Here is a 63,348-nt window from a genome sequence, read left to right as displayed (position 1 = left end):
AAAAAGAAGGGGGTGCTCAGCACCCACAGGGCCGGATTAATCTTTTGTGGGCCCTGACATCCGGACCGTGGCCCCCCCCAATACTCCACCCCAAGGGCCCACTCCCACTCAGCTTCTTCCCCAAGGCCCCACCCCTGCTCAGTCTCTTCCCCCGTGGCCCCACCCCCACTCAGCCTCTTCCCCCGAGGCCCCACCTGCGCTCCACCCCGAGGCCCCATCCCCACTCAGCCTCTTCCCCCAAGGCCCTCCCTGCACTGCACCCCAAGGCCCCGCCCCCACTCAGCCTCTTCCCCCGAGGCCCCATCCCCACTCAGCCTCTTCCCCCAAGGCCCCGCCTGCACTGCACCCCGAGGCTCCGCCCCCACTCAGCCTCTTCCCCCGAGGCCCCACCTGCACTCCACCCTGAGGCCCCGCCCCCACTCAGCCTCTTCCCCTGAGGCCCCGCCTGCGCTCCACCCTGAGGCCCCGCCCCCACTCAGCCTCTTCCCCCAAGGCCCCACCTGCGCTCCACCCTGAGGCCCCGCCCCCACTCAGCCTCTTCCCCCAAGGCCCCACCTGCACTCCACCCTGAGGCCCCGCCCCCACTCAGCCTCTTCCCCCAAGGCCCCACCTGCACTCCACACTGAGGCCCCGCCCCCACTCAGCCTCTTCCTCCTGAGACTCCACTTGTGCTCCACCCCAAAACCCCACCCCCGCTCGGCTCTTCCTCCTGAGGCCTCACCTGCCGCTCTCACAGGGGTGAGGGTAGGCACTGAGAGGAGCACCCACCGGCAAAAACAAGTCAGCACTTGTGCCCTCGACTCTATTTGATTCCTCCCTGGATCTGATTTTAATATGCACTGGGCTAGAATTCCAAGCGTGCTCAGCGTGCTCTTGAAAACTTGGCCATAAGTGTCCCGGGGAGAGTGCTGCCATCCAGACAGCAACAACCGTCTAGCCCAACAGCCCACGTGGACCGAATTCAAGCCTGAAACCAGCAAGGAAAAGACTCTGTATCTCTTTGCAATCCCCCTGAGTCATCCATTGCCTCCCATCTCCTACGCAGTCTCTCAGAACTAAGCTGGATCCAAAGCAAAGGAGTCGCTGAGTGCAGGCAAAGCCTTGGATTCTGTAATGGGAAATCAAGGGGAAAGAATGCGAAAAGTAAACAGAGCAAATGGCCTCCTCTGTGCATTCAGCTGCCTGTCTTCGGAGAGAGGCTGTGCTCTAAATAATCTCCAGGAAATAACAACTGGCTGCGAGAAATTAAAGAAAACACCTAGAGTTCTGCACATTCAAAGCAAGAGGCTGTGACAGACAAGGGAGAGAGACGAGAATGTGCAACTCTTCCAATATGGGGAGATAAAGGAGGAGAAGCTGCTTACATGGAAATGCACATTAACACCCCCACCCCCAGCCCGTCTCCCAGCCCCTGCTCAGAGACTTTGAAGATGGAAGGGAAAATTGCATCAAAGAGCTGAATAATTTCATTAAATATGAACCTCCGAGGAGGACGAGCGCTAAAAACAAGAACAGAAGATGCTGCCAGGAACCTTTCAAGTTGGGGAGCATGCAAAGCTGCACCAATCATCTGCCCCTCCATCAGGAGACAGGAGAACTGAGCAGCACAAAGCTGCATTCCCCACCTAGCCTGGTATGTAGGGAGCTACTCACAGCCCAGAGCGCTCAAGAGCTTGTGCAAGCAGGTTGGAGGATGCAAGTCTGGCCGTTCCCCTGTTTGCTGGGACATTTCAGGGCGGAACCAGTGAGTGTGAGGAGTGGATGGATGGGGTCTTCAGAACTGGGCTGAAATATCCCACAAGGAGACACTCACGATATTTTGGGACTTACTTCCAAACCTAGGAGACAACAGCCAACAGGAGAAATAATGGCCCCAACCCCCAGAGTCTAAACCTTTTCAGCCCTTCCAAAAGGTCCCTACTGGGGTTAGAGTTCAACGTGAGTTGCGGGAGGTTCAAGCTGATTATAACTTTATCTGACACGCTGATTTCCCTGCTTTCACAGGGACTAGCAAGACACGTCATGGGAATGCAAACCACCCCTGAGCTAAGCTTCTCAAACCCACTGCCTCTCATCTAGCACCTCCAATTGGTCCACCGTGGCTTTGGGGGAAAGGAACCCATTGCACCGGATTCAGACACTGCCCTCGCTGCTGAAGTAAGCTCAGAAAGTTTACTGATTTGCTTATTCTACAACAGCTCAACAGGGGACTGGGTTAAGCGTGAGGGCTTTGTCTATGACCTGAAGAACTGAGATGGGAGGTTGAATGGTAAAGACCTTTTGTGACAGCCAGCCATGCAATATTCATTCAAGGCAGTTGTCCCACATCAGTCTGAACTGGTCTCCAAACTCAGGCCTGCAACGTCCTTCCATGGGCACCAGCTGCAAAACGGCGAGGCACTCTGTGTGTGCACCTGCTCTCGACGCACGCCTGGGATCTGGGACATCAGATTGCAACGCCAGGAGCCCGATAATATTGTGTTCTGGCGGTTTGATGATGGAAGGCATCTGCATTTGAAACCCACAGAAAACAGAGTGCTGTAGGGCAAGTCCACCCAGGAGTTCTATCCTCCATCTGTTGACGCTTGTGCATTCGCTCTGGGCAGGACTTCTCTGGGAACACTGCTCGTGTGCACAGCAAATGGAGATCGCCCCCTATACTTGATGGCTGGCTCTTTGGCGTCACATCCATACACACAGACCAGGGAGCCACAAACTTTTGGGGACAAACTGAAAACAAAGAGACTTGCAGATGAAATACTTTGTATTATCAAAGAGCCAGCTTAATTCCGCTGAGCTTCTGCTTAAGCGTTTGTTCCTGTCTCGTCCAAGAGCGGTTTGTTTCTCTCTCTTCTGATAAGTTTCGTGAAAACAGCTGCTCTCTAATGAATTTATCCCAGTTAGGAAGAGGAGGTAGGGAGGTACGCCAGGATCGCCTCTACCCCCAAGGAGACTCCCACCCAGAGACACACACACTATAGCCATGCCAGGGCCTTGGCCACCAAGGGGATGCCACATGCAAGGTGGGGCGTTGGGGGCAGATGGGACAGCCCTGGCCTGGAGACTGCTTAATGGAAGGTGGTGACTGGGACTACAGATATATTATTTCAGCCGAGTAAATACACGGTGACTGGTGCAGTGGAAGAGCCAAGTGTGAGCTCAGGCCTGGAATAGCTGGAGGTGCTGCCTCTGAGGACCGAGGTGCGTGCACAGAGCTGTAGAGGGCAGAGGGCCCAGAAGCCTGGAGCTACAGATCGTTTTCTACACCATGATGAGATCTCAAGAGCATCCAGATCCATGCAGGCAGCTAAGGGCAGGGACCAGCAAATCACAGGTCAGATCTTCAGCTGATGTAGACCAAGGTAGCTCCAGTGAAATGAACTAAACAATGCCCATTCAAAACCCCCTAAACTGGTTAGGTGCTTCCCCGGAAAGTCAAAGGGAGTTAGGCACGTGTCTGAGGTGCTTTTGAAATCCCACCCAAGAGATCTTTGAGTTGATATAGCACCTTCTACATGAGGATCTCAACAGGCTCTAAAATGCTAATTATGATAGCTTCCCCCATCCCACCCCATGACAGAGGTCAGTGTTATCCCCAGTTTACAGATGGGGAAAATCAAGGCACAGAGGGGGTGTATGACTTGCCTAAGGCCACAAGCAAGTCAAAGCCAGGAGTAGAACCCAGTCGTCCTGACTTGCAGACCTTTGCTTTAATGAGTAGTCCTTCCTTCCTCTCTCAGTGCACTTCCTTTCATCACATCATTGACACGAGTAGGCTTGGTTGAAAGCTATAAATAAGCTGTCTGGTTTGCCCATGTTCAGACCACTTATTTGCTATCCATATCATTAGGGTTTTGCTCATACAAATGAGTATGGGTGTTCTTTGCTAGAACAGCAGGATTCCTATGAAAACAGGGGACTGGTGTGTAAACCAAAGTATTCATTATTCATCATCCATTGTCCTTTAGTCTTAGCCATTGGGTTAGGGAACCAGAAACAATATGGTGTGACTTGTCTAACCAGTGAGCATACGTACAGCTAAAGGCTTGTCTACACTTGGAAGTTAATGTGGATTAAGGTAGGGTGTGAATTCAAAGTGCAATAGGTATTTCTGAATAATTGCACGTGTGGACACTCTTATTCTGGAATGAGAGTGCCTTGCCCCTGTTTTACTCCACTTTGGTAGATTGAGCTAGAGTATCGACACATGGAGTTACTCAGGAATAGCTATTCCTGAGCAATTCTATGTGTGGCCATGCCTTAAGACACCTCTCCAGGATGTAGGTGGCCCACCATGAATAATGAATATTGAACAGTTTGTGATCAACAAGTAGGATGACATATGTTCACATAAACTGCTCATGAATCCATGCTAATGGCTAGAGTGGGCAAAAAAATGCAAAAGGTGGACATTTTTTAAAAAAGGGAAATCTTTGACATTTTCAGATCCCTCCCTCCTCACTGTGTTTTCATAGATCCCAAGGCCAGAAGGGACCAGAAGGGACCTCTAGAACACAAGCTAATTTTTATTTTTGCCCCAAAATAATTCCTAGAGCAGATCTTTTAGGAAAACATCCAATCTTGATTCAAAATTCGTCAGTGATGGAGAATCCACCACAATCTTTGGTAAATCTCTCCAAATTGTTTTGACCAGCTCAACAGCAAGTCATACTTTTCCAATTTTCACAATTCTCAATTTTGGGGAGAAAAAAGAAAAAGTCGAGAAAATGTCCTCACATCCCTTGCTCCCTGGTTTGTTTGTTTTTTTCCCCCCAACCAGCACTATTGAAAAAGGGTACATTGGCTAAAATGTGGTTGCATGCCAATCCTGAACAAATAGAAAGCCCTGAAATTTAGTTGCAATGGCTAATGCAACCAGATCTCCAAAAGAGAGTCACCTGTGTGAGCAAGATGTCTATGTAAAGCCTTAGAACAGCTGTAGAACCAAGGAGCAACAGCTCTCTAGCCGAGCGAATGGGCTCTCCGGCACCTCTAGGAAGATTGTGGAGTGAGTATTTATTAATAACTGCCATCTAATTTCCTTAGACCAGTTGCATTAGCATTGATGGGACGTCACAGAGTCATGTTAGTACCGCTGCGATGTGCTATGTCAACACTGCTGGGACTTTTACGAGATGTAAACAGCATCGGTGTTAATCTTGTATTATGGAAGAGAACAAATAGGCCAAGCTTTAATACAAGGACATTCCATCTCAGGAGCCTGGGGACTCTGCTCTCATGAAGCGTGATGGGTACAGTACACTTACTAGAAGAGCTTTGTGTCTTCTTCCTATGGGCCATTGCTAGATGCTGCCTCATGGCTTGACCACTGCCAGATGCTGGATGTTTATCCTGGTGGATGAGTCTGGCCTTACGTTCTTAAGTTACCAGATGCCCTTGCTGGAAACAGACCACAAGGAGCTACACAAGAGACAGGTTCCTTATTTCCTGTGCTTATTATAACTCAGCAGGACAAGTACAGGCAGGCATTTCTGCTCCACATACTGCATGAGAGAGAGCCAGGCATGAGAATTTTCATCCTTGTTTTATGTCTTTGCTCCTTGGGGTTTGAAAATGTCTCCAGCGGCAAACCAACATCTCCTCGAATCTTGTTTGCTCTGTGTCTGCTGACTCTCTCCCCCGCCCTTGACGTCAGCATCTTGTCTGCATAATTCAAGCCCCTTTGGACTGTGCTTACATCCATGCCCCGCCGCCCCTCTCTCCCAGCCTCTCACGGTTGCCTGTGTGTCTGGTGCCACGGTGCATCTTCAGTTTCCATGGAAATAGAAAGGATCCCCCAAGAACGGGGCTAGGTTCACTTCACCCAATCCCATATGCATCATGACCCAGCTGGCCTTCTGCTGTAAATGAGATCTAACCCCCCCAAAGGAAGCTCAGCAAGCAGTGTGGCAGGCTCATGGATTTCGCTCTCCCCAGGAGAGGAGCCCAGCATCTGGGCTGAGACGTAAGGGGTCACCGCTACTCTGCACAAGGGGAGCGTTCATTTCTGTGCAGACGCACCATCCATAATACAGACAGTAATTCAAGGAAGTGCAGCAAACTACGACGGAAAGGCGCAATGGCCCGGAACCAGCAAAGCACTTACACACATACTTAACCCTAAACAAATGAATTGTCGCATTGACATCAGTGAATCACATGCTTCAAGTTATAGCACATTCCTTGCTGATTCAGGGCCTAGATGAGCAGGGACTTTGATCCTTCCAGGCTCTTGGGTCTTCTGGGAATCCATATTATGATGGCTTCTTCTTTTTGCCATTGAGGTTGAAGTTTCTCAGTGATACAGTGGAGAAGTGAAAATTGCTGGCAAATTCCAGCAGGTGGGGATGATCATTCAAGCATAATTCCATTAAAGCAATGAGAGTTTACACCCTTGTAACATGGTGTATTGGCCCCTAGGATCCAGAACACATGCCTTGCTGCTTAATGAGGATTTTAAAGGTGAGGAAAATTTGGAGCCTAATCTAAATGACTTGACAGTTAAGTGACATAAAAAATAAGGGAAGATTTGGCTTTGCAAACCCTAGGGTCTAACTAGTCTCCATAGGTGGGGTCAGGAAGGAATTTTCTCCCAGGTCCGACTGGCAGGGACCTTGAAAATTTTTCTCCTTCATCTGCACCATGTGGGTGCAGGTCACTTGCCAGGATCATCTGGGTACATCTCAATTAATCAATTACCTGCCATTCCAGGTGCCTTGGGCACTAGTGCACCTGTGTCCCTCATATTTTCTATCTGTGGCACAGAACAGTCTAGTTTCCTGTGGGCTGTAATATCTTGGTCTAATTTTGGTTGTTGGGTTTAGTGTGCAGGTGCTGGGTGGTGTTGGTGGCCACCGCTATACAGGAGGTCAGGCTAGATGATCTGGCTGGTGGTGCTTTCTGGACTTAAATTCTCTGACTTTACATAGCCAGCTAAGAGTCACACAGAGAGGAGGACAATCCAACCTGGGAACAGAATGAAGAGAGGTTGAGCTGACACGCCTGTTACCAGTATCTAGGTCACAAACCTAAAAGGCTTCTTGCTGCTAAGCCGACGGAGGGAAAAGAACAAAAAAAGTGAAGTCCAACACACACACAAGGCAGGAAATAAAAAATCCATCACATCCTATCCACTGCTGTCCAGGCCAGGGCTGCTAACAGATAAATGGGGAAATTGCAGGAAGGTGCATGGTGACCCAGAGTTAGTTCAAAGCAATTATCTGGGATAACAGTAATTACGTTCAAGAACAGAGAAGGTCAAACTGTCCTGTCCTGCTGCTCAACTCTATTGTAAGTGGCGTTTGAATACGTGTGTGTGTGTGTGTGTGTGTGTGTGTGTGCGCGTGTGTGTGTATCGCAAAGAGCCGGGAACCAGAGGGGAAATATTCCCGAGATGCACCCCCCCTGAAATGATGGAGGACATAATTCAGCAGTAAAGCTGGTTGGGAATTTTCCAGCAAACTGTTTTCTTGTTGAAAAATGTCAATGCAGCCAACTTGGAACCGTTCGCGGAAGAGGGTCCGTTTGGACGAATTTCCGGACTCAAAAATAACATTGAAAATTTCAAAGTGTCCCTTTTCAATGTTTGTTAAATGAGAACTTCTGGTTTCCTGGTTCAAAACGACTCTTTGTTTCAAAACTTGAGCTCATTATAATTAAACCAATGAAACAGGGTCAAAAATCAACACGAAACCTTTGACGTTATCAAAAAGAAACGTTTCAATGGACCCCCACTGAACTTTTTGCAGTTTCTTGGTTGGCAAAACATTTCGAGAGTCTGGGGTTTTTTCCATCCTGACTTGGGATGGAAATTTTTTTTTCAAAATCTTGAATATTTTCCTGGGATGAAAGAACCATTTCCTGCCTCTCTCCCTGCAGCAGGTTAATCAGATGGATTTGTTCATCGGGAGACAAGGTTAAATTTAACCTTAATAACAGCACTGTGCTTTTCTCAAGTCATTATTTTTTACATATATTTTAGCAGAGCTGGTCAGGACGCCATTGTGCCAGATGCTGTACATACGCCTTATAAGAGACAGCCTGTACCATTGAGAGCTCACAGTCTGAACAGACAAGGGTGGGAGAAACAAAGGATAATTCCAAGGAAATATTGGAACTCCCAAGGTGAGACTTGGATGCTCCGTTCTTGAGGTCATCAAAGCAAGACTAAATGCATTTCTGGGAAATAATGCTTGGCCACAGGAGAGTTACTCGGCTCAGTACAGGGGCAACCAGGTGAAATTTATGGCCTGTGTATAGAATGTAATGGCCTGTGCTATACAGGTCAGATGAGATGATCTAATGGTCCCTTCTGGCCTTCAACGCTATGGCTCTATTAGCCCCATTTTTATACATGGGAAACCGAGGCACAGAGAGATGAAGTGACATGTCCAAGGTCACACAGGGGGTCTGTGGCGGAGATAGGAATTGAACCTTGATCTCCAGAGTCCCAGCCCAGTGCCATAACCATAGACCAGCCTTCCTCTCCATTCATTGGGAACAGCCATTCAATAAATCCAGTCCTTGCCATCTACAGACATTTCACAGCCCATGCTACTCAAAGTTGCCCGGGTGCTAGTTTTTAGGAGCACACCGGGGCACCGTGTTACTGGCCATGGTTACCTGCCCCTCTGCAGCCCCATCCCCAGTCTACTCCCAGCCTCTGGCGCGTGACCCCCAGGAGAGACACTGATCTGCCCAGCCTGCTGCCTCTGCAGCAGTCTCTTCCGGCCCCTCACTTGGCCTGCTTTGTTCACCGGTTTCTGCTTTTCTCCAGCAGATGCTGTACTACTGAGCTGTCCCCTCCTAGCCCTGTGCGGATCCCGCAGCAGCCATCCCCTGCCCGGCTGCACATCTGCCCCCCAGACAGCTGCTCTGCCAGCTCTCGCTGCTGAATCCCCACCTCAGCACCTGCTCCCGACAGCTAGTCATAGAATCGTAGAATCTCAGGGTTGGAAGGGACCTCAGGAGGTCATCTAGTCCCACCCCCTTCTCAAAGCAAGCCCAATCCCCAATTTTTGGCCCAGATCCCTAAATGGCTCCCTCAAGGATTGAACTCACAACCCTGGGTTTAGCAGGCCAATGCTCAAACCACTGAGCTATTCCCCCCGTAAGACTGCTCCGTAGCTGCTCTGAGGCCCCGTTTTCTTCTTCTGGCCCTGGACGGGGCTTACTGACCCATTCCTCTGACCCCAGCAAAGTCAGGGGAGTGGGTTGATCCTACCTGAGCCATGGCTCTGCTCCCAGGAAAATGGGCCTCTTCTAAAACCGGCCCCGTTGCGTCCATGGCCAGGATGAGGGACCTGGGCCTTTCCCCAACCCCCCTGCCACCTTAAAATGCCCTGGAATCCAACCCCTATGGGGCCTCATCTGTGCTTTGGACCAGATGCTCAGATTGGGGAGGGTCCCTTGTCAACCTGCAGGACCCAGACCTACGCAGAGCTCAGGCTTCCAGAGGAGGAATCCTCCCCAGTATAAGTTTTTTCAGCTCCACGCTGTCATAGCTCCCATTCTGCTCATTCACCAGCGTCCCTCGGCTTGCTAGGATCTGGATTAGCCCATGCAATGAGTCTTGTGCTCCCTCCTGCTTTGACAGGTCGGGGAGCCAGCAGATTGCTCACGGGCCCCATCACCACCCCTCTACCGCCCCCACAGCGGACTCCTGTGCCAGCCGGAGAAACATCCCTTTCCTTTACACCAGTGACGGCAAGGCGGCTAGTGACCTGGGGAGCCTTTGGCACGGCCCCCTTTTTTTAAATGGGCAAAGGGCAGTTCCATCCTCCCTCCCCACACCCATACACACACACATTCGACTCAGCAATGGGAGCATCGGAACCCATATAAAGGATCCCACCCTGAATCCAGCCGGAATCGGAGTGATGACTGTATCCAATGTCTTTAGGGAGCTGCAGTATTTTCTTTACACAATGTGCCTTCAGTGGGGTGCAAAAATGGGACCCTCAGCTGCAAAACCCCAGGGCTTTACAGCTTCGGCGTAAGAAGCAGCAGGCTGTTATGGTAATTCGGGCCAGCCACTAGGTGGAGACATAATCACCTGCACGACTGGTGAAATTCGCCCCATGCAACAGGCCAGCCCAAAGCGCGTGGGCCTGGTGACTCCCCCTTGAACTCTCAGGCACATGGCAGAGGGTTGCACAGCCCTCGTGCCGGTCCTCAGCCCACGGGTGAACTCTGCCCTCAGCCAGCACGTCCCCCACACAAGGTGCAACAAGCAGAAGCCTAGTTTAAAGCGGACATCTCCCTGAAGCGCTATGGAATTTTTCAACACGCATCAGGTCTCTACAGAGCAGCCCAAACACATGAAAATGAACAGGCTTCTGCCGGCTTCACCCTGAACTGATCACAGGCCACGCGCCTTACATTTTTAACTCTGTTTGGATTGGTGAATTTGTTATCATACACCCGTCCGAGCTGGGACTTCGGCAGTCTCCCTGCAGACTCATGAATGAGGCAGAGCATTTCATAGAATCACAGAATACCAGGGTTGGAAGGGACCTCAGGAGATCATCTAGTCCAACCCCCTGCTCAAAGCAGGCCCAATCCCCATTTTTTGCCCCAGATCAACTAAACAGCCCCCTCAAGGATTGAACTCACAACCCTGGGTTTAGCAGGCCAATGCTCAAACCACTGAGCTATCCCACCCCCTGCGGCGCACGGTGATGGTGGGGGACGAATGCACGTACGTGTGAGCAATTTCATGCAGGGCAAATGATACACCCATGAGCACGTTCATTCACAAGACGCATACCCCTGAGCCTGCTGCAGTTAAATGAACAATATTTCTTCCCTTTACCCAAACCTGAATCAAACAGAATTAACTTGAGCCAGGATGCTAGAAGCAACTGATGCTACAACTCGAGCACTGCGCATTCAAGAAATTGTATGCGGTAACTGTACTTAGACTGTCAGCTCAGAGACAGGAGCCATCTGTTTGTTCTGGGTTTGTACAGCGCCTGGCACAATGGGGACCTGGTCCATGGCTGGGCACTACTGCAACAGCAATAAAATGATGCATGCAGGTAGCTCTTCCTTTTGTATGTGGCCAGGGTTTGGGGACACACACTTCTCTTAGTGTCCTCCAAAGAGATGCTCTTGTTGTGTAAGTAGTAATCTGAGATGCAACTTTGCAGGCTGTCACAGTCAGGTATGTCAACAACATAATTAAACAGGCATCCTCGAGTTGTAAGTCTTGTTTTTCCACGGGTCTGTAATCAGCCCTGCCATAAACGCGGTACAGTTCATCTCAGCGTCACTTTGGCCTTTTCAGATGAAATTATTAATGAATCTGAGTAACAAACGCAGCACAATTCAGGTCATTGCTAGTTTCCCTGCTTCCGCGCTGTGGCTAGGAACTTTATGATGGAATGCTGGCCTCGTAGGGGGTGAAACCGACTATTATTATTAATTATTGGCAATAATTAATAAGGGAGATCAGGGGCCATTTGTGTTAGTCCCTGCCCTGAAGAGCTTACAATTTAAATAGACAAGACAGACAAAGGAGGGGAGGGAAACTGAGGGACAGAAAGGGAAGGGACTTGCTCAAGGTTAGAGACAAAGCCAAGAATAGAACCCAGGTCTCCTGAGTCCCAGCCCAGTGTACTGTCCGGGAGACCTTCCTGCCTCTCTGACAACCACTACGATGACACCAGCATCGCTACCAAACAGTCTTGAGGTCAAGAAATGGCAAAAGCAAGGAGAGGCCTGACAAAGGGAAGAGAGATGAAAATGGCAGAGAAGGCAGGAAGTCATGTCCAAGAGAAGGTGAAAATACTAATGGGAAAGAGGAAGAGAAAGATGGAATCACTTGAGATGAGACAGGAGAGACGAAAGGGGGATGCTCCCCTCGTTTGGCTGTGATGTTCAGCACCTCATCTGGGAAAACGGTCTCTGGAAAGGGGTGGGAGGAGAGACCCAAGATGGACAGTGGAGAGGGAGAGAGAGACACACACACGAAGGGCTCCCAAGGCAACCGGGAAAGCGAGTGGGGCCAGAGGGTGAAATTCACCCAGGGCGAGGTCTGGTGTGAGTTCCATCTTCCACTTCTGGCCCACTTCGGCTGGCACCGAGGCTGCAGACACAGGGGTGAATTTCACCAGCAGAGAGCAGCCTGCTAAGAGTGGCAGATGGAGAGACCTGAGTGGTGCATGGGCTCTTCGCACAGGAGGGCACTTCGCCCTGAACGCCCGGTGCACACCAGGTCTTACAAGGGAGTGGTAGGTTAACGGGAGCGTCGGACAGTCTGAGGATTCGGGACCGGAGGAGGGACTGCGGAGAGGTCAGGCTGGGTCCGGCAGGCTGAATAAACTGTGCCCGACAGGAATGCTACGCTGCACCCTCCGTGCCTGCAAAAGGCCGCCAGCTTTGATGAGACGCTAACTGCTCCAAGAGCCACCTGATAGCTTAGCACCAGCGCCACTTGAGGTAACTTGTCAGCTTCGCAATCGGGACCCAAGGCGATGGGTGACTCCTGCGTGCAATGGTGCAGCAGACTGCTTAGATAACCCTCCCCACCCCGCCCCCTAGGAAAGCGCTGGGGCCCGCTGAGTCCCATGCAGCCAAGAGAGAATCGACACGTGTGTTCCTGCACTCGTGCCAGTGGTCAGAAATCCCCGAGGTTAGAAAATGCGGCATGAAAACATACAGCTGCTTGAAGGCAGAACGCAGCTTGGCTGCGGCCAATGCTAATGGCGGACACGGTTTAGAAGCGTCCGCATTGGTTTGTTTCCCCAAGAAATGGAGGGAGATGGGGAGATTTATCCAGTCCACAAGCACTGGGAAAGCTGGGATTTCACACTCCCCTAACCCTGAGCCTGGTCCACAGAATTTGAGAGCAAAATTCCCCACGGATGGCAGTAGGCGCAGGACTGAGCCATAGAGCCTTTGTTATGTAAGCGGAGGAAGGCTGGCTGAGTGGCAGAGCACTGGTACAGAATTTAGAGGCCTGGGTTCAAGTCTCTGCCCTGCCACAGACTTCCTGTATGACCCTGGGCAAGTCACTCAGTCTCCATGCCTCAGTTGCCCACCTGTACAATGGGGATATATATTAGCCCTGCCCTGCCTCACGGGGGCGTTGTGAGGTGCTCAGCTACCATGGAAATGGGGGTCAGATGATGACTTGACAGAACATGGTTTTTCAAACCTATTCCTGCCATCAAGGGTTGGCTGAAAGAGGTTTTGAGAGGATCCCTACTCTTGCTGTGGGCCCCACTGCTGGCAGAGGCTAAGGCTCAGGGTTACTGTAGCAGCAACTTTATTAAATACATCCACACTGGCTGGACAGCTCTGCAGGACTGAGCTATGGCCCATGACATACTGGGTCCTGTGCAAAACCTGGTATAGTGTCCAGGGGTGATCTCAAATGGCGTTATTGCAGGGTGCTGGAGCGGAACACACAAGATGGGCTTTGCAGGCAATTATTCATTATTGGTTGCATACAGTAACATCCAGAGACCTCCAGCTGAGCTCCAGGCCCCCAGTGTGGTAGGTGCTGTACATACCCATAGTGAGAGAAGCTCTTCAGAGGAGCGATTCTATTGTCTAAATAGACAAGACAGACAAAAAGCATGAGGGGAAACTGAGGCATGGAGAGAGGACGTGACCTGCCTAATGGCAAAGCAGATCAGTGGTAGGGCCAGGAATAGAACCAGGTCTCCTAACTCCCAGTCCCCAGGACCTATCCACCGAGCAGACTTCACTGGCTGTCTCTTTATGCACTATAGGCCTCAGGGTCACGTCTCATCTAACACACAGCACTGCCAGTAGCACAGTGCCCCCTAGACCCATTTGGGGGAAGAGATAGCTCAGTGGTTTGAGCATTGGCCTGCTAAACCCAGGGTTGTGAGTTCAATCCTTGAGGGGGCCATTTAGGGATCTGGGGCAAAAACTGGGGATTGGTCCTGCTTCAAGCAGGGGGTTGGACTAGATGACCTCCTGAGGTCCCTTCCAACCCTAACCTTCTGTGATTCTGTGGGGCACTGGCACAGTCCTGACTCAGCGGAAAGAGTTACTGATTCACCAACCCACACTTCTAGCAAAAGGGAGACCCACCCACCGAGATCAGCACTCGGAATGCAGAGAGCTCATGGTCTGCAAGCGTTTGAGCCAGGCTCCCAGATTTTCAGATTAATAGATCTCATCTGACCTTCTGCATCGCACAGGCCACACAACTGCGCCCACTGCTTTCTGCATCCATGCCATGACTTCTCTTGGAGCTACAGGAAGCCAGTCTCCATATCAAGGTTTCATGTGATGGAGAATCCAGCACAATACCCAGGTAAATTCTTCCAGTTGTTAATCACCTTCACTGTTAAAAACATGCACCTTATTTGTAGCCTGAATGTGTCTATCAGCAGTTTCCAACCCCCGTGTCTCATCTGGCTTTTGGCTGCTAGATTAAAAAGCCGGCTATTATCGGACATCTCCTCCCCACAAAGATCTTTGAAGACAGTGATCAAGTTATCTCATCGCCTTCTCATGGATAAACTAAATGGACTGAGTTTCTTTAATCTCCCACAGGAAGGCACAGTTTCCAGGTCCTTGCAATCCAGAAGAAGGGGATTCCAGGAGGATGAGCAGATGGGATCACACAGACAGGCAGGGAAATGCAGAATGATAAGGCTGACTTTAAGGCTAGAAGCACGGAATACCATGTGCGCGATCCACTTCGTTAGACTCTCCCGTTACGAGACTTTAATTTTTATGGCAGAGCACGCTCGCACGCCTGACCAAAAGAATCATTTAATTAACGTGGAGAAATGTAATTAATTTTAATTGTTTGTGATAATTCATTGTTTAATATGATATTAATAATTATAAAAATCCCAATGCCCAGTAACTGTCCTATAACGTAATAATTAAACTCTCATATAGGAGGCACTTAATTTAAAGTGCTTTGAAATTGCTCCTGGTTACAGAGCCAAAATCAGTGACCCAGAGAGATCGAGCACCTGCATGTGCACCCCCTGTGGTGCCAGGAAGCTGGGGCTTCTTTAATGATCCTGTGCAGAAGAGCCACACTAAGGGCTTGTCTACATGGGAATACTCAGAAAAGTTGATCAGAATTAGCTAAAGGTGTGAATTTAAAGTGGATTAGTTAAACCACATTAAGCCCCCATGTGAATGCTCTCATTAAGAAGAACGTGGCCTTAATTCAGTTTATTTTAATTCACTTCCAAAGTGAATTAAGTTAAACCAAATTGAGGACCCAATCGAGGCCCCGTTGTGCTAGGCATCATACAGACACATACAAAGGCTGTGTCTACACAAATCAACCAAAGGCCTGAAGTCAATGCGCACAAGTTAAAGCATGCTGAACCTTGTGTGGGTGCTCTGATCCAGGAGTAAGGTGGATCAAGAAATAACTCCTACCCCAAGGGGCTTACAAGAGTTACTATGCCCATTTTACAGGTGGGGGAACAAAGGCACAGAGAAACTAAGTGACTTGCCCAAGGTCTGGGGCAGAGTGGGAAAGTGAACCCCCAGCTTCTACATCCCAGTCTAGTGCCTTACCCGCAACACCATCATGGTGCAGAGAGGCAGCCCTATATTTTGCCCTCTTTGCGACCATTCTCCAGAGCACACACTTAGGCTGATGCAAGTCTCTGTAACACAGTTCTATTGTTTCTGTCTGCACAGGCTCAGAACAAAGCATGTGTTTTTGCTACTTCTGCATTCCCACCCCAGGTATTCGTAGCTGCCTGATCGATTTCCGTTCTGATCAGCGCAGGCCACATCTCACAGACTCTCCCTAAATGGATAGACACTAAAATGCACCATAACTTAACAGACATATTCTCCCTGGCATGCACGCAAGGCAACCGCAGGCTACGATCCTGGGACTGCGTCCCATCAAAACAACACTAATCCCATCGGCTTCACGCTAGATACTTTCTCTGAGCTTCCAAGCAAACGGTGCCCGTGATATCGCAAAGCTGGTTTGCTGCTACAGCTCCCCAAAGGGCGAGAGGAACGTACTTCTGCAGAGCCGCGATGGACGCATGCACTTCTCCCTTTTGCAATTGGCCCGATGGCAAAAAAAGAGAGGCAGGAGGCTCTTGCAGTTAAGACACTGTGCTGGGAGTCAGGGGGCACGCCTTGAACGTTCCTCTTTGCGCCTGACCCTGGGCAAGTCATTTAACCTTTCTGTGCCTCAGTTCCCTGTATATACAATGGGGGGCTGGGGCGGCATGTGTCAGCACCTAGCACAATGGGGACTCCGTTTCAGCTGAGGGCTCTAGACACTACCGTGGTGGTCTGAAAGGAGCAAGAGCCATGTTGTCCTGCAGCAGGAATACGCCTAGGGTGGAAAATCGTGTGAAAAATCGGGGGTGGCGGGTAATAGGTGCCTATATAAAAAAAAGCACCCAAAATTGGGACTGTCCCTATAAAAATCGGGACATCTGGTCACCCTAAATACGGCCCCTTCCCAGCTGGCATAAATACAAGAGATAGGGCGACCATACGTCCCGTTTCAGCCGGGACAGTCCCTTTTTTAAGCCTGTCCCAGCCGTCTCGACTTCTTTGGCAAAAATGGACATTTGTCCCGTTTGCTCTTGCCGCCTTGATCAGTTGGCAAGAGCAAAGGGGACAAATGACCTGGGGGGAAGGCGATGCCAGTTCCACGCAGGGAAGGAGGCAGGGCCCGAGAGAGCAGCGATGCCAGCCTCAGTCTGGGGGGCAGGCAGAGCATGGGTACGCAGCGACACCAGCCCCACCTGAGGGGGAGGGGGCAGGGCTTGGGCTAGCGGCTCGGGCCAGACCTGCGCGGGGTGGGGGCAGGAGGGAGCCTCGGATGAGCGGCTCGGGCCAGCCCCACGCTGGGTTGCAGAGCTCAGACAAGCAGCTTGGGCCAGCCCCACACTGTATCCCGTTTTCTCTCTGGGGAAATATGGTCACCCTACCAAGAGCTAATCCCCAGATCCGAGCTGGTGGGTTCCATCAACCAGGAGGAGGGAGAGACGAATCAGCCAGCTGATACCATCCCTACTCCAGCCATGTCTGTGGAACCTGCCTCTGCTGCCTTTGTTTTCTCCTTTCCTGCTGCCAGCTTCACTGTGGGAGAAATAATAAGTCCAGAAGAACAGGGCGGTGGCGGGTCTAACCTCCCGCACCACCTGGGGAGAAAACAAAAGGCGCTCGGGGTGTGGATCAGAAAGATGGCATCATCTGAAGCCTCATTGAACTTCCGAAGCTTGAAAACACTCTAATTTCCATGTGCCGGCTGTCCTCCGCCACTCTCATAACCATCTTAAGTACTTAAATATACAATTTACATGAAGGAATTATACACTTTTTAAAATAGGGAAAGGACCCCCCACGGAACTGTTTGCTTTCCTCTAGTGGTATAATCTTGTGTGAAGAATGTGCCTTTTCCCTCTAATTGTATCATCTGTGCCTCGGTGGCTGGGCTGGTGTTTTTTTCCCCTTCTCCCCCTCGCCTTTCCTTCCTCCTCGCCTCTGTGAAGGAATTTGAAAGCGGCACTATTCCATTCTGAGCACAAAGGCGGCGGGTAATCGGAGCGGAGGGCCTGGGCAGAGTCAGGTTTTCATCTCGTGCGTGACGCTGTTCGCCAGCATGGACGTCGCTGAGAAATGCCAAGGCTGATGAGGGTAGATGGGCCACGTGCTCACAGCATGGGGGTGGGGAGGGGAGGGGAGGGATCGAAAGGGATTTGGAAAAGCAACAAAGGTGCTAAGAGTCGCCTTTTGATATATTACAATTCCAAAAGCCGCTCTTTCCCCGCCTTGCCAGTGGGGTAGGTGGGCTGGATTCCAGCTGTGGACCGGAGAGGCTGAGAGTGGCAGGGATTCAGTTCTGCACCCACCCCGCTCCACCCCCTTTCATATTATAACTTGCATCTCTAAAGCATTACAAGTGCGTTGCAAAATTAGAGCTGCATCATACACCTGAAGAGGCAGAACAAGCCTCTTCTCTCCTTGTGAACCGGTACCTGGCCTAGATCAGGCTGCAGTGTGGGGTTTGCTGAAGAGTCAAGTCTGGTACCATCGTCACTTGGTCTAAACAGCTGCATCTCACACCGAGAGAGCCAGGTTTCAGAGTAGCAGCCGTGTTAGTCTGTATTCGCAAAAAGAAAAGGAGGACTAGTGGCACCTTAGAGACTAACCAATTTATTTGAGCATGAGCTTTCGTGAGCTACAGCTCACTTCTCTCGCAGATGCAAGTCCCATCAGCGTCAGCCTTGGACCACGGCTGCCCATGTCCATCGCCTGGGAGGTGAGCAGAGAGAGGCAGTTACCAGGGGAGCTGGTCTAACTCACACCTTGGTTCAGCAATGCATGCGCCGATCGTAATTAGTCCTGTTGTAACCCACTAGGGAGCGTGTGCTGCAGGTTGCCCTCGGGGCTGATTACAGAGGAGATGAATTGAATGCTGTAGCTCCAGCAGGTCGTGCTTTTGGTGCTGGGTGCCCCAGGTCCAATCCCTGCTGTGCTGGCCCATGGAGCGGCCGTCACACGCTCACAGGCCATGAGCATGGTTTGAACACAGGACCTTTAGCACCCAATTCTGCCGCTGGGTTTGAAGGAGTAATTTAGCTAGCGGCATCAGACTGATTGCTTTGCCCATGTGTCCCAGCAGCAGATAACTCAGGCTCAGCTTAGAGAGTCAGCCAAAAGAGCAGAACTAATTCCCGTGCCCCTGCAAAGCTCTGTTGGAGCCATTACAGAGACCAGCTCTCCTGTGAGCCCTCCAGGACCATCAGCCATGCTGGCAAAGCTACACAAGCATAGGGATTGCCCCTGAAGAACAGGCAAACCATTGTTATGTATATTAGCACCCAGAGGCCCCTGCCACAATCGGGCTCCATTGGACTAGGCACTCTGCAGACACACAGTGGCAAGAGCCCATGCCTTCAGGAGTTTACAGTCCAGACAGAAGGTAGGAGGGGAAACCAGGGGCACAAAAAGATGGCGGGAGCTGTCCAAGGTCACAGCGAGGAATAAAGCCAGGTCCCCTGACTGCCTGTGCACTGCCCTAGCCACTAGACTAAACTGCCCCAAGGCAAGGAAGGGTCAGAAGTTGGACATAAACACGCTCCTCCATTATTATCTGGATTATCATTGCGCCTAAGAGCCCCAGTCATGGACCAGCCCCCCAGTGTGCCAGGCGCTGTACGGACACAGAACAAAAAGCCAGACCATTCCCCAAACTGCCGACAATCTAATATACAGCCCACTCGTCGAACCCGTAGAGAACATTTCATGGGGAACTTTGCGAGCAAGGATCCAGATGTGATCATGAACTAATGCTGACTACCTATCAGGGACCGTGAAACCTCCTATCAAGGCACTCACTCTAGCCCCCGTCCAGGAGCTCGTATTGAAGCCCTGTTTTTGAACTGGTTCATCTCCAGCATCCTGTGGGGTACAGCCATGATCTCATGGACAATCAAACCACCTTACCAGTACATCTCCTGGGCATCCTGCACTGATCCAAAGGACCCAGAGGCACTCCGACACCAAATACATTAGAAACTCAAAATGTTTGTAAGGGTAAATCTAGGAAGGAAAATGTTTCCAAGACAGCATGAAAACCCCCAGCTCGGCTGGAGTCCACGTGGAGCTGAGCGACATTTTTCAAACTTTTTTTTTTTTTTAATTTTTAGACACAAAAGGGTCTCTTGATTCTTTTGTGAATGAAAAATAGTCATTTCTTTAAAAACGTTCAGGCTTTTTGCCAAAAAGATAAACAAATGCTGCGGTTTGCATTTTTTCATTCAAAAAAGTTTCCACATTTTTAAATAAATTTCATTTTCCCTACTTTTCTCATCGAAAACAGGGCCTTTTCCAACAGACGCCAGGTCTCAGCCAGCCTTTGACCTCAAAGAAATTGGCAGCTGTGGAAACAGAGTGGCCTGTGGTTTTGCATATAAAGGAGGGATATCTGGAGCAAGTTCTTTACCGTAGACTGCGAGCTCCCCGATTACCTCCTGTTCGTGTTGGAGCGGTCTTTCAAAGGACACTTGTAAATACAAAAAACGAGACCGGGTGGGGAGGTAAGCTGAAAAATGTTTGGTGACGCAAGGTTCCCGGTCTCCCCATCACACCATCCTGTGAGGAGCCCCATACAGGAGCCTGTAGAGCTGAGGTCCTGCAACATTAGCCAGCGCTGACTAAGAACTGCGGAAAATTGGCACACAATCCGCACTTGTGAATTTCACAGGACGATCCCTTCTCCCTGCAGCCAGGCGCTGGGCACATCAGCCCCAGGAAGCAGGGTGGTGTTCGGGCATGTTTTGAAATGACAGATGACAGATTGAGATCGCAGGGGGCAGACAGAGAAGTGAAGGGTCTCCAGTGACAGAAGCCGGCAAAGCTGTCTATTCGAAGGAGCCGGCAGACGCAGCGATTCACGACACATCTGCACACACGCAGACGCTCAGTCTCGCTGCTAGACTCTGTCTCAGGAGCACAGTACCGTGTTCACGAGTCTGAATGTCACACGGGAGACAGTAATTGTGTCATTGTATGCCTCAGAGACAAAGAACAGAGTCCTACGGAGCACAGCGCATACATTGGTAATGCCGGATGAAGACTGCAGTCTTTCAGCCAGGATAGGAGGGTTATTACGAATTGTTATTATTTTATTGCGGCAGCCTACTGGAGCTGCAGCCATGCGCCCAGCCCCCATTGTGCTAGGAGCTGTACAAAGAACAAAGATCCAGTCCCTGTCCCAAACAGCTTACAGTCTAAGACTTCAGGATCATTCAAAACCACTCAGCATTAGCCTAATCCTGCTGCCAGAGAGGTTGATGGGAGATTTAACAGGGGAGTGGAGGTAGGCCACCACGGAGCACTTTGGAAAACTGCCCCCTTGTGCACAATATCTTGCAATATTGAGCTGCTCTTTGGGCTCAGTTCAGCTCTGGTGTCAGCGAACAATACGACCGCTGGAGCCAGCCCTCGCTCAGCAAATTCTCCAGCTAGGACCCCAGCCTAAATTCTATCACTGCGAGGAGGGGTCATGCGGGGCAGCCCAGCCATTATGCTGGGGTGGGGGGGAATTATCTTCTCACTTGGGAATAAATTTAACTCTCTGCGGGTGAGTCAGAACCAGGATAGTTAACACCTCTGACACGCCTGGTGATACCGTTGGTGCAGGGCGACAGTTTCAGACTCGGGTAGCTAAATCCCTATATTCACAGCACTCCCCACCCCTCCTATCTGTGCTCATAAGCAACGGACAGTAGGTCCTCGGAGCTCCACAGGGATGTTTGAGGCCAGCTTAGGGCCCCTGTGCACTGTCCCAGTGGTGCAATGGGGCTGTAATCTGGCTGCAACGCCCAGCAGAGAATTCTCCTGCTGGAGGGGAGCTGCCCCTTGGGCATAGCTGTGCGGCAGCTAAATTCCTAGGATCCGTGGCTGGCAGAGGGAGGGGGTTGTATGGCAGGGGGCAGGCACCCTTAGCTACATTCCCCTGGCACAGAATGACCACTGGACTCTCTGGTTCCCATCCTTCTAGCCCCCTGGGGTCAGAGCGCATCGTAACCAACTCCCCGCTCCTCCCACCAGCGTGCCAGGAGGCAGAGCTCAGCGTGCATCCGTTCCAGCCAGCCGCAAAACGGACGCGTGTTGCCGCATTTCACTCCGCTGGCTCGGTATGAAATAAGCTGGCAAGGCCTGTGCGTTCTGCCCGGGTTTGTTATCTCGGTGGGCACTGCTCTTTGTTGATCAGGGTCTGTTCACACACACACCCCTCTCTCCATCCAAGACGTTTGAGGAGGGACTGTCCTGCCAGCTCTCAACTTGTGGCTGTCGGAGAAGCTTAGGTAACCGGCTCTTTGCCTCATTAACACAGGGCATGGCGCTCCTGTTATTCTCTAGGCTGTCTAAAGCATTACAGGATCCCCTCTTTAAACTACCTGCTTTCTGCCCTGCCCCACACGAATAAACACTCACGCAAGCAAGAGGGAAGCAGTGGCTGCAAATGAGATACGTAATGTCTTCTGGAGAGTGAGAAAACCATACAGAAGGCAGAGGAGAGCGGTAGCCCAGGGGTAAAGGAAAGGGTCGCTGTTGCAGTGTTCTCTTTAGCAAGGCAAAGGGAGCCGTATTTAACACTTGCATTGCTTTCTATTTGCACATCACCTAACTCAAATACAACAGCAACCCCAGCCCAGTGTTGACTACAGGCCACAGCTCCGTGCAGGCCACAACCCTGCCTTCGGCCTCTACAGGTTTCCCACCCCACCCTGTTCTCCCACACAAATGCCAGCGACCCCACATGCCAGCTTGAGGGTGGAGGGGCGCGTGGGGGTAGCTAGCATGGTGGGTCCATGAACCAACCTTTGGGCTGTGGAGGAGGGGGTTCCAATCTCTTTTAAATCACACAACTACACAGCCGGTCACCACCCCACCATGTTATCCAGTAGCATTAGCAGGCTACACACAGACTATCCCTAGAGCCGCAGCAGCAGGGGGTGCCGATAGGGAGGGTGACTCATTGAAAAAACTGCAAGGGGTGGGGATCGGGATGAGGACCGGAAGAACGGGAGTCGTGTTGCTCAGGATTTAGGAGCCCTGGCACAGCTGAGTTGGGCACCCAGAACTGGGATCCTGCGGGGGGGGGGGGGGGAGTGCAGGCTGCAGGTTAGGGCTGGGGTGCATTGGCAGAGTGTATGTGTAGCAGGGGGGACAATCAGCAGAACTATGCGTGGGAGTCCCGGACTGGAATTGTAGTGGGGGTGCAAGTCAGGGGTGAGGTGCATTGGCAGAGTGGTGGGGGTGCGTAGGACTGGAACAGAAGGATGCGATGTAGGTCAGGCTTATGGGCCATTGGCAGAGTTCTTACAGATGCCGGGACTGGATAAGCAAGACAGCTTTGAGGTATATTGGCAAGTGCCGAGGACTAGAAAGGTTGGACAGTCAGGGCTGAAATGCATTTATTGGCAAAGCTGCAGGGAAAGAGAAACTTGCGTACCAGGCTGCTCACCTCTTGCCTGATGCTTAACCAAGCAGCCAATCCCTTAATGAGTTAGTCACACTATTAAACCTTGCATTATTAAAAACCCACTGCAAACTATTTAAATAAGAAAAGGATAAAAGTTAATGAGGAGACTTTTCAAACACAGAGTGCTCTGAAAGCAAATGTCTAGGGAAAGATTTATCGCCCTTTCCCAGCAGTTAAACACAGGTGGACGACCCAATCCCATCTCACAGGAGTAACGTTATGGGTGAATTTTTGCATTTGTCCCATTCATTTCATAGTCTCCTCATCCCCATAAAACTTCTGTCTCTCTCTTTTTCTTTTTTTAAGGTCTGTGCATCTCTTTGTAAAGGTTCCAGCTAACTAATCAAGAAACCCCGCACACACAGAGTAAATCTCTGCAAACTCGTGTCAGGTTTGCCATGAGATCTAGGCAAATGCAGCCTCAGGCAACAGATAAAAGGCATAAGTATGAGGTTGCGATTTTGTGCTTTCATAGGGAGACTTATCACTGTTTTACAGTAGCATCCAGAGGCCACAACCAAGAGCTGCCTTAACATCCCAGTCAAGGGGATGAGCCTTTTCCTTCTGAAACGGAGCTACAGGCTCCATTACCGCTCTACTGCACATCTCGCTCGGCAGGGTCTCATCCTCCAAGCAACGAGGGGACGCTCCTGCTTCCTGACACACTGAGCTTGTCAGTTTGCTGGGCCCGCGGGTCAAGCCCCCAGGTGACTGTGAAACAATGGCTCCAAACCTTTGCAGGAATGCAGCTTGCATAATCCATTGGGCTTTTTCTGGGCTGGAAACACAAGACAACTGTTTAACAAGATGCGTAGCCATTTTAATTGCCCAGCTGGCCAACATCCTCGGTGCGAGGAAGTACAGACTGCCAAAGAAAAGGGGAAGGATGGTCTTGTGGGCTAAGACTCAGGAAACCAGGCTTCAGATCCTGCCTCTACACTACCACAGGTTCTGAATGACCTTGGGCTGTCACTTTAATCTCTCTGTAACATAGCTCTAAAGCAAGGATAAACCACCCTTCCTTTGTGTGTCTCACCTCTTCAGACTGTCAGCTCGCTGGGGCAGGGGCAGTCTCTCACTACGTATTAAGATGAGCAGCTACATTCTCACCCCTTTCCGCAAGCCACGAGATTGGCCCACGTCCGATGCCACATCTGGGGGAGCACAGGACGCAGAGCGATGTGGGTAGAGTAGAAAATCCATAGCTATTAGCTGCTTTCTGGGCCCCGATTGGCTCAGCCACAGGCCACCCTGAACGCAGCTGGCTGGTTTTCAGGAAACTCCTCCAAATCAATCAGCCGCAATTAGTTAAATTCTCCCTTGAGCAGCTGAGCACGCCTGAGCCACTAGAGAGACTCGGCATAACACCGAACTTGGGCACTTGCAAACCTGCCACCTCTTTGTGCGTACAGGCACTCAATAAAACAGGTTGGCTGAATAGAGCAACACTCCTCGCACCTAATAGCGCCAACCCATCATGCTTTTCAGCTTGACCTCTAGTCCCAAACCAGCAAAACCAGAGGTCAGGGCTGTAATAATTCAAAGCAGATACCCACTTCAGTTCCTGACTTTGTAAAATCACCACATGTCCTGCAAGAATGGAGCTAGCATGGGCACCACAGCAAAGCCAGAACTGCTTGACTGTGTGTCATGGGCCCTATACTGTGGAGATTCTCCTGCAGCTCAAGCAGCAGGGGCTTGTGCTTTTGTAGCAGGAAGATCAGAGTTCTCGTCTCCGTTGTCACGTTGAAATCTTAAGTGGCATTCAGAGTGTTTTAGTATTTTGTTCCTCATGCCTTCCTCTTTTTCAAGTGCCAGGGACAGGCAATCTTTGCTTCAAAACACAATCACCCTGGCGAGGTCAGCTAGATTGGCTGGTCAACAGACACTAAGTAGGAAGAGCTGGTGCAAGTGACCCCAAAGTGAATATGAATACACTCGCTTCCTCCTTTTTATCACTACGTTAGCTAGGCACAAAGCAAGACAGAGACTCTTCCAACTCAGCGACGTCAACAGAAAGGCTCCCAGCGGGCATTGGATCAAACTCAGGACCCTGCAGTCACTGTTCCCTCTAAGCTCTGCGCGTGTGCCCACGCACACAGATCCTAAACCCCACGCACACAGCAAAACACTGCATGCACAAAAATTTGCACAGAAGAAATGTTTTGCACACACAGCCTGTCAAAATTAGAGGGAACGTTGCATGCAGTGCTATTCTTGGCCCTGCCCTGCACACACTGCAACCCGAGTGGATCTTTGCCTGAGTTCTCCTCATGTTCAAGCCAGATAGCATTCACCTAGCTCTTGGGGGGCAGCCATGCCTATTCATGAGATGATTAGACCTCCTTGTGTGGTAGAAGGTACCACCCTAGGCCAGGTTGTACACATGGCAAAGGCAAATGTAGCTGCAGAAGAACATGCCGAAATGAGGTACGTTCCGAGCGTGAAACCAGTCTCTAGCAGATCATTCAAGAGGTCGATTCAATGGCAGCGGGGGCTGGAGTGTCCAACTAAGCTGATTCCCAAGGGCCACTGCTGAGAACCCCGCAACCCCACAGCATGAGGGTGCTGGGCCTGCCCTGCCTGACCCCACCCACGCTTTGTGCTTGGCTTTCACCTCTGCTGGCTGTAGGAATGCATTTCCCCAAGTCACCCCTCTGAAGAAGCTGGTCATTTCCATGGAAACCCTTGTTCAGCAGACATGCGTGAAAGGCATCACTCTAGATAGCAGCTGTTCAGAGAAGGCCTGTTTATAGGATGGGCTCCTCTACTATGTCTCAGGTTTCCCCCTTTGTTGCACACCAGGGGTTTAATTTCAATATATTCCTTTAAAGACAGCCTGGCTGAGCATCCGAGGGAAGAAATGCACAGATCTGCTGCTCTGACTACTAAGTTTAAGTTCTAGTGTAAGTCTGAGGCTTTGTCTAAAAATACCTCCACGGATTTTAGTTTTACACTGTTCCCTTTGATCAGACCAGAGGAGACAGCTCCCGGCTCCCAGCTCCCTATGTATTCAGGAGCCATTAACAGCTTACATGGAGCTGGCTGGCAGTTAAGTAGCTCATCTTCAGACTACAGCTGTAAAGAGCGGAGTTTGTTTTATTTCCAAGAGCAGGAATTGTTGCTGCAGACTTAACAGAGAGGGATTTGCTACAAATGCCAGTTAATTCCATTTCCACCTCCCAGACAGGTGGAGCTAACAAAGGAATAGGAAGGGTTGAGAGGCTCTGAGTAGGGCACTTTCTGGAAAGGTTTGATTGTGTAGCCAGAATCGGATTATCTTGGACAGGCAGGGCCAGGGCCATTGGGGTGGCAGATACAGCTGCAGGGTAATTCAGCCCTGCAACCTCAGCTGCTAGGCGCTTTCATCCCCCTCCATCTCTCAGCATTTCACTCCTGCTTTCAGATAGTCATACAAGAGCCTGTTAGAAGTATGACACTGGCAAAATATTAAAATTGGCCCAGCCCAACTCATAGCCTGGATGGGGCATCTTATTGCCTTGAGGATCCTGCTAGCTCCTTCTACTAAGGGCCAGCCTGCCCTCCAAAGTTACACCGGCTTAAGTCTGCATGTTTTGACCTTGTTTTACATATGTCCACACCTAAAATTTGTCTCCCGATTACACACCCCAACTGATGTAGAGCCATGTGTTCTGTTGACTTTAAGGTAACAGTATCTACATGAACATTAACCCTGACAGGCCTCCAGTGGCTGCTTTGACCAAAATTTTGACCTCCAGGGCACAGGGGTTAGATAATGGAAGCCCATCCACTTCCGCCCCCTTTAAAAACTTCAGCATGTTTTAGAAATGCTTTTTCCTGGTTGCATGCTATGTGAGCACTTGTACTAGTCCACCTTTCTGAGCTCTAGCCATGCCAAATGGCTTCTTTTGCTGCTGAAATAGTGGGGATATGGCTGCCCTTCCTCCCAGGATCTCAAACTTTTTTGCATTAGCCAGAATAAAGAGACATTTGAAACACATCCCATTGCATTTCCTTTGGGAGCCATGTCACTCTTAGCTAGAAACAATTCAGGGACACAGGACTAAATTAGACAATACTTGTACCCTTATCCTGGCCCTGATGCAGAAGGAAGGCTTGTGGAGGTGGTGGGAGAAGAGGTGGTTTCCCTTTGACTGGCCTCTAAAGGGACAGCTTCCCTCTATAGTCTCCCAGGAGTGGAAAGCTTTCATCTTCATAGTTTCTGGCCATCGATCTTCAGCCAGCTCTTCCTGAAGGGGTTTCTTGGCCATCTGTCCACACTTCACTGGCATTCTGGGTGGCAAGACAGTGGTGTGAAGCTGACAGCAGCTTTGAACTTTTTTAAATAAAAGGCAAGTTACTTAGCAAGTCAAGTGCTAAAGCTTGTGTGTCCCAGGGTGAGGCACGTTAAAATGCGAAGCTTGTTCTAAATTCTGTGCCACATTTTGTTCTATACTTAAATGTAAAGGCTAGATGTTGCCTTTTGAGTTAAAAAATGAACAAACAAAAATGGAGTCCTAGTCATATTCTCCCACCCCAAGCTAAAGAAACCCTCACACCACCTAAGGTGTTAGCCCAGCATTTGACATCTGTGGGGGGGTGAGCAACAGCTATTGATCCCCTGTGCCCAAAGTGCAGAGCAACTGCAGCCATTAGGCTGAGGTTTAGTTTAATGCATCTGAACATGGTTTGGGGGCATTTCTGTTATGCAGGGCACCCTCATCATTAGGGACTGAATAAAGGATCTCTGAACCTCACTGCAGGAGCCTCTACTGCCAGAGCAGGCTCAATTGCTAGGTGATTGAGTCTGCACCAGAGGTGGTCGGTCATACCAAGTCAGTATGGCTAACAGGAGTTTTAGCACCAAAGTACCTCAAGTAATCTGGCCCCAAGATGAAGGCCATCTCCTGTGCTTTTCAGTGGAGATCTCTAGGCATTCAACACCTTTGAAAAAATCTTATGACGGACCTCTGTTTTAAGAGATCTAATGAGTCCTTTAAAAAACCTGACCCTTTGTAATTACACCCCTAGAGGGTGCTCTGAAACTAGCAGTGTGCCTCAAGAGCAAAAATTCAATTGGGGAATGGGGCAGATATTAGGAACCTAAAGCTTGGAGTGGAACACTAATCAAAAGCCCAGCCTTCAGGCAGGGTTTTGGAAATGGGTAGCTGGAGTTAGTTTTAATCCAGATTTAGGTGTGTAAGGCCAGGTCTATGCACTTACTTTGGTATGACTACGTTGCTCAGGGTGTGGAATATCCACAGCTGAAAGACGGTTATGCCGATCTTAGCATGGTCTACATGGGGGTGTCATGTCTGCAAGAGACAGATTCTCCTGCCAACATAGCTACCTTCTCTCATGGAGGTGGAGTTAAACTGATGGAGAGCTCTGTCCTGTCAGCTTAGAGTCTCTTCACTGGAAGCATTACAGTGGCACAGGTGTAGACCTGCCCTCAGTGTCCATTTTCCAGAAATGCAGAGCATATAAAATGGCTCCCATTGCAGTCAGTCAATGGAGGCTCAGCACCTCTGAAAACCCAGCTGCTTTTTAATCATGTAGCTTTGACTTAGTCCCAGCCATTGACTGATCTACCACCACTGGAAGCAGATGTTTCCTTAAATCAGGCAGTGTTGTCCAGACAAGCAGCCCCCAATAGTCTGCTACCACATACCCAGATCTGCCACCAATGACTGGTTGCAGTGTCAGATACTCATTTAGTCCTACCCTTTTCCCTGCCAGCAGGCTGGAAAATGAGTATGTATCCCTGCTAAAGGTGTAACATTTGATCCTTGGACCAAAAGGCATGGTCTTTGTGAAAGCAGAAACCTCTATAGTCTTGTCCCAATCCCTTCCCCAAAGAAATTCAGTCAGTCCTGCAAAGCACTTTAAATATTTAATTTAAATTTCCCTTGATCACAAGACTATCCTTGCATGTTACAATTCTCCACTTTGCCTTAATGACAATACAAACTCTTAAATCTTCCCAATGTACAGAGATTTCCTTCAACTTAGTATGAATACAGCAGCTTGCACATGTAGCCTGGAGTAGCCTTTAGCCCCCATGGCTATTTGTTGGTACAGTTGGGTGGGAAAAAAGCAGACAGGCCTCTTGTCTCCCTACTGTACCAGCAGGAATTAACTGGCAATTAACATTTGCACTTGCCAGCCCCTGAAGAGGAGTTATGGAATAATTACTCAATCTTTAGATGCCTGACCTTGAATACATCTTGCACCAATCTCATCTCTAGCCCTAAGAATCTGACAGGACAATGACAAGGAAGAGGGAAGAATGCTGTTAGTCGGTGACACATCCGTAGCCTCACATTAATGTAGTTTTACCTCTTAACCTTGTGATGAGTCACGAGTACGAGGGGTTTAGCACATTTTTACAGGTGATCACTGCATTAGGTTATATGCAATGGGACTTGCTTAGTTTGGAAAGGTCTAAAGCAATCTTAAATAGGATATGTTAAGCAGACAGCCCTTTAAGATAGGAACAGCTTAGAAAGGAATATTTCCATAAAGGAACACAGTACTTTGCCCAGGCACATCCGACACTTCCATCTTGCTACAGGATTCAGAAGCATTTCCTGTGAACTATGGATGGACCAGCCTCATCGTATTCCTGCTTGCTGATCCACATCTGCTGGAAGGTGGAGAGAGAAGCCAGGATGGAGCCACCAATCCAGACTGAGAATTTGCGCTCCACTGGGGCAATGATCTTGATCTTCATGGTGCCAGGGGCCAAGGCAGCGATTTCCTTCTGCATGCGGTCCGCGATGCCGCCGTACATGGTGCTGCCGCCTGACAGCACCGTGTTGGCGTAGAGGTCCTTTCGGATGTCGATGTCACACTTCATGACCGAGTTGAAGGTGCTCTCGTGAATGCCGCAGGACTCCATGCCCAGAAAGGAGGGCTGGAAGAGGGCCTCCGGGCACCTGAACCGCTCATTCCCAATGGTGATCACCTGCCCGTCGGGCAGCTCGTAACTTTTCTCCAGAGAGGCAGATGTAGCAGCTGCAGCCATCTCTTGCTCAAACTCCAAGGCAACGTAGCATAGTTTCTCCTTGATGTCACGCACTATCTCCCTCTCGGCCGTGGTTGTGAAGCTGTAGCCCCGCTCGGTCAGGATCTTCATGAGGTAGTCGGTCAGGTCACGGCCTGCCAAGTCCAAGCGCAGGATGGCATGAGGCAGCGCGTAGCCTTCGTAGATGGGCACAGCGTGGGTCACCCCATCACCAGAGTCCATCACGATGCCAGTGGTACGGCCAGAGGCATACAAGGCCAGTACAGCCTGGATGGCCACATACATGGTAGGGCAGTTGAACGTCTCAAACATGATCTAGGAGAAATGAGACATTTTTACTGTACTGCAGGGATCAGCTGTCCATGCCTGCAACCAAGTACTGGTTCCTGAATCCGTAGCTAACCAGGGCTAGACCCAGACACCACCAAGATGAGACTGTTCTGGGCTCAAACATCAAAACCCAGGTCTCCCCCCTGCTGAGCTAGAGGGACTTCTGCTGTGAACAGTATGCTGGTGTAATCTTGGAGCCGCATAAAAGACTCCACAGGCACCTGGATACTATGCTGATGGACAACTAGAGCAAGTTAAAGACACCTTTCATGCCAAAGTATGTCCAAAAGACAACTCTGAATGTTAGTTTTAGCTCACCTCTGCCTCACCTGTCCTCTTTGGAATTCAATTGGTAGAGGAAAAAAGGTGACAGTTTCTGAAGTCTTATGAGTTTCACTCTAGATAAGCTCTTGCTGGGTTCAAACAGACCTGAGACATTTGACATGTCTCATGAAGTGCTGTTTGACTGGTTCCCTGGGAGACCTTAAAACCTGGACACTCAGCATCACACAAAAATAGAGACAGCCAAGAAACCTGGAAGCAGAAGTGGCAGGGCTGCCATAAAACATCAGGGAAGCAAGGGGGGAGAGAACCAAGACGACACCCATTTAAGTCAGCTGTAACACACGCACAGAAGATATACACATAGTTGCAATACTTCACCTGGGTCATCTTCTCTCTGTTGGCCTTGGGGTTCAGGGGAGCTTCTGTCAGCAGGACAGGGTGCTCCTCTGGGGCAACACGGAGCTCGTTGTAGAAGGTGTGGTGCCACACTTTCTCCATGTCATCCCAGTTGGTGACAATGCCATGTTCAATAGGGTACTTCAGGGTCAGGATGCCTCTCTTGCTCTGGGCCTCATCACCAACATAACTGTCCTTCTGCCCCATCCCAACCATGACCCCTTGGTGCCTTGGGCGTCCGACGATGGAGGGGAACACTGCACGAGGGGCGTCATCTCCAGCAAAGCCAGCTTTGCACATCCCAGAGCCATTATCCATGATGAGAGCAGCAATTTCTTCTTCGGCCATTTTGGTGGGTCTGAATAAGGAGACTGAGAAAGACCAAGCTTTAGGTAAAAGGCAAGTCAACTGCTCCTGCTGAGGGAGCATCTCAGGGCATTGGAAGCTAGTAGTTGGCTTAAATATATGCATATCCTACAGAGATGCTTGGATAATGATTGACTGTAGGTGTGATTAAGTGCCTCATGAGGCACTAGTCTGTTTCTTCTAGATAGGGACCCTTAAGGGGAGACTTCAGGAGCTGGGACTGGGAGTTTTTGGAAAGGATGTTGTACCTGCCAGTGTTTGAGGGCTGCTAAATACCTAAGCTCTTTCCAAGGCCTCTTTGGCCAGCTAGAGGAGTAGAGTGACAAGTGAGATATGGAGGTGAAGTGCCACTCCTCACCCTCCTTTCTTAAGGAAGGGCCTGTTGAATTAAAAACCAAGTGAGAGTTAAGGCCATTTCCTCCCAGCTAGCCTGGGCAGGTTGAGTCCGTTCAGGACAGAATTACTTTGGGGGGAGGGGGAGGAGGAGAAGGAGAAGTTATCTTTTAATTCATGCAGTTCAAAATCCCACATCCCTGAGAGTCCTGGATTTTTAATTTTGGAAGCTACTGTTGTGGTAGAGACCATTTGTTGGCTTAGCCCTGGCCTTCCAACATCTGGGCAGTGATAAAGCAATGACATGACAAGAGCCAGGATTTCCAGAGAGCTCAGCATAGACCCTCACATTTTGGGGTGACAGGGGAGGGGGAGTGGTGTTCCCACTTTGGAGCCCAGATTTCATAAGGAAAGAGACCCACATGGCATGGGGAGCTCTTGGAAAGCCAGGCCCACGTGGTGACCAGCTACACAGTCTGCAGCATGAGGTGCCAACATACCATCTGCTTTGCCACCAAGTGAGGAGAGCAGGAAGCATTGCCCTGCAACGAGAAGCCAAGCACTGTCCGACCTACAAAACCCAAGGATTTTGGGAACGGAGAGACAGCGACTATAGAAAGCTAATAGAGTCGCACACAGTCTGAATCCAATAGCATCGGGAGGGTTTACTTTCCCAGCTCTACATGGAGGATCAGGTCAATAGGCCAAGTACACAAGCCAAAGAAAACTTCCTTAGTTTTCAGTCAAACAAGCAGGTGGCTTTCTATCACTGCCAGCTTTATGCTAAAGGCTTTAGTTATATCCTGACCTTACAAAGGTCTCCCTCCCTCACCCAAGCCCACTCTGTTTGTTGTAAGGAACAGAGTTCTATTCTAACCTTTTGTACTTTTGTCTGAATTATTCTTAACCCTCTGCCCCAAAGCAAAGCAGTCTCATGGTAGGTGACCAAATTGAGATGCAATAGCATTAGTTAGGAAGTGTGGGAAGATTGATAGTCTTGGTGCAAGACCCATGGATTCTTTCGATGGTACCTTGGGCCTTTTAGAGGGCCGTTCCATGTAGGGTCTGGATGTGGCAGAGCAAGTGTCTCACCTTCTCCACAAACACAAGCGTGTGATGAGGTATTGCAGGTCTTTCCTCCACCCCTAACCCATTATGGTGGGGACATCAGGTGGACCAAGACTGGTCTCCTTAGGTGGGGGAATTAGAGTCTTGACAGTTCACTGATTTTCCCCAGTTTGGGGTGGGGGGGGGGGAAGACTTCTCCCCAATTCTCAGGTTTGTGTATTGTGTAGAGCAGACAAACATGCGAACACTTATCTAGAAGTCCTCCCTCTAAGGAGCTTTGGAAAACAGGCTTGGGAGACTAGAGTACTTCCTGGAGTTAGCTGGCCTGGAAGTATTACAAGGCAAGGCATCAAGTGAGTTACCTAGCTTCCTGCTAATGGACAACATCAAGCTGTTGGTGCTAGACAGACAATGTAAAACTACACCTACAGGAAGTCCTTGAAGCTTTTGCTTTTAGTTACCTAGTTCACAAAAGATTTCAGCTAAGTTTATGCTGAATTTACTGCCTTATCCAGTTTATACACCAACTTATACACCAACTGGGATATTGCACTGCAAATGCTTTGTAGATTTGTTCTTCCTGCTCCACATATCTTAGAGAGTTACCCAGTTCATGCCTTAAGGAATAGGCTGAATACTGAGCTAGTGATTTAAAGCCAAATTCATTCCTGACCCAGAGACCGTTTTCAAAGTCACAAAACAATGACTGGCCTTTCAATAGGTCATGCAGCCAGCCATTCTGCAGTGCTGGAATCCCAGCATCTAAGTTTCCCCATTAAACTAGGTGTGACTGATGCCAGATTCTCCTTCTGGTTTATGTTAATGTGGTAATGTTTGGGTTCTTTGTAGCAGAAGTTGCAAGATTGTCTCAACTCTGCCAAGGCAGCCCTGAAAGCTTTGCTAGCCAGTATCTTACAGGCAAAGCCTTCAGAGGATCTTGGCATCTCCACCTGTCTCCATCTGCTGACTGGTTGCTCTAGTCACACAAGTATGAAGTTTATCAAACACCAAGATACAAAGGTACAACATCTTCCATGCACTTGGATGTCAAATGCATGGGATTTTCTTGATAGCCTTCTGAAGAGTATAGTGCTGGAGATGGAGTATAAACCAAGCAGGTGGCATTTGAGAGAGTAACTGAATATGCAACTCTAGTGTGTTGGTCTCCAGTTGGATACTGTGGTTGTGTAGAGTTACCCAATAGATGCCATGTTCTCTCTCATTATATCCTTAAGCACTTTGTAGGTAAAAATCCTTTCTGCATTTATTAGGACTAGTGTGGGGTCTACTTTTGAGCCAGTATAAGCTTCAGCAGCAGCATTTGCTTAAGAGGGTTATGGGACTATACCCGATGCTTCAGCTGCAGCATAGCAGTCAAGGCTACTGACAGAAGCGTGCTATGAATGGTGATGCGACCATGGGTTTGGATGCTTGTACATAGGAGCAACCTGCATGGAAGAGCTTTACTAGGCAGGACTGTGCTCCTGCTCGCCCTTTTCAGGAAGATTGTGTGCTGGAGTCCCAAGCAGGTTAGTGATCTGCAGAGGTGCTTGCTTAAGGCTGCCCACCAGATACTAGGTTAAGCACTTGCCCAAGATCAGTAAACCAGGATCAACAGATGGGGCTGCTGCTGGTCAGGACATGAGCACAATCAGCAAGGAGGGAGGTGAGGAAGCTTTCACCAATGCCTACCTAGCCTGGCCCTAGCTAGAGCCAAAGAGCTGCCTGTCCATGGAGCAGTTAATGCATGCACCTGCCATGTGGAAGAGAGTTATTTTATACCATGGCTCTGCTAGAAGCAGATGGACTGAAATTGGGGAGCATGATCTGACCTATGTAGGATCTGACATGCTATTGCCAGCTTCCTAATGAACATCTGGGTTTGTTTTGTGTTGGGAAAGGGAAGGGCAGGGGAGACCAGGCCAATAGCAGAGACCAACAACAAAAATTTGCTGTAAGCAAGGAAGGGAGTAATTAAAGCTCTGCCTAACCCCACTGTACCTTGGAGGTATTTTAACACTACTCTCCCTGGCAGCAGGGGATTGATTGATTGCCTGCCCCTTGGCATGCCAAAGTCCTGATTAATGTAAAAGCTAACCAGTCCCTCCAAACTCTGGGGAATTAATCACTTAAATGTGGAAGTTACTCACTAAACCATTCATACATGCAATAAACCAAGCCATTAAAAATTAATCGCTTGACATGACTGCCATGTAAACATAGCTAATAAGATTCTGATTGAGGGGATGGGGGAGGGAAGGAAGACTGCCAGCTGTCCAGGCCATGCCAGGAACAGACAAGGCTGCTGAAGAAAGCAGAGACCAGACAAGACCCAACTAGGTGTCTGGGGGCAGATCTTTAGTCCTCATTTGGACATCTTTGCAGCCTCTGGGGCCATGCTCTCTCCTTTGCAAGGGGAGTTGTCAATAGGGCCCAAGAAGGGAGCTCTAGACAGTCAGGCATGTCCTAACAAATGCCAAAACCTGTAAACAGATCTCCATTGTGATCATGATCACTAGCTGCCACCCCACCCTGCATACTTTTCACGATCCATGGGTCCTACACATGCCTCATCCGGTGCACTACATGTCCCCCTGACCCAGTTGTTGGAGCCAGGCAGACACTATGTTCCCAGATGAGTGATAAAAGACAAAACACACCCTGCCAACCATGGGCAAACTTCACAAAACGATCACTCCGTAGCCAACATGTCAGTCTTCACCCTCCAAGGAAGCCAGCACAACACCTTCAAGGGACTAGCGTAAGGATCTTAAATTCATAATGGCTATATGTCAAAAGTCATGGACTCAAGACCCTGAATTATGGCCCATTACAACAATCTGTAACCCTCCTTCTGCCTATGACTTGCAGAGGCGTCAACTGCCCACTTCACCTTGAATGGCCTCTTGCAACACGAGTTAACTCCTTTGGCATAATCTGTTCCACCTTGTATTAGCTTTGATGTGGAGTAGCTTTCCCAGACTTGATGGGCTCTATGCAAGTTCAAATGCTTGTCTCACCGATGGAAGTTGGTCCAATAAGAGACTGACTCACTCCTTGTCTCAGATGAAAAGGTGACTGGAGTGGTGTTTAATTAGCAAAGTGGGGCAGAGAAAGCCAGTCTAGAGATATTTGAACAAGGCTGTGAAGAGAAGCTCATCTCCTCTTGCAATGGAGTTGATGCTGAATGTGATTGCTTTGGAAGATGGGCTGCACGACACAGAACGATTAAATAAATATTTAATTGCCTATGGTGCCTGTAGAGCTATTATTCCAAGGACCAGTATTTGCAGGGAGAAATTGGGGTTTGCAGGATAGATTGCTTATCCATTCTCTAGTGAGCCCTGGTTTTGTTGGCAGAAAGCCTTGCCATGTGAAGTAGAGATGTGCAAGTTTTGACCAAGCTATTTGGCGAAATGCAGATTTGGCAACAGCCAAAATGGATAGTTTTGTCAAATTGTTTTAAATTCAGTCAAGTTCTTTTGATATTTTTGAAGTGACTGGGTTTTTGTTGATTTCAATCATTTCTTAAAGTTAAAACAAGACAAGATGTTTTGATTCAAAACAAGGGAGTGTTTTTGGGTAACTGCCAGTGAGCTGAAAAATTTGGTATTCACACACACACACACACCTGTCCTCATGAGAGTTTCACCCTGCCAGAGCAGTCAGCCTGGGGAGTCTGGAATACAGGGAACAGTAGATGGATGGGAAGGCACCTCCAAGCTTTTTCTACATTTTTGTAGACACTAGAATTTGCAACAGCAAAGTTAAAGATAAACCTAAGAACTCAGTGCCTGGTTGTGATAGCAACAGAAAATGAACACAGCCAATCTGAAACAGTATTCTAGTCATGGCTGGCTTGGCTTTTAGTCAAGTGTTCTGACAGGTCTGGCTGAAACTTGGAAATTCTATTTCCTGGGAAGTTTCATCAAGAGATTGTTGAAAACACACATGTTTGTCAAAATGGTGTTTGCTAGAAGTTCTCACTGGGTCTACATTTTGATCACAGCAGTGCAATAGCCACTGATCTCCTTGGGAGTTTCCATGGAGCCTTGACAGCTACATCTCCTCCATGCACTGCCCCTTAAGGTTTAACTGGATTGAGGTAAGTTGAGCCCATCCTCAGAAAAAGGGCATCCAAACCTTTATACCAAGGCCTGTACACACTTCTCGTTGTGAAGCAGGGCGCGTGCCTCATCTCAAAGTGGAGATGCTGGAACAGTCCTGGCTACATGTGCATTTTGACTTGGCAAATGTCATTAGATGCTAGGTCACTACTTCCTGAAAGGATTCTGGTGCTGTCAATTTCTGGCATCATGGTCAGTGACCAAGAAGCTTGTATTACCTGGAATTTCCCTCCCCCAATCATGAGACCAAGACTGACCACCAAAGGATGGCAGTGTGCTTTTCAGCACAGCAGTTAAGCACCAGCTACTTCTACCAAGAGAGGTAAGCTTCATCTGCTGCTATGGTGTACGTGCAGGGAAAGGAAGCAAGACCCCAGCATGCACTTCAGGCTAGAGGCTTTGAGCATGAGAGAAGGATGAAGGTTAAATGAAGGGAGGGCAGTGCAGTGCAGTCTGCCCCTGTTCATGGGTGTCCCAGCAGTGCAAGCAATAAGATCAACTCCACTGAACTGGCTTCAATTCCAATGTGAAGAAACGGCTTTTTAAAAAAATCCCTTTCCTCCCATGATGCATCTGACACTAATCAGGGATCCAGCCCTGTGGGAATCAATGATTAATGATGTTAAATATAGCAGGAGATTGCCAGGGTAAAATTAGGCACCATGCATAAAACATCACAGCTCCTTGTTAGATAGTCAAATTAGACTCTAATAGTTTGATGAGCATCTATTCACACCAGCCCTGTAATTACAGATGGACTGGCTAACCCATTCCGTGTCCATGTATATAGCTTTGATGCCTGTGCCCCAAGATGAAATCTTCCAGTCTTCAGTCTTAATTGGAACATGGCACTCCATTTATTAGAGTTATTGCTATTAATGCAGGGTAGAACCTCAGTCAAGTTCTCAACAGTTTTACTCTACAAGCTAATCAGGAGGAAACATACATGAGCATAGAGGAGTGCAGTGTAAGTGGAGGCTAATGTCACTGGACTGATTCTGTACTTTGTCTTAGATGCCACCATTACCCGCTGGAGGAGATCACTAGAACATGGGTGTTTGCTGTAGCCCTGTTGAGACACCTATCCCCTTTGTAGCAAATAGTCTTTTGGACACTGCTTTGAAGTGGGTGACTTGGCTGTAGGTTATGAAGTGACTCCAGGCTAAGCATAGAGTCACAAGGAGCCCAGCCTACCAGGGAGAGATTGAACTATGTGTGAACACCTTAAGGTACAGCAACACTTCATTGAGTGGAAGATGCTGGCTGGTAGAGGGATCTGTGGAGGCAGCTGGATCTAGACTGCCTACTGGCCCCACCCCAGCTTTGAATCCAGCTGGTGGGTGCCATCTGGCAGTGGTTATGCACCCAAGTCTTGGGTGGTTTGCCAAGAGTCCTTCAACAGAGAGTCCACCCCACACCCCTGCAGAGCCCAAGTGGAGTGTGTGTGGGGTGGAGGGGGGGTTCTGAGCCAGGATGCATTCCAGCCCAAAGCACTGGCTACACTAGTGTGTACGAACAGCAGTGAGATTAAGCCACACTGCTGTGAGATGCAGATCACAGTGGGCTTCAGTTCCAAAATGAGTGGTTATACCTTCTGGAATTGGTCTACACTCCCCAAGATGAGCTAGCCACGGACCACATGGCAAGGACAGCCATATTAGTTTTCTTCCTCAAGGAGAGAAAGGTATAAGATCCTGTAAGTTGCAAGGTTGTGTGGTCTCACTCAATAAGAGGTCCTGCAAACTCTTACTACCTCAATAACTGGGTCTGGTGAATCATCTCATGAACAGCCAGGGTCCAAGTCTGTACTTCAGAGAGTGACTAAAGCATTGTTCAAAAGGACAGCACCATCTTTAAAGACTGCCAAGTTCCTGGGGACCTAATAGTAAAAGCATCTCAATGCAGGGCTCCAGGCAATTATTCAGTTCTGAGCCTTGTTCCTGGAGAGATTTGCCTGGTTTGGCTAGGCTAGCCTTATTTTCATGCCATGCATTTTATTTTAATAATAAGCTATCACCATGTTTGCTTGGGACAGTTAGCAAACTGACAGGCAGAGAAAAGCTACCAATTGACTATAGCTGGCTTCTTAAAGGAAGAGAGATGGGTGTCTAAGTCAAGTTCTTTGCTTAATCATGTTTTGACTGCTGAAGTTTAAAGCAGATAATCTGACCAGGTTATGAACTTGGAGCTTCACTGCAGTTTTATGCAAAGCCACCCTCCTCTCTGGAAGGACTCCCCTCCATCTAATTACCCTTCTAGCTACTAATTAGAAGTAAAGGAGACTTGGGGGGGGGGGGAGATTAAGTAAGAATACAAAGCCAGCAAACTGCAGAGAACGGGGGGGGGGGGGGGGGGAGTCAAAAATATAACCAGTTCTTCAAAAGACACCACTGAAAAGGCAAATCTCAGTATAATTAATCTTATTAGCTAGAAAATTAGAGACATGGGAATGGTTTCATTTCTTGAAAGGGTTGTCAAAAAATTCAGATACAGAAGGATAATCCTTTGTGAAAGGCAAAGCTTGGATAGCCACAAGAATTCAAGAGACAGTTTATGGAAGATCAGAGGATAACAGTGGAATAGATACAGGAAGCCAGTCCACAGGGACCAATTTAACAAGTCTTATTTCACTGCATCTTTCCTAAGGCAGTCCAAAAATACCCCAGAAAAGCTTACTGCTCTGAGCCTGTCACTAAATCCCACCAACCAACCCTTTATACCCCACCTCTAAGGAAACAGTTCACTCCATTTTAAAATCCCACCTTCCCACAGGAGGAGATTCTTGTCAATCTTTAGAGCCCTCTAGGAAGTCTAAGGAAAGAGATAGCCATCAAAGCCAGGGTGACAAAGGCAATCATGAGTGAGAGCATGGAGAGGGGAAGTCAGCACATGAGAATGGCCATATTGCATCAGACTAATGGCTCATCTAGCCCAGTCTCTGGTCTTCAACAGTGGCTGGTGCCAAGTGCTTCAGAGGGAATGAACAGAACAGGGCAAATGATCCATCCCCTACCAGAAGCTAGGACTGGATAACAGGTTAGGGACACCCAGAGCATATGGTTGACCATTTTGGCTTACAGCCACTGAGGGACCTATCCTCCAGGTAATTCTCTTTTGAGCCCCCATTATAGTTTTGGCCTTCACAATATCCCCAGCAATGAGTTCCACAGGTTGACTGCATTGTGTCAAGAGGTACATTCTTTTGTGGCTTTAGACCCAATGTCTATTAATTTCATTGGTTAACTCCTGGTTTTTAGAACGAGAAGGGGTAAATAACTGGTCTTTCACTTTCCCTACACCATTTATGATGGCATGGACCTCTATCATATCCCTGTTGTATTCTGGGATGCAATTGGACCACAATGGTTTGCTGTTGTAGCTTCCAACCTGGACTGGTCACAAAGAGCCTGCATGTCACACCCTGAGTGTCTGAACTGCCACAGCCCTGGTCCAGCAGCTCTGACTCCAGCACCAACGCACCTGTTGCACCCTGGCCTCCACCAGCTTGGTTACTGCGTGCAGGGTGGTCACCAGACAGGTTCAGTCTGTCCAGGAGAGGGCTGGGCAGTGCAGGAAGTCAGTTGCCCCTGAAAGGGTCAATATTCAATAGTTTGCTACTTTAATTGGGGTTACTCAACAGTTGTGTTTGAGCACACCACTGGGTTAGTTTATATTAAAACTAAACCGAGTACAAAGATTAGGGTTTAAAAGGGAGTACAAGGTGTTAGAAGTGGTTACAAGAAAAAAGTCCTTCTTAGTAGCTAAAACGCAACAAGGCAGAAACCCTCACCACATGTTCAACAAGAGGGCTGACCGAGTTCACAGGTCAAGATCTCCCCTCTTCCCTCCTGCCCAAAGTCAAAGGGTGGCTTCCTTTGTCTTAGCAGACAGAACCTGGGGTGGTTTTTTTGCCCCTCACTTACACAGTCCACTCACCCTTTGAAAGGCATTGCTGGTTACCCCAAGATAAAGTTCATTCAGACATGGATTTCATGCAGCTCTCTCAGCTGGAAACGGGTTGTTTCCTAAAATGCCGATTTATCTGTTCCTGCCCACTTCGTTGCCAAAGAATGGCCCCTTGACAGGCAATTGCCCATCAACTTTGAGGACACCTGGTTGGAGGCATCAGGTTGTCCTTTGTCTGAGGAAAGTTTACCCCTTCCCCAGACTCATCTGGGAAACACATTTGTCATAATTTCAGAGCTATGACTGTAAGCTGAAGACATTTTGTATATACACCTTAAAGATCAATGAGCAGTGTGTTATCAATTTAAGTGATAACTCACCAGGTATATTTTGCACCAAGATTATTATAATAGCAGGTGTCTTGTCGAGAGGTGCTTTTGGTCCCCTTTTATAAAAGGACGAGTCTTTAATCTCTCCTCACATGGAAGCTGTTCCATACCACTAATTGTCGTCATTCTAACTTTTCCTACTCAGAGGTGGAGCAACCAGAACTGCACCCTGTATTCAAGGTGTGGGTGTACCTTGGATTTATAAAATACCATAATACCACAATATATCCATCCCTTTCCTCATGGTTCCCTAAGTTAGCCTAACCAACAGCCCTTGCCTGAAGCGGATCTTTGGGCTGAGTGTTTTACTGGTTTGTGTAACTTAAATTGCTGGGTTCCACCAAACAAGCAGAATCTGGCCTGGTGTGTAGATCCCCCTTCCACTCAGGGTGGTGTAAGTCTGTGGGAATTCTGGTAACGTTGGTTCCCACACCAGAGAAGCCTCTTCCATTCTGTAGGCTACCAGAAATATAGCAAAAATGTATGGACATGGAGAGGAAAGTTTTAGTCTTGTCCACAGACTAAGGACAGGTCTACACTAAAAAAGAGTTATACTGAGCAATGTAACTGGTCAGTCTGAAAAATCTACACACCCCCCGCCCCCCCCAAGACAGTTAAGCAACCTAACCCTAGTCTTTATAGCACTGAATCAGCAGAAGACTTTTCTTGCCAGCCTAGCTACAGCCTCTTGGGGAGGTGAGTTAACGATACCAATGGAAGAACTCCTTGCATTGCTGTAGCAAGGGTCTACAGTGGAGCAGCTGAAGCTAGGATGCTGAAAGCTTAGACAAGGCTTGGATATCTGTAGAACCACTGCTGCAAGACTTTGGATTTGCAGGTTGAACACTCAAGTAGGACAAGCCTAGCTGTCCCAAGACACAGAAGCTCAGTGTTCCCTCCACAAACTAAGTCCTTTGTTTTACAGGCCTCCTAGCCCTTAGTTCAGAGGGAGAACTTCTCTGGAATCCTGCAGTTCAGACTGTTCCCATGTATGCCATGGGGGTCACTTACCTGTGCAAAGTGGCTGCAAGATGCTACCAAGTGCCACATCCAGCTTGCACTAGCACAAGTGACCACACAAGCTTCAGGGCAGAATGGACCCAGTATCTTTCTGCAGAAGACCAGAATTTCTTTTGAAGCAACTTCAAGTTAGGCAGTGGTCTTGAGGACCTGGCCAGGCTAGAGGCCATTACCCCCATCCTATAGCATCAACCAGCAGTTGGAGCCCCCACTCCCACACTGGATAGCAACAGCACACTAGCAGAGCTGTTTTGGAAGAGTCTCTTCCCTTGGGAGGCAGTTGGGCAGTCAGTCAAAGTGCTTTTCTCCTTATGAGAACACACTGAAAATTGCAGCTGTCTATTTTGTGCCATTTCAACCGAGATTGTCGATTGTTTCAAGAAGGGCAGATTATAGGCTGTCAAGCAACCTGAAACGGAGCCAGCCAGGAAGCTTCATGATGTTGAGCCCCTGAAAACTAGTCAGCAGATTAAAAGAAAAAGAAAATATAGACTGGAATAGCCTGCATGTCTCCTCACCCCCCTTGGCTATAAGCTTGACAATAGCTGCAGAGAAGATAGAAAGGGAGTATTCTTCAGATGCCACTATTCCTTCTTAACACTGATTCACCTGCCACCTCATTACAGGTCACCAACCCCCATCCTGCTTTAGAGTGGCCTAGAGGGGTAGGCTGGGCCTCTGGTCATTCTGGAAAGGGCAGAGGTCGATTTGGGCAATAGAGGATGCAGAACAGTGACCTGAAAGAGGCAGGAGTACTGGGTGTGTCTTTAGCCCTGGAGGTACCAGCCCAAGAGCTGGTTGCTAAGGGAAGGCTTGGTGAGCAGCCACAGAAAGCCTTTTAGAGCTGGGGTCGGAGCAAGAGACTGGCCTAGAGCAGAGATTCTCAGGCAGGAGGTACATGTACCCCTGGGATATGCAGAGGTCTTGTGTGTACATCTGGATATTTGCCTAGTTTTACAACAGGCTACATAAAAAGCCCTAATGAAAGTAAAATGTCATACAGACAATGACTTGTTTATACTGCTCTACACACTGAAATATAAGTACAGTATATTCCAATTGACTTATTCTATAATTATATGGGAAAATGAGATCAGCAATTTCAGTGATCTGTTGTCATGCTTGTCTTTTTAGGTCTGATTTTGTAAACAGTTTAAGTGAGGTGAAACTTGGGGTACACAAGACAAATCAGACCCCTGAAAGGGGGACAGTCATCTGGAAAGGTTGAGAGCCACTGGCCTAGAGCAGCAATGCCCAAGCTGAGAAGCTGTGCAGTGTGGCAGGCCTGGGAGAGACCTCTGTTAGTGTGGGACAATATTGGTGGGATTAACATAAGTAGCTAAATAGTCTGTTCAAACCTCACATTTAGCAGTGACACTAACTAGCAGTTAATTTCCCAGACGAGAAGAAGAACACCATGCTTGAAAGTTTCTCTCATGACCAGAAGTCTGTCCAATTAAATTATATATATCTATATCTAACCTCACCCACCAGGTCTAATATCTTGGGCCAATACAGCTACAATATTGCTTTCAACCTGGGAAGATTAAAAGTGGATAGCTGCTAGATCGCCTCAGCCAGATCTTTTAGGACTCTTGTTGCAATGATGCACTCGTTTCATATTGCCAAGCTTCTCTGCACCTGATGACCGGAAGCTTGTTTAAAGGGAAAGCAGAGACTGAAGGCAAGAAAAACAAACTAGAATCAGGAATGTCAGACTTTGTAACCACCACCACCACGTTGCTTTTGCTCTGACCATGTAAGCTGAAGACTGACATAACTCTTCCTGCCCCTAAGGTGTATGGGTTTGGAGACTGACTAAATCAGAGGGACTGCCCTTTATAGGTGAGGTTTGGAGGCTCTCTACAAAGTAGAGAGCCGCCAATGCTTGTTAGGATATTTACATTCTAAAGGATCCTCTACTAGGGCTGCAGGAAAGACAGTTCATTGGTGACCCACTTGGGCCAGTTGAGTCCAGTGATGAGCTGGTGTAACTGAAGATTTGCAACTTTGGCACTAAATGGTTGCATCCCCCTCCACTCATAAATGCCAAGTCTATTGGGGAGCAACAAATTACATCTAGGGTGCAAGCCTGCCTCACCTGCCAAGCATTCTAGTCTAATGAGAGTCCTGAGGCTCTAGGTAAAGCCAATGGTTAACAGGGACCATCTCATGTATGCAGTTCAATTCACTACACCCTTCCACATGGTGGCTGTTCCAGCCTAGATCATAGGCAGAGATTCATGATTGAAGAGGATGGGGCCAACTAGCTCGGACAAGTGAGAATTTGCTTTATCAGTGGGGCAAAAGCAGCATTTCAGAGTCAGCCCCAAAGTGGATCTTTCCCAACCCAGTTGGGAGACTGCCCTCATTTCTGTAAGAGCTTGTTAGACATGGCCAAGAGCCCACTGTGAGATCACACTGGTACCCTGCCACTGAGGCAGCAGCATTATGCAGTGCTGGGCTTGATCTGCAAGGAGGCAGCCTTAATTCTGTGCAAATAATGGGAAGCATTTTTGTTTTTAAAAGCAACTCTGCAGTTCACTTAAGTGACGAGGAGAGATGCCCGTGCCACCTGCATGCTAATCAGATTAGTACATCCCCCTCCATGCTGGGAGGGAAGGAGAAGGAGCACCCAGGAGTCTAGCAACTTGCTGGAAGACAGCATCAATCTGTGTTAAGGGGCAGCTGTCACAAGAGGCAGCTGTTCAGGAATGCAGCTGGAAGCGCTGCCCTCCCTGCTCCCTAGCGTGCCCCCAAATACATTGTGTACTTATGCCAGCTGAATCCAGATTCAGCCAACATTGGCTGGAAGCCAGCACATTCGGCGAGGCACTTCCTCCAACATCTCTAGTTGGAGTCAGAGCGCCACCGGGCCAGAGCAAGACGCAATGGAGACTATTATTCCTTTGACGAAACAGACTGAACTAGCCTCCAAAATCCCAGCGATCAGGTGTTGATATCATGGTGCTGATTTTTAGATTGCTCTGTGGCTCAGGAAAATAAAGACAAAACCAACCCACCCTGCAACATTCACAGAGAACCTTGGCATTCTGCTGAGGAGCTAGAGAGAAGTGGGGAGGAACCCATCCAGGGGTTCTGCTGACTTTGTCAAGACAAGTTTGGAGCTCAGAACTCAACCTCAGGATGGAATTTCTTTGATGCAGTTCAAGGCAGCCTAGTTCTCGTCCTCAGACAGGAGTCTCCCATTGTTAGACAGCAGCACAATTATGTCTGGAGTAACCGAGGGACGGCAGCTCCTCAGGACAAGTGGTGAGCCTAAGTAATTCAGATAATTAATACTGTAAAAGTAAGAGAATCTGTTGTGTCAGATCATTGCTTTGAGGACAATTGCTGCACCAGGTAGTCTAAGGCCTGGTCTACGCTACGAGTTGGTCAGATTTAGCAGTGTTAAATTGAATTAACCCTGCACCTGTCCACACAGCTTTTTTTTGGTTTTAAGAGCCCTTTATGCCAATTTCTGTACTCCTCCCCACCAAGGGGATTAGCACTGAAATCGACATCGCTGTTTCGAATTAGGGTTAGTGTGGATGCAATTCGAAGGTATTGGCCTCCGGGAGCTATCCCACAGTGCACCATTGTGATTGCTCTGGACAGCGCTCTGAACTCTGATGCACCGGCCAGGTGTACAGGAAAAGCCCCGGGAACTTTTGAATCTTATTTCCTGTTTGGCCAGGCGAGCTCAGCACAGGTGACCATGCAGTTCCAGAATTGAAAAAGAGCTCCAGCATGGACTGAACGGGAGGTACTGGATCTGATTGCTGTGTGGGAAGATGAAATGCCAAAACATTTAAAAAGAGTCTCAGACCATGAGGGACAGAGGCTACAGCAGGGACGCAAACACAGTGCTGCGTGAAACGTAAGCTCAGACAAGCAAACCAAAGAATCAAATGGACGCTCTGGGACAGAACCCCAGACATGCTGCTTCTATGCTGAGCTGCATGCTATTCTAGGGAGTAAAGCAATCATCCCAGAGAATTGGATGGGGAGGAGGGGTTAGTTTGGTTTCTGCTGCTGCATGTTAACAGGAAGACTGCAGCACTAAATGGCCAACTCAATGTGCTTTGCTTAGTATGGGAGAGGAGGGGGCTGCTGTTATGAAGGTTGCAGAAGCCAAAAGACTATGGCTTATCATGGCCACCTGCAAGCTGAGTTCTGTTGCCTGGCCCTGCGTGTGTGATCTAACACCAAAGATGCAAAATGTGACCTTGTACCAAAAAAAAAAAAAAAAAAAAATTCACATGTGCTATGTAATGTGAATCGTGTTGTTCACCGTGAAAGAGTATAGCCATTGTTGCGTAAAATTTATCTTTTTAAAAACTTCACTCCTTTTTCCTCCAGCAGCTGCAAATGTTTCAAGCCTCCCTCCTCTGTCCCAAAGGCTCTCAGATAAGGCAGTGGGGAAAAAAAATGCACGATGAAGTGTTCTGAGCTCATGCAGTCGTCCGGCACTGACAGAGCTCAGCAGATTGCGTGGAGGGACACAATAGAGTACAGGAATGTGAGGAGAGGCGATGGCAGGAAGATCAGAGGAGGCAGGAGGCAACACTGGGGCTACTGCAGGATCAAACGGACACGCTCTGGCATCTGGTGGAGCGTCATGAACGGCAGCAGGATCACAGACTGCTGCAGCCGCCCCTGTTTAACTGCCCTCCCTCCTCCCCAAGTTCCATAGCCTCCCCACCCAGACGCCCAAGAACGTGAGGTGTGGGGGGGAGGCTCTGGGCACCCAACCACTCCACCCCAGTGGACAGCCCAAGTGACAGAAGGCTGGCATTCAACAAGTTTTGAAGTAGCCTTTTCCTTCCCTCCTCCCACACCTCACCCGGGCTACCTTGTGAGTTCTCCCTATTTTTATAATCAATTAATAAAAAAACAAAACATGTTTTTTAAACAATAGTGACTATTTCCTTTGCATGCAAGCTGTGATTGAAGGGGGGGAAGAGGGCAGGTGGCTTACAGGGAATTTAGAGGCTACCGAGGGGGTGGGTTTTCATCAAAGAGAAACAAATGTGACATGGTACCCTGGCCAGTCATGAAGCTGGTTTTCAAAGCTTCTCTGATGCGCAGTGCTTCCTGCTGTGCTCTAACTGCCCTGGTGTCTGGCTGCGTGCATTCAGCGGCCAGGCGATTTGTCTCAGCTTCCCACCCTGCCATAAATGTCTCCCCCTTACTCTGAGATTGCGGAGCACACAGCAAGCAGCGACAACGGGAATATTGGTTTCACGGAGGTCTGAGCGAGTCATTAAACAGCGCCAGTGACCCTTTAAACATCCCAATGCACCTTCTACCACCGTTCTGCACTTGCTCAACCTATAGTTGAACAGCTCCTTACTACTGTCCAGGCTGCCTGCGTATGGCTTCATGAGCCATGGCATTAAGGGGTAGGCTGGGTCCCCAAGGATAACTATAGGCATTTCAACATCCCCAGGAGTTATTTTCTTGTCTGGGAAGTAAATTGCTTCTTGTGGCTTTTGAAACAGACCAGAGTTCCTGAAGATGCAAGCATCATGAACCTTTCCTGGCCATCCCACATTGATGTTGGTGAAACGTCCCTTGTGATCCACCAGTGCTTGCAGCACCATTGAAGAGTACCCCTTGCGGTTTATGTACTGGCTGCCCTGGTGGTCTGGTCCCAAGATAGGGATATGCGTTACGTCTATAGCCCCACCAGTTAGGGAATCCCATTGCAGCAAAGCCATCCACTATGACCTGCACATTTCCCAGAGTCACTGCCTTTGATAGCAGCAGCTCAATGATTGCATTGGCTACTTGCATCACAGCAACCCCCACAGTAGATTTGCCCACTTCAAATTGATTATCAACTGACCGGTAGCTGTCTGGCGTTGCAAACTTCCACAGGACTATTGCCACTTGCTTGTGAACTGTGAGGGCTGCTCTTGTATTCTTTTCAGAGTAACAGCTGTGTTAGTCTGTATTCGCAAAAAGAAAAAGGAGTACTTGTGGCACTTTAGAGACTAACCAATTTCTTTGAGCATGAGCTTTTGTGAGCTACAGCTCACTTCATCAGATGCATACTGAGCTGTAGCTCACGAAAGCTCATGCTCAAAGAAATTGGTTAGTCTCTAAAGTGCCACAAGTACTCCTTTTCTTTTCTTGTATTCTTGTGCTTCAGGGCAGGGGAAAGCAAGCCAAAGTTCCATGAAAGTGCCCTTACGCATGCGAAAGTTTCAGAGCCACAGGGAATCATTCCAAACCTTCAACACTATGTGGTCCCACCACTCTGCTCTTGCTTCCTGAGCCCAGAATTGGTGTTCCACGGCACGAGCCTGCCCCGGTAACACCATGATCTCCAAATTGCGGTTTTAGAGAAATCTGTGTTCATGTCATCAACGTGCTGCTGTCGCCTCCTCACCTGGTTTTTCAGGTGTGGGTTCTGCATAAACTGCATAATGTGTTAGGTGTTCACAATGGTCACAACTGCTGCAGTGAGCTGAACGGGCTCCACGCTTGCCATGCTATGGCATCTGCTCATGCAATCCAGGGAAAAGAGCATGAAATGATTGTCTGCTGTTGTCAGTCAACCCTCCCTCTCTCTGTGAAAGCATTTACCCATAACCACCTGGGGCCAAAAATTTGTCCCATCAGGCATTGGGAGTTCAGCCAGAATTCCAATAGGCAGTGGGGACTACAGGATAGCTACCCACAGTGCACCACTCGGAATGTCGATGCTTGCCACTGTACTGTGGATGCATACAGCTGAATTAATATGCTTAGTGTGGATGCACTCTATACAATCTGTTCCCAAAAATTGACTTCTGTAAAATCAGAGTATTTTCATTGTGTAGACATGACCTAAGATGCTGCCTCTAAGGTCCCTTCTTGTGTTAAGTGAGAGATTTCACAGCATAGGAGCAGGTTCCATTTCTGGTGTCCTTATACACAGCCAGTTAGAGGACTGGTGAGACTGGAAATCAAAGCCTTGCATTTACCCACACTGATATTTGAGGGGCATTTAAAGACAAGATGCATCTCATAGCAGCCTCTGGGCTCTTTAGTTAGAAGCGTCTGCAGGGCAAGGAAAGGGAGGGTATTTTCAATCATTTGGGCAGCCAGACTAGCTGTTCCACAGTCCCCTTGGGATCCAAGCAGCTAAGCAGGGTTAAGTCAGGTCAGTAATTCGATTCAAGAACTCAGGGCTTTGGGAAATGGTGTTGACAGTTTCAAGCAGCCATCTTCCCTTTGCAAGAACAGACTGATTTGGCAAGAGGCAGTCTGCTGTTGGAGCTGAAGTTTTGTGCCCTATCTGCTGAGGTCAAGCCTTTAGTGTAGGCTCTTTAAGGCGCAGTAGTGCCAACTCTGGTCACCTAAACCAGAGTGATTTGGTTCTGCCTACCCAGGGGTAGCCTCTCTATACAAGATTCGCTGGCTTACTGTATCCTAGGAACAGTGGCTGAGTAAATGGTCCGATGGTGCCTAGCACCCGCTGCTTTTTAAAAAAAAAAGTAGTGAGGAAACACTGATTGAGCCTGGTTGTTGGCAGGTGGGATCGAACCTGGGGCCTCTGGAGCTAAATGCATGAGCCTCTACTGCATGAGCTAAAAGCTATATGGCTCTTCATTAAGGCTGTAGAGTGGACTCATTAGTCTCCAAGTGGTCTTGGTGCCACTAGATGGACCAGGTCACCACACCCAGGAGGTGTGTGGGTTACACCTGCAGTAACCCAGCCTACAGGGAAGCCTCTTCCCACTAGGGCTGGCAGAAGATGACCCATTTGAAGCTCATAGGAATCTGTTTGGGAAAGCTATGGGAGGTGTCGATTTGACCGAAAGGGTTTGTGGCCAACACTGAAGAATGCTTCAAAAACTTGTTTGCCCCCCCACCCCAAAAAACGAGGGGAGTCTTGTTCCCAGGAGGAAATTCAGTGAAGACAAGGCAGGTTCAGACCAGCTGTATTCCTCAATCCCATTACAGGGACAGTCCTTCCTAGACACTAGGATTTTGTCTGGCTGTCAGTTCTATCTTACTAAGCTCTTGGCCTCAGCAGGCCTGTGGAGTTCTCACTCCTGCTTGTGATCACCTGGCAGCATAAGCACTAACTCCATGGGTACTCAGCACCCACTGGCAGCCAGCTCCTCCCCTCCCAGCACCTCCCTACCCACTGCAACCACCTGCTCTGCAGCATGCAGGAGACATGGCAAGGGGGTAAGAGGGAGGAGCAAGGGCCAGGTGTGCTCAGGGGAGGGGTCAGAATGGGGCAGGAAGAGGTGGGGGCAGGGCCTGGGGGAGCACTCCCAGCACATAAACTTGCTGTGTATGCCTGGGACTCTGGAGGAGTCCCTTCACCTTCTTGCACTATGCCATCTATTACACAAGCCAGCTGCTCAAGAGAGTCACCCATGAAGGGGCTGCAGCGATACTGACCACCTTGCAAACCTATAGAGCACATGGGAATGAGATTGCAGTGCCATTGGGATAGGCCTCCCGACAGCATGGAATGGGAGAACCAAGGAATCTCACACCAGATTTTCCTACAAACTGGGAGGCTGCCCGGCCACAAGATCCTTGGCACTCACTATCCCAGTGAGAGTGAGCCTGACAAGAGCCTAATCCCCATTATGCATGTAATATTCTAAGAGCCCTGCCCCACTGAATGTCTGGGGATTGTGTGTCCAATAGCCAATTGACTTATTAATACACCAATAATGGCTGGGAGATTGTGGCTTTGATAAGTGCAGCTGAGGTCAACTGCATTAAGAAAATGTAATTAGACGAATAAATTCTTGGCAATTTTTTTTTTTTAAACTCTCTCAAGAGAGGGAGCATCTTACGGTGCCTCATTAGCTACAGAAGCCACAGATCCCAAGCGCTGGCAGAAGGCCAGGAGAATGCGCTGGTGGATTTTACACTCGTTAAGTTGGACATAAGCATGTGTTTGTCAGGGAGGGGAGGTCTTTCCCACTAGTACTGTTTATTTCCTAAGTGCCAAAGTCCAGCAGGGTGCTGTGTTCGTTGCTAGATTCTAGAAGGTGGTTAATAGGGACCCAGCTTCATCTGCTCCTGCCTGGCCTAATTTGCCATTAGTTGTAGCTTGAAAAGCACCTCCGGTTTGTACATAATGCAGAGAAGGCTGAACCCCCTGCAAGGACTAGCTCTTGCATGGAAATGAAATATTCCTGACCAAAAAACCCTCTATTTACTGATCTCTGTACCACATGCTTTCCAGCCTACTTCCTCTTGCATCCCCACCTTCCAGCAGCAACAGCAGGGAAGCTACTTCCTTGATGTGTCAGGAGTGGACCACAGGTCATGACTCCATCCCAGCAGTGGGCAGGCGAGTGATTTTAACGAGATGCGTGCCTGAGGCAAGGTTTGGGATAGCAGGATTGATTGCATTGCTTAATATTTCATAAGCATCTGCTGGTGAAGCTCTCCCCCCTTGCCTCTCAGGAGTTCTGGGTGAGCTTTCCAGAGCATTCTTTCTGCAACCTTCACTCAACTCCACTCCCAGGCAGCCTGGTCTATAGAAGGTTTTACTGCTCTCATCTCTGTAGTATTATTTGAGCACCTACAGCAGTATATTAAGCATTGGGACTAATTGGTCACCTGCTTGGTTCTCTCCTTGGGGAGACACATGTGCAGGGGAAGTGTCTTGTTTGGAAAGCATGTGGTTTTAAATAGAAACGTGTTAGAGCCTTAGTGCATCCCTTTACCAGGGAGGGAGTGGGTGTATGCCCTGAAGTCCAGCTTTTGAAACAATGAAGCCTGATTAAAACAGCTGCTTAATATCCCACTGCAGTGACTAGGACCCTCTTCCCGTCAGTTTTAAGCTTTGGAGCAGTCAAAGCAAAGACTCTTGCACTGTGTCCTATTTAGCTGGACTTGCATTCCTGCTGACCTGTTCCACCAGATTAAGGTGCAATATAGCAGAGATGTTCATGGCAAAGGTGACTGGTGTAATGTCAGTGGAAGATTTGCCATCATGTGAGATATTTTGGTGGAGACAAGAGGTCCAAAGCACGATCTAGCTCAACTGCACGTTCACACTGATGCAGGGAATACTGGGTGACAATACAGCCTGTGGTCCTGGAGTATGAACTGGGTCCCCTCTTTTTGCAGGGTAGAGATCTTGGTGGGTAAGGGAGACGGCTCTCCAAATCCTGTAGGCCAATGTGGCTGCAGAATCATACAAGCACATAGACAGCCCCCACTTAAGCAAGTGTTTGGTAGCCTGACTGCTTCCAAGGATAACCAGCAGTCATGTCCCTTTGTTTATAGGCTGGCACTATGAAGGGGTGTTCCCTTATCACTGACTGCCAGAGGGAGCTGGTTATGAAGAACCCCCTCCTCAACCCACATGTTTTGTACAGCATCATGGCATGTTTCTTATTGTTACTACAGTACTAGGCTATCTGGGCCTCCCTGGGAGCATAAGGAACCATCTTTCCAGCAATTGCTTTGTCCATGGCAGCTGCTGCCCTTCTCCAGTGGGGTCTATTTAACAGGACCAGGCAGATGTCCCATTTGAAGACTTGCGGTTAGAATATTACCTAGCTTCAGGACTGACAAGAGGGGACAGTTTTATCAGGGCCCTCCCCCCAGCTCAAATCTGGGCCTGTGGGAAAGTAGGGCCTCACCCATTCCTAGACAGTGTATCAGGACCCCAAATCTCTCAAAGGGCTTGTCGAACTCTTAGCTCAGAGGACTGAAGTCAATATTGTCATCCCATTTTACAGATGACCAAATGGTGGCACAAGATAATGACTTGCCCAAGGTCATCCAGATGAACCTAGAGCTCATGCAATGTACTAGTGCCTGAGCCTCTAAGTCCTAGTCAAGTACTCTATTAGGCCACACAGCGCCTCCAGGGTAGGACAGGAAGCAGTTACTCTGTCTCTTATCTGTTTTAGATTGCAAAAGGCCCTTTGCCACCAAGTGTGGCCAGCATCCAGAATTACTCTGGCCTTAGAGGCATGGAATGAATCCCAAATGTGTCAGCAGTTTGACAGAAATACTCCAGAGGTTAAAGTCAGTAGCCCAGTAAGACTAAAGTGAGGGAATGTGAGTCTGAGTGAATGGGTCTTGTATGTGAATGCTCTGACTATTGGACAATCCTGCTGAGTCCTCCCTAGATCTAGGGCAGAGAAATTGCTTTCCAGAGACACTGTGGTGATCAGTTTCATCTAGTGTGCCATGCAGTGTTTTTAGCCAGGGCACAATAGCCCAGGACCAGACCATGCAATTGACTGGCTGCAGACTGGTCTTGTTTGTCAGTATGGACAAGGAAACAAGTAGCCAAACAGCTTAAGAGGTGAGATGTCAAACACCCAAGTACAAGTTAATGCTTCAAGCATTAGTAATGCACGTTAAACAGCGTGTTCATTTAGCTACGACACGAGGAGGTGGCAAGACTGAGTAGGAACTGCAGGCTTATGCTCGGAGCAGCTGTGGTTAATGTGATGGCAAGTGTTGCCTTCACACAATTGTCGGAACCTGTACTAGGCTGTCTGAGTGTTCAGATCAGAGCATGCCATGTACAGCTGCTGACACCATTGCGAATGCTCCAGGCTTTCACATACTGCTGCCCTCTGAGCTCAGCCAACCCTCAAGTCAGCCAGTTCAGCTTCCCAGTTATCCCACGGTTATGTCTCCACTACAGCTGGACTTGGCATGTCTGCTTAAGTGTTTAACAAGACAGGGGGAAGTCTGATCTCAAGGTAAGGAGTGATTGTAGACTAGACAAAAGCTCCAAGCCAAGCTGCCTATGAGCCCAAGCTATGGTTACAGATCTATGCTGAAAGTCCTAGTTAATGTTCATTCACTAGGACAGAAGTGAATCAGGTCAGAGATCAAGGTGTTGCTATCATTCTCCCAACTTCCTCAGCTGAGGGGGCTTCTGCCATTAGTAAGGCCAAGATAGGATCCCATCTGTTGTCCCACTGTCCTGGTGAAGTGGAAAGCATCCAGCTTAAGCTGACTGCAGTTAGCCTATTCCTAGGTAAGGCTGCTTTCCTGAACTCACATTTAGTTGTGTAGCAGAGCCATTGAAGGGTGTGCTATTGAGCTTTCAGGACACTGGGTAGTTCCCTTGCAACAGATGGTATTGCAGCCTACCTACTTAACATGCACCCATGCGAGAGAGAGATGTAGTGTGCTCAGTGCAGACATTTGCACCTCTAGCTGCTAGAGAGCAGAGTAGCAGCTGCCACAGACAGCTGTGTGGGGAGCTGTACCAAAAACCTCTAGGAAGAGCCTGGTGTGTTATGCAGAGTGCTCACAACCAGTGGTTCTCCTGTTTGAATTCTTCCATTACCAGCTCTGCTTCAATAGGTAAGGAACCAACACTTTCCTGGGATGTTGTCTAAGTCAGCAGTTAAAATGCAACCCAAGAAGTCCTAGTATTTTCTGACCACAACCGTTCCAAGGACAGTGCTGTATTGAAAAGCCACTTCTGCATGAGGGAGTGTCCTTCTGGCAGACCTTTGCCTTGACAAGCCCCAGCCGCTGGAGTCTAGGACAAGGGGCACACGTCTGCAGGACTGTTTGAATGAACTTGAAGATAGTGTTCAAGTTGCATTGAGGGAAGACAGCTGCCCTGGCTCACCCTGTACCTAGGCAGCATGAATTAATTCAGTCCTGAACTCTAGATTGATCACCTCACTTAATCAAATTAAGAACAAACGAAATAATGACAGCTGTGGTGGAATTATTATCTGCAGTAAGGCATCTCAAAATTTATGAAGTGTAATAAAAACCATATCTTTAACTGTCAGTTAAATCACACTTAAAATGCTCTGTGTGCCTTTTTCATTGAAAGTCAATTGGAAGGAAAGGAAGAGACCTACCCTGGAGCTTATGGATTGGTTTTATCCAGGGTTTGGGAGGATACATTCAACAACTTGCCACATTGGAAGCAAGAAGCCCCTACTAGCTTAAGCCAACTAGTGGGGCATGCTTAGCTGGACCACTGATCCTGGAATCTCCACCAATTTAGTCCTGTAGCATTCCCAAGGAATATATATTTGCACATTTCTAGACCCCATAATGCAGGCCAGTTGTGGTCTCCCTGTGTTGCCAAGATTTAAGCTGTAGTTTGAGTATACCACTTGGTTTGCTTTTGGTTGGTTAGTCTTGCTAGTTTGCAAGTGTCAGCCATGGAGTCTAGTCAGGGCAAGTTCTACTGTAGTTTGGTTTTTGGGGCACCTAGTCTCAGGTATCAGAGCCCTTGTCTTGAGTTAAGGGGCTTGAGAGTACTTGAGACAAGCATCCAAGAGTTGTGCTTAGCCTTAAGCATTTTGTTCTAGGCAGACTACTGAACTCAAGGCTTCTCCCCCAGAGGGTGTGTTGCTACCAATGACACAGAGTGGTTAAACTTTGGTTCTTTAGATCACTGTACGAACACTGAAGCCTTGGCTATACAGCTATGTCCAGCATTGCCTTCTTACCGATAGAAAGAGGTAGCCAAGGAGTTTGTTCTAGTCCTGACTTTGGGAAGAAACTTGGCGTTAGCATGCTAGAACACCTTGCTAGGATCTACAGTAGACACTGCAAGCAGTACTCCAGTTTGGGCCACAGGCCAGGTAGACAGAGCTTTGTTACTAGGATTGGTAGTCTACAAGTTGCAAGTTCATGTTGAAAGTGACCTGTGTAGGGTAGGGGTAAAGATGTTCTTGTGCCTTTGGCTACTTTAGCCAAAAGAGCCTGGAAGACGCCATACATCCTGATGGGAGGGAGGAAGAACAGGGAAAGCCTGTTTTTCATATTAGAAGTTCAGGTCCCATCTCATTAAAAATGGCTATGAGGTGATGTCGTAGCAATCATTCAATGATCACTTTTGAGGTGAGCAAGAACTTAAGGTGTTTATTGCTGGTAATGTCTTGGAGGAGGATGTCGTCTTGTTAGAGATTTGCAAAAAGAAAAGGAGTACTTTTGGCACCTTTTTAGAGACTAACCAATTTATTTGAGCATAATGCTCAAATAAATTGGTTAATCTCTAAAAAGGTGCCAAAAGTACTCCTTTTCTTTTTGCGAATACAGATTAACACGGCTGTTACTCTGAAACTTGTTAGAGATTCAGCACTCAGTCCTTTGATTATGGTGAGTTTGCAATACATGTTGTACAAGACCCCTTAACAAGTCCTCCATGCCCACAGTTGGCTTTCTTGAGGTTTCCAAAGTAGACTAAGCAAGAAGGCCCTTCCAAACTCTTCCTACATGGAAGAGTTGGGTTGCTGCCTTCAGAATAGCATGACCAGATGTCCCAATTTTATAGGGACAGTCCCAATATTTGGGGCTTTGTCTTATATAAAATTCCTATGACCCCCAAACCCCAGTCCCGATTTCACACACTCTGGCCACCCTACTTCTGAAGTCCTTTGCAGGCTACCATTAGAGATGACACTGGGCAATGATATCTATAGGTTCCTGAAGCCATCATGTTTGCTTCCATTTCTTCTAGAGCATCCAATGTCCAAGCCTGGGGCAGAGTGGAAGAATTTCCTGTTCAGTTATCTTAGGACTAGCAAGTCCAAAGACCCTTCATGATTTAGTTTAAAAGCCTTTCAGAGAAATCCATGTGCTGGGCCATCTAAGTGTGATCTGTTGCAGCAAAAGTTTCAAAAGAAGCTGAAGTCACAGGAGACCACAAGACAGCGTTACAAGGAAGTCCTGAACACTTGATATATGCTGATCAAAATTCAGCCTCTCCACACATGTAGGAAACCCTCAATTGCTCTAGAATCAGAGGAAATTGCTCAGGGCAGACACTGGAAAAGTCACCAGAGTGGTAATGGAAAGATTAAGAGCCATTTGCATACTAAGGACAAATTTTAAATAAATAGCTTTAAGAGGGGAGGCTTCTGTAGCAGTGAGAAGAGCTGACAGCTGATGGAAGCCAGGTGGGTGTATATTGTAAGAAACTTTAGAGTCAGACAGTCTCTTTATGTTCATTGTTATGCCTCACTGCATCAGTCACTTGCGACAGCACTATTAGGCTTTGCCCGAGGAGGTGGGCAGGTACCCACCTGCTGAGTCAATGTGCTTCCAATTGCAGCAGCTTTGGCATGCAGTGGATGACACAGCCCTGCCTGCTCTCCTATCCTCCCCCTTCTAGACAGGCACACGTCATTTACACTGGCGTGCCTAGGATGGCCGCACCACACCATTGTGCCCACTGCCAAATGAGCATTTGACTCAGTGAAGTGACCAACTGCTGGCCAGAGAGTAAACAGACCAGCAAGGTCCAGGGAGTACAGGCACTGGAAGCCAAACTATTAAGTCATGCCTTGGCTTCTGCTTTGCCGTCACCACGGCATCAGGAGAACTCCTATAAGCTTAGGGGGACAATCAAGCCCAGCGCTTTACCACATCCATGCTAGTGGTTACTTGTATCTGGAAGTACGTTCTACGTTCACCTGCCAGCTCAACGGTGTTTAACTAGTTACAGCTAAATCCTCGGAGAGTTACAGACACCAGGGCTATGCACTGGCCAGTCAGCCACACCCCTCATTTGGGGCCAGGAGTACAAAATCCAGCAGCAGAAGCGAAAAAGCAAATATAGTAGCATGTTAAACATAAACTACTAAAATAAAGGGAAAGCAGCATCTCTCTTCTGCATAGAGAAGTTTCAAAGCTGTATTAAGTCAATGTTCAGTTGTAAACTTCTAGAAGAGCCACCATAATGTTTTGTTCAGCATTACAGACGCCTTGGTAATGGAGGTTGTTTGTAACTGAGGTTCTATTGTACTTGTGTTGTAACAGCACCTCCAGCAGGTTCCTATTGTGTATTCCCAGCCTCAGAACTTAAAGCCCCAATAGGACAAGACAAGAGGAAGTAGCCCCATTTTACAGACCGGGGACAGAATGAGGGGACTTGCACTGTTATACAGGAGTCTATGGCAGCTGAACCCAGACCTTCCGAGGCCCAAACCAGCATCTCCAACCACAAGATCACCCTTTCTCAGCAAGGAGAGTACAGGACCACTTCTACCGTCCTGGAGTAGCTTTAGGACTGGCAAATGCCAAGAACCTAGCCCTATTACTCCAATGTAGAGCTGGGTAAATCTCCCCCCTCCATTATTTCTCAAGCAAAATAACCAAAACAGATTCTTAAACGTGTCAGTGCTGCTGAGTTAGCGTTGGCTTCAGCCAGTTTTGTTAGAAGCCTCCTAGATGTTGGTAATGTTGTGTTGAAACAGGCTTCAGACAAAAATCAATGTCAAGATTTCCTTTAATCTGGTCAAAAAAGGGTTTTTAAATGGAAATTTAAAGAGTGTGGTTTGTCTGAAATTAAGGGTTTTATTTTAATTATGCCAGCAAGACTTGTATACATCTCTACCCCTTTATTCTCTTCCCCACCAAGGCAGGCATACACCTTTTAAGATTCAAATACTAGTTTCCTTGGGTAGGAAATATATTGGCAGATCACCACAAGACCTCCATCTGCTTAAAGGAGTCCGCTTGGCTAAAAAGCTTTATTTCTACTGCTTTCGGTCCTTCCAGACATCCCCCAAAGTAAGGGGAGAGTCAAAAAAATGAAAACTCGCAGTTGCAGACAATTAGGTGGTGTGAAAGGCAGCAAAAGCTTGTGGGAGCATGGAATAAAGAGATGGTTTAAAGATTAGCAAAGTCTTGAAGTGACCAGACCACAGGCTAGGCTGTTCATTGGGGACGGGTAGCAGAGCTTAGGGCCAATAGAACCTGGTACTGCTCTTCGCAACCACCGAGAAGAGCAGCTCAGCACAGAGAAGAGCTTCAGGAGGAAAGCCAAGCACCATGCTGCTCAGTCAAGCCTAAACCTCCACTGACACACAGCTCTGCAATTGCATCAGTGCGTTAAGAGCACACTGACTATTCGGGTTTCAGAGTAGCAGCCGTGTTAGTCTGTATTTGCAAAAAGAAAAGGAGGACTCGTGGCACCTTAGAGACTAACCAATTTATTTGAGCATCAGCTTTCGTGAGCTACAGCTCACTTCATCGGATGCATGACTATTCAGTTTTACATACAGTCCTCATACACCCATTACAATAGTACTGCATTGGCATATGTACCCTCAGCTCCCAACATGACTGCTTTAATGGGCTGCTGTCTGTAGCACCTAAGGGCCACAGGTCTGCTCTCCCTTTCCACACACCTCCTGGAAGGTGTAGGAGAGCTTAACAATGGGTACCTCATGAAGGCACTTTCCCCTACAGACCTCAAGTTCTCAGGAGGCCCAGGGAGATCTCCCACTACATGCTGTCTCCTGAGCCGCACCTTCCCTCCCCCTATCTCCAGCACTCAGCAGAAGCAAGGACCTATTCTCATTTGACTCTGGAGGAGTGTAGAAAGCTTTCTCTACTTCCTGTCATGCACCTAGCTATTCCAGGTCCTGTCCCCTCAAGGGAACTTCCTAAAGTCCAGGAGACCCAGGCCCTCACCTGTATGCCAGTTTCTTTACATGCTGCCAGAGTCAGAAGTATTTACTACATTCCAACTCATGTCAAGTTAGGGGAATCACTGCTGAGATCCTTGGCCTTCTAGAGCATTCAACAAAAGGACAAGCCACATTCCATTCTACAGAGTTGCCAACTAGATCCTTCCTAATCCAGAATCTTGGCACCTGACATTGCAGCAGGGGATAAAGCAGACAGAACACAACTGGATATTCAGGCAACATGCTGAGCCTGTACTTTGGAGTCCAAATGCAATTCGAGAAAGCCCTTGAAGCCTTGATCTCTGCTAGTCTCCTGGAAGTAGACTTAAAGTGGGCCACCAGACGCACTGCTGACCATACCATGGTCTGAACATTTGGTTGCTTTTTCCCCTCCTAGTGGTGTGCTCAGAAAGGTAAAGAACACCTTCTGTTAAAACTCATGTTATCCTGGCAATGAACACTTGCTTTCTTTGGAGAGCCCTGTCAAAAGCCAGCTTGTTTAATGGAAGAGTGGGTAAACTGAAAGCTAGTTTTAACCCTCCAGTATTAGAGGCAAAGTTCACTTCTAGGAATGGTTGGCAAGAATCTCTCATTTAGGTAACAGGCAGATGCAGCACCCAGTAGTTGGACATCAGTCCACTATTGCATTGTCTAGGCTAGGATTTAAGGTGTGATCTTAGTACCTTATAATTGACATAGAATATCCAGGTTGGAAGAGACCTCAGGAGGTCATCTAGTCCAACCCCCTGCTCAAACCAGGACCAATCCCCAATTTTTGCCCCAAATCCCTAAATAGCCCCCTCAAGGATTGAACTCACAACCCTGGGTTTAGCAGGCCAATGCTCAAAACACTGAGCTATCCCTGTCCCCCCCCCCCCCATGTCTTCACCACGGTTGTGGAGATTTAGACAAGGCACACAGTAAGATGGGCAAGTTAGAGCCCACATTTCCTCATTGAGCTTGTGTTATTTCACAAGTATGGATGTTGGTCATGAACACTCAGTCTAGTCTAGGAACTAGACACCATTCAGTCCTGGTCTGGATAAGGCCTGATGAATGGTTAAGGGGAATTACTACCTGACATGGTACTGCATCAGTCATACCATGCCTTTGGAGATTCTTGACCACTGGTCTAGCAACTCCCTGCGTTGGTAGTTTAAAGGGAAGCAGCCCTTCTTGTTTCAAGATGTAAGCCAAGATCACCAACTTGGTCACTAGTCAAGAGCATCAGTCTGTATTCATGTACATCTGTAGAAATAACATGTCCATCCCAAGTTCAGGCACCCCAGAATGACATGGGCTCTTCCCATGTAAACCCCACCCCCAGTTCCTCTCCCTACCCACCCTAAAGAAAAGAAAAAAGACAACTAAGGGTCAGACTATTGGTGACTTTGCTCTAGGACAGTCACTGCCAGCTGGCCACAAGATCAGGGATTTACATGTTACTGTTTCCTGTGTGCACTAAACCTTTGCAGCTACACTGGGGGTGTGCAAGACATTCCACACCCTCTGAAGTGTTCAGGTTAGATGTTACAACCAGGCAGACAATTCCATTAAAAAATTAACAAAACCAGGACCTATTGAAGTGTTTCAACAAACAGTGAGGGAGAGACCAACCACCCCCATTCCCTCACCTCTAAAGTTAACCACAACTGTTTCCACAAACGCCACTGTTGACAAAAATGTCATTTTGGTTTTGGGGGCAGGCGGGGTGGGGATTGGAACAGTTGACTGATCAGTCTTTGCTGATTGGGCCACACTTCAGGGTACCTGAATGGGCCACACTTCTCTGTACTGAATAGCACTTTCCCTAAGTGTTTGAAAGTGACTAGGCTGCAATTCCTGCCCTGTTTGGTGCAGAGGAGGCAAGCCAGATGAAGACTTTGAAGCGCAGCACCACTCAGAAAAGAGATCACGGGGTTACAAGCTTTTGTCTCACCTTCCCTAACAGCAACACAAGACAGGTTATTTCCTAGCAGCTGGTGGGGCCCTGAGTCCAGCAGCCTTCTGACTCTCTCATGCCACCCCTATGGAGTGCAGAGCAAGTTATGTTCAGTTCTACACCTGCAAACCCATTGTCTCAACGAGCAGAGACAGGGCTCGGTTTGATCCTGCAGTTAGAATTTGGTCAATGCTTCAGACAGACCACAACCAAGCCATCTATGTGTCCTCTCTCCAGGGAGGGAGAAAGAGTTGCACTCCCTCATTAAAACAATCAGAAAGAACTCAATCTGATCATTCAGAAACAAGGTTTATGGGTGGTGGTTCTCTTTTTTTTTGCAGGGGAGGGGGGGGCGGTAGCTACTTTTCACAGTTTATTGTTGCACTTTAAATTCAGAAAAAGCTGCAGCACACAAGGGGTTAACCATCCAGCCCATCATTAAGCAATTCAAATGAATCTCTGCCTTGTTTTGGACGTCTGCCCTTCTGCAGCTCAATCAAGTTAAATAAGCAATTGGAGCAGGTGAAGGACACAAGCTCCTTGAATCATTAGGAAGGAAAACAAGTGCTGAAGTGCCTTTCCCAGGCAGGTTTAAGATTTCCTTTGCCCTCCTAAGGCTACAGCACCAGCTGGATGCAGTGGAATGAATCCCCCAGCCCTCTTTAGAGAGAGGATGCTTATTGACCAGCTAGACTACAGTGCAGGCAAGAACCAAGCTGCTCTAACCAGAGTGCTTATGTGCCACAATCTACTTAGCACAGGCCACTAGCCAACAAACAAGGAACCCAAGCCAGCTTCCAGGTAGGCTGCAATTCCCTGGAGGAGGCAGCTAAGAGGGCATATTAGACACATGCTGACCTAGTTCCAGAAACTAATCATGGAGCATCTCACATAGCTTCACACAACACCACTGGCCAAGCTTGTCCTCAGACTGAGTCTTACACACAGAGCTCCAGTCAGGCAAAGATTTCCAACAGGAGGGAGGAAAGAAACATTTCCTAGCAATTCTTAGGATACAAACCAGGGCTTGATCAGTCTTAGTAACTAATATTCCCACCTGCATAGTCTCATTTAAAGGTGAAACCCAGACATCTGCAGTTAAGAAGGTAGATCGGATGCCACTGGAACAAACTAGGCTAATAAATCACATGCAAAGAAACTTACAGCCTCTGCTCAGTGAGCAGCCTTTTCCCCAGGCCCTCCACAACTGAAGACAGAGACTAAAACCCACTCCTTACCTGCTCAGATGCCCTCACAAGGAATGGAAGGATAGCCTCACCCCCAGCCCAGGGGCCTGCTTTTATACAGTTAGTCTAAGAGGGCCCCGCCTCTCTCTTAAAGTGCCAGTGAACCCCGTTCCATCTGGCTACCACCACCATCTCCATTGCCTTCCTTCCCTGTTGTGTCTACTTCTAAGGCAGAGACTCTGCTGAACGTAGTGGAGCAGCAGTGTGGCCTAGGGAATAGGGCTGGCCCTGAGGAAACTTGGCTTCCATCCCGTCCTTGCTGTGCGACCTTGGGTGAGTCGCTCTGTGCCTCTGTTTCCCCTCCCACCCTTTGTGTATTTAGATTGTGAGCTCCTCGGGGCAGGGACTGTGTTTCATTGTGCGTGCGTGCAGCGCCGAGCGCAGTAGAACCTCAAAGTGTAACTGTAATACAAATAATAGTATTGAACCCACATGCTCATCGGCCAAGGCTGGGGAAGCTGCTCTGGACACTAGACAGTCCCTCCAGTGGTAATTAAACGCCAGCCGGGAAACGAGTGGCAGAGGATACAAACTGATACCGCCACCT

General features: G+C 48.5%; 1 protein-coding gene across 2 annotated transcripts; it reads right to left on the bottom strand.

Moving 5' to 3' along the window:
- Positions 1 to 28,849: 28,849 nt before the first annotated feature.
- ACTL8 (actin like 8) lies at positions 28,850 to 62,909 on the bottom strand. Of its 2 annotated transcripts, none has more exons than XM_027831412.3 (3): positions 62,793 to 62,909; positions 30,990 to 31,378; positions 28,850 to 30,311 (listed from the first exon to the last, which is right to left on the bottom strand). In XM_027831412.3, exons 2-3 carry the CDS (start codon positions 31,353 to 31,355, stop codon positions 29,547 to 29,549), a joined length of 1,131 nt encoding a protein of 376 aa, XP_027687213.2. In that variant the 5' UTR covers positions 31,356 to 31,378; positions 62,793 to 62,909; the 3' UTR covers positions 28,850 to 29,546. The 2 variants fall into 2 exon arrangements, with proteins under 2 accessions (XP_027687213.2, XP_043387771.1); XM_043531836.1 differs by lacking the exon at positions 62,793 to 62,909 and adding an exon at positions 45,240 to 45,490.
- Positions 62,910 to 63,348: the final 439 nt, after the last annotated feature.

This window comes from Chelonia mydas, chromosome 18 (assembly GCF_015237465.2).
Source record: "Chelonia mydas isolate rCheMyd1 chromosome 18, rCheMyd1.pri.v2, whole genome shotgun sequence".
NCBI classification, from domain to species: domain Eukaryota; kingdom Metazoa; phylum Chordata; order Testudines; family Cheloniidae; genus Chelonia; species Chelonia mydas.
Note: the sequence above shows the minus strand (reverse complement) of the source record. Positions and strands in the feature narration are given on the sequence as shown.

What these genes read in the sequence shown, in the direction of transcription:
- ACTL8 (XM_043531836.1), bottom strand. An exon ending in ACAGAGAGAAGATGACCCAG is followed by an intron (nt 30,312 to 30,989) that starts GTGAAGTATTGC and finishes CATTTCTCCTAG; the next exon opens with ATCATGTTTGAGACGTTCAA.